Source organism: Hylobates moloch, unplaced genomic scaffold (assembly GCF_009828535.3).
Source record: "Hylobates moloch isolate HMO894 unplaced genomic scaffold, HMol_V3 SCAFFOLD_11, whole genome shotgun sequence".
NCBI lineage: Eukaryota > Metazoa > Chordata > Mammalia > Primates > Hylobatidae > Hylobates > Hylobates moloch.
The window spans coordinates 20,158,960-20,231,048 of NW_026652286.1; the positions used below are offsets into that span (position 1 = coordinate 20,158,960).

General features: G+C 38.9%; 1 protein-coding gene across 1 annotated transcript; it reads right to left on the minus strand.

Moving 5' to 3' along the window:
• Positions 1 to 3,808: 3,808 nt before the first annotated feature.
• Positions 3,809 to 51,516, minus strand: LOC116476407 (small ribosomal subunit protein eS25-like). Its single transcript, XM_032761470.2, has 2 exons — positions 51,482 to 51,516; positions 3,809 to 4,219 (listed from the first exon to the last, which is right to left on the minus strand). Exons 1-2 carry the CDS (start codon positions 51,485 to 51,487, stop codon positions 3,809 to 3,811), a joined length of 417 nt encoding a protein of 138 aa, XP_032617361.2. The 5' UTR covers positions 51,488 to 51,516.
• Positions 51,517 to 72,089: the final 20,573 nt, after the last annotated feature.

The following is a 72,089-nucleotide window of genomic DNA, read 5'->3' on the forward strand; positions in this document are numbered from 1 at the left end:
GGAATTCTGTACTACTTTTACTATTTCATAAGTCTAAAATTGGTTTAAAATTTTAAAAGTATTTTTTAAAAGACTTCAATGGGAAATAGAGAGGGCCATTGGGTCTTATGATGTTGGGAACCCCCAGCAGAGCTGGTATCCCAGTCCTTGAAAGTCTGTGGCCTTTTGTGCCTATGTTCATATGAGAGCCTAGAGCTCAGTAATTATTTCAACCTCACCACTAAAGTTGAGGTAATGCTCTTCAACCCTGTGGCCCAAACTAGGGGACTGATTAATAATTCATGGTATATACATACACTGAGATGCCAAAGGCCAATTAAAAATAAAGTTGTAGACTATTTAATAATTCCATATCATGTTTTCCAGAAATTAAATAGGTTAATATAGACAGAGAGAGAGAGAGAGCGAGATTGAGGGAGAGAAAATTTGGAAAAATATTCTTCAAAATGTTAATAGTAGTTACCACTGATCAGTGACCATATATCCTTTGCTAAATAAATAAAAAGGAGTTATTTTAAAATTAAGCAAGGAGACTTCTGGTTTTAAAATGGTGGAGTAGAAACATCTGTCTCCTTTCTCTTCTCCAAAGTCACACTGCAACACAAGCAGAAGAAGGAAAACAGAATGCAAGTTCCATCCTTGAGAAAACTAGGAAATGACTGTAAATCTGAACCATGCTCTGTGAGGAAGGGGCTGCCTAATGCAGAGTCTACTGGGAAGACCACAGTGGGAAAAGCCCATTAAATTGGCCCATGGGGAAGACAAAGCCAGGACCCACCAGAAAATGCAGAGCCCAGACAACCCTGCAGAGCATGTGATCTCCTAAGAAGTGGGACAGCAACCACCAATTCCTTCTCTAAACAATGGTGTTGGAACATGCAGGCTTAGAGGGGAAACTTCTTTGGTGTTTGTTTGGTACCTTAGAGAAGTAGGAAAGCTGGGACTGAAAGTAGAACCGCACAGACATGACATTTCAGCAGGAAGCAAGTTATTGGTGAGATGAGGCAGGATAGAGGAAGATCCTGAACTCCAAGCTGGCACTTTTGGTAAGCAGTGAAAAAATAAAGGCAAAGCGATTCTCTTGCATACCCACATACTCACAGTCACACAACTCTGTGTTATAAAAAGCTTTATTACCATATCAGTTAAGATGAAGTTCAACTACGTAACAAAAAAAATCCAAAAAACTTTAACATGATTATTTTTCTCTCATTTGAAAGAATTTCAAATGTTCTAAAATTTATTGTGGTGATGGTTGCACAACTCTGTGAACAAACTAAAAACCACTGGATTGTACACTTTCAACGGGTGAACTGTATATATAAGTTATATCTCAAAAAAACTATTTTTTGTTTAAAAATTTCCAGGAATAAGATTTGTACAGTGGCTTCATGGTGTCATCAGGAAGCCAGTGTACATGGCTTTCATCTTCAAGCACACCTCATGGTTTTAGATGGCTTCTGGAGCTCTGCTCATTAAATCCATATTCTAGGCTGCAGAGATGAGGAAGAAGGCTCCATTCTCCTCCTACATTTAAGGTACTTACCCAAAAGCCAACTCAACACTTTTGCTTTATATATTCTTGGACAAAGATTAGTCACATGGCTATAACCCCCTGCAAGGAAAGTTGAGAATTTTAGGGCTATAGCTGAGCACAGGGACAATGAATAGAACCTGGTTTCTATTGTTTTAGAAGAAAGGAGAAACGAGCGTTGAAGGATGCAATTAGTAGTTTATGCCACAACCATGAACCATAGATAATTCTTTATAGCTCAGAACATAACCCTGTCCTATCTCCTGCAAATAGTCAGAAAGAACTTATCTCACTGAAAGATAAGCAGTGATTAAAAAGAAATCAGTATACAAACTATGTAAAGATATAGAAAGAAAAAAAGGAGGAAGGAAACAGAAAAAACAAATGGCAGATGAAGAAGGAACATTTGTTTTTTAAAAAAAAAAATGTTGTCACCAGGCAGACAAAATTATGATCAAGCATATTGTCATATATTTTAAGAATTTTTAACAATCTTAAAGCAGAGATACAAGAGCCAGCGAAAAGATGAATAGGCATTACTGAAAATACTATAAGATATACAGAATACGGGGCTAAAAAGGAAGCAATGGGAATATACATGAAAAAAGATAGAACTATACAAGCCTATCAAAGTTAAATGAAAATGTAGATAACTGGCATCCTTGGATTATAGGTGTTCAAAACAACATTCAAAAATAACAAAAAAGAATCAAATGTACAGTGTGATAAGAAAAACTGATGAAGAATAAGTGACACTAAGATTAGCCTAAAAGTTATGAGATTTCAGAGATAAAGGAAAAAACCCTTTAATCATGCAAAAATATCAAGTCATTAACGTAGGTAATGGAAATGTAGGTGGGAATCAAATGTAGGTGGGAATCAAGTTGACCTCTGATATCTCTACAGCTTTATTTACCTTTAGAAGATAGAGGCACAATGCCTACAAATTTCTTGCAGTCCAGAGAATTTAATTAGCTAACCAGTCAGAAAACTTTTAAAGGACCGGATGGTAAATATTTTCAGCTTTGTGGCTCATACAGTTTCTGTCACAACTACTCAATTCTGCTGTTGTGCCAGAAAGCAGCTGTGGACAACATATAAATCAATGGGCATGGTTGTGTTCTAATAAAACTTTATAAAAACAGGCAGCTTATTGGATTTGGCCCTTGGGCCATAATTTGCTGACCCCTGAGCTAAACTATCATTCAATTATAAAGGCAAAAGAGAAGTATTTTTGACATCTTCAGGCATGTAATCCACATAATCCAAAGTATTAGAAGACAAACTTTAGTGGACAACAGATAAATGAAGAAACTGAAGCAAGAATACTGGCAAGAAATAAAAAGCTAAAATATGCTCTACTACCTGGAGAACAGAAAAAGAGGCATACCTTCCGGCTCCTTTGGCAGCAAGTGCCTTAGAAGCCCCATGACGTGAAAGGATAATTCAAGAAACCAAGACATCTGTTGGAAGCCATAAAAATTACGATCAGTTCTAAATAAAGAAGGTGATGTCACATTTGCAGAGCCCTTTTAAAAACATCTAGAGATTCACAGGGATATTTAGATTGTTAACCCACAGTGACAGCTAAGTAAAAGGGGCCTCAATTTTCTCAGATGTGAAACACCAGAGACGCCTCAGCCCTGACTGCTCATGAGAATCACCTGAGGCATTTTTTTTTTAATGTCTATGCCTGGGTTCCATCCCAGACCACTTAAATTAGAATTTCTGGAGATAGGAAAGACAGTATTTTTTTTAAAGCTCTCCAAATATTCAGATATGCAGCCAAGGGGGAAAACCACCGAATTAGATGGTTTGTGAGGTAATTATCAATTCAGATATTCTATAAATATATATGTATATAATTTATATATAAAGAATTATCCAATACTTAAAAATTTAGAAATTGCTACATAAAAGAGACAAAACTACTTAGTCAATTTTGGATGCATGTTTCTATTACAGAACTTTATATTATGGTCCATACTGGTCTACGTCAGAGGGGCTTCTAATAAAAAAAAAACCTAAAGACTTAATGCCATCCTAATGTACATAAACTAGTAATTATTTGTGAATAAAGAAAAAAGTAGGTAACTCCTTCTGACAAGGTAATCAATTCCTTACTTTTAAAAGAAAAGTGTCCATGTCAAGTATTTGTAAAATGTCAAATGTTCCTTAGTTTTGAAAGTCTAAGGTTTTGGCATAAGAGCATTTCTTCTTTTTTTTGATTTAATAAAGTTTTATTTTTCCAAATGTACAGTTGGTTGGACCTATTCATGCATCTTCACCAGCAGCTGGACCATCTCTGCCCTTGGTATTTCTGGTGTAAATTACTTGAGCTCTGTGCTTTGAAACCAGTTTGATAAGTCCTTTACTAAGGAGCTCCTGAAGGGCTGCTCTGGCCAGGGAGCCTAGAATCTTCAGTCTCTCAGAGACCACAGCAGGGGTTATAAGTTTATAACTGGGAACTTCCTCACAGAGTTTGTCATAGGTAGCTTTGTCAAACAAGACTAAGTTATTGAGCTTGTCCCGAACTTTGCCTTTGGACCACTTCTTTTTGGCCTTGCCCCCGGATTTGTTAACTGGGTCTTTGTCTTTCTTGGCCGACTTTCCAGCGTCCTTCTTCTTGTCGTCCTTGGGCAGCATTGCAAAGCTCGGAGAGCAGAAGCAGACACTGCAGCCTTGCTAAGATGTCAGACAAAAAAGACTAAGGAGCATTTCAATAAGACTGATCTCTAATCTACTTACTGAATTGCTTATTTCCAGGAATTAGCAAACTCAAAAAGAGATTTAAACACATGAAGAAAAATAAATGAATCTCAATACAGAAACAAAATATTTTCCTAGAGAAGCCAGATAATCAGTAACAATTAGGGTGACAATAGTCCTAGTTTGCCCAGGGCAATCCTGATGTGCATCTGTTATTCCAGTGTAATTATTAATAGTGTTCCCTTTCACTCTTACATATTTTCTGATGTAGGTAAGAAATTATATGGTAACTCTACTTTTGATGCTAACAATAATAAACGAGTTGTATCTCTTCGTTAGAGCAGATACAAAGATCCATGCTTGGAAATATATTAACGATGAACTATGAGGCTGGGTGTGGTGGCTCACGCCTGTCGTCTCAGCACTTTGGGAGGCAGAGGCGAGCAGATAACCTGAGATCGGGAGTTCAAGACCAGCCTGGCCAACATGGCAAAAATCTCATCTCTACTAAAAATATAAAAATTAGCCAGGTGTTGTGGCGTGCGCCTGTAGTCCCAGCTACTTGGGAGGCTGAGGCAGGAGAATCGCTTGAACCTGGGAGGCAGAGGTGGCAGTGAGCCGAGATTGTGCTGCTGCACTCCAGCCTGGGCAATAGAGTGAGACTCCATCTCAACAACATCAACAACAACAAAAAACAAACGAACGAACAAACAAAAACAATGTATCCTCACAATTAGGAACCAAATCTTTACCAGCAGTGCATAATTGGTAATTAGTCTTAGTCTGTAGTGTGGGAGGCAGAGCTAAATCATGTAGTAGAGGCAACAGTTAATGTTTTCACAAAGGGATGTCAAGAGATATTTAAAGATAGATGCTAGAAAGCCAGTTGGAATTGTTGGTAATGGGAGTAGAAGAGTTTGGGTGGGAATCAGAAAGGACTTGCTAAGATGCTGGGAGGAAAGCAGATCCAAAGACCAGGGTCCCAGGACCAATTCTGATCAGGAACAATAAGGGGAGGGAAAAACCCCAGACAGGAGCCAGGGAGGGTCTGATATAGAACAATTGCGCTAAGAAACTTCTGGCTGTTTTCTCCAGCTTTTTATTGACCTAATCTCACCACAAGGATGTCACTCAAAGCATTAAATTCCTGGCACTTTTGTAATTTCTACAAAAAAAATTTAAATGAAGTCTATTGTGGCAGATTATGTTAATTCAGACTTTTAATTAATTCAAACTGCTCAATTACTTAAAAAAATTTTTTTCTTCAAGTCAGTAAGCCTGACTTTCAAAGAAAACTAATCAAATGGTTTTTGAAGATAATTATCCTAGACTAGCGTTATTTGATCTTCTAAGATTTTCATGTGTTCGGTGGAAAATTAAAGTCTGCAGAGAACACAAAGATAAAGTGTCAGATCAGTCACATCAATCCTGCCCAGGGCAATATTGATGTGCATAATCAGTCAATGGAGGGACAGATGTCACTGTCACATCTTCATATAAAAGAAGGAATGTGACAGCATTCTAAAAGTGAGTTATAATACTCATTCAACAAATGTTTACTCATCATCTACTATGTACATTGCAGCATGCTTATCTGGCAAATTATGGGCATTTGTGAAAACGTGAAAAATGAACTGCGACAGCAATAAATATTTATATAATGGTAATTGAAAGACACCTCATGGCATCCTTGATCTATTCATTCTGAGAATGGTTCATTACTTATGGCTCCTAAAAAAGGCATGGACTTAATCACTAAGTTAGTAATCTATGACCCCTCAAAAGCAGAGAGCAACATGTCAAGCTCTTGGCTTTCCATGTGCTGGGTTCAGATCCTCAAAAGTCTCAGCTTCGTTTCTTATTCTAGGGTTTAATAAGCCATCCCCATCCCTTCCAATAAATTCTTCATTTACTTAAGTTAATTTCAGTGGATTTATGTTTGTTGCAAATAAAGACCCTAATTAAGACAGATAACAATGGTGAATTTGATATTTTAATATAAGAAAGTAACAATTAATAGTGTTCCCTTACACTCTCACACATTTTCTGATGTAGGTAAGAAATTATATGGTAACTCTACCATTGAGGCTAACAATAATAAACGAGTTATTATTAATATTTGGTATAATTCCTGAGAAGAATATGACAACAAAAGAGAATTTCTTCTGGAAATGAATGGATTAAATATAAAAGGAAGGGGGAAAGCCCAGTGATATATAAGATATAATCTTAATGGGAATTCTTAAACTTGTCACCAGGAGCATAGTGAAGACCATTTGGGTTAAGACAAAGTGAGAGAGAAACAGAGTTAATCGTTATAGAAGAATGCTACAGCCTGGGGAAAGGATTCCCTGTTTAATAAATGGTGCTGGGAAAACTGGCTAGCCATATGTAGAAAGCTGAAACTGGATCCCTTCCTTACACCTTATACAAAAATTAATTCAAGATGGATTAAAGACTTAAATGTTAGACCTAAAACCATTAAAATCCTACAAGAAAACCTAGGCAATACCATTCAGGACATAGGCATGGGCAAGGACTTCATGTCTAAAACACCAAAAGCAATGGCAACAAAAGCCAAAATTGACAAATGGGATCTTATTAAACTAAAGAGCTTCTGCACAGCAAAAGAAACTACCATCAGAGTGAACAGGCAACCTACAGAATGGGAGAAAATTTTTGCAACCTACTCATCTGACAAAGGGCTAATCTCCAGAATCTACAATGAACTCAAACAAATTTACAAGAAAAAAACAAACAACCCCATCAAAAAGTGGGCAAAGGACATGAACAGACACTTCTCAAAAGAAGACATTTACGCAGCCAAAAAACACATGAAGAAATGTTCATCATCACTGGCCATCAGAGAAATGCAAATCAAAACCACAGTGAGATACCATCTCACACCAGTTAGAATGGCCATCATTAAAAAAATCAGGAAACAACAGGTGCTGGAGAGGATGTGGAGAAATAGGAACACTTTTACACTGTTGGTGGGACTGTAAACTAGTTCAACCATTGTGGAAGTCAGTGTGGCGATTCCTCAGGGATCTAGAACTAGAAATACCATTTGACCCAGCCATCCCATTACTGGGTATATACCCAAAGGACTGTAAATCATGCTGCTATAAAGACACATGCACACGTATGTTTATTGCAGCACTATTCACAATAGCAAAGACTTGGAACCAACCCAAATGTCCAACAACAATAGACTGGATTAAGAAAATGTGGCACATATACACCATGGAATACTATGCAGCCATAAAAAATGATGAGTTCATGTCCTTTGTAGGGACATGGATGAAACTGGAAAACATCATTCTCAGTAAACTATTGCAAGGACAAAAAACCAAACACCGCATGTTCTCACTCATAGGTGGGAACTGAAGAATGAGAACTCGTGGACACAGGAAGGGGAACATCACACTCCGGGGACTGTTGTGGGGTTAGGGGAGCGGGGAGGGACAGCATTAGGAGATATACCTAATGCTAAATGACGAGTTAATGGGTGCAGGAAATCAACATGGCACATGGATACATATGTAACAAACCTGCACATTGTGCACATGTACCCTAAAACCTAAAGTATAATAAAAAATTTAAAAAAGGAAAAGAAAAAAAAATGCTACAGCCTATTCAATCAAATAAAAATTACAGATAATCAATGCCTTTTTAAAATATACTGGCAGCCCTGAGTTTTGATAATGACATATTTATACTCCTAAATTTACTTTAATACTTGAATTTGGACATTAATCTATGAACTTTTTTAAATTTTTAATTTAATTTTAAGTTCCAGGATACACGCGCAAGACGTGTGGGTTTGTTACATAGGTAAACTTGTGCCATGGTGGTTTACTGCACCTGTGAACCCACCACCTAGGTATTAAGCCATCCATGAACTTTTGAAAAATGTTTCAAGCTATCATTGGGTGAAATTGGCCATTGGTTGGCCAAAACAGCTTAGTTTTAACAATGTAGCCACCTTTGACCTTAATACAGTGTTTATGCAATTATGAGTATCTATTATATCTCTGTAGTTATTTTCTAAAATATGAGTGTGGAATAAAAGGGTGAACATATTAATGCTACTAATAAAGAATATATTTGCCTAAACTTATTACAATTAAAACCAAGATTGAGGTCATTAGGTATGTCAAAAGTAGCCCATCCCACCCTGGGCAACATAGTGAGACCCTGTTTCTACAAAAAAATAAAAAATTAGCCTGGGGTGGTGGTACATGCCTGTAGTCCCAGTTACTCCAGAAGGTGAGGTAGGAGGATCACTTGAACCCAGGAGGTCAAGGCTGCAGTGAGCTGTGATCATACCACTGCACTCCAGCATAAGTGACAGAGTAAAATCCTGTCTGAAAACAAAAATAGCAGAGCCTTTGCCATCGATTGAGGTCATTGGGGTCAAGGTGCCAAATTGATGCTTGGTTATAAAGGAACAAACTAATATTAAAGAAATTGAATTAAAAAGTAGAACATCATCAACTTTTATTTTATCTTTTCTTTCACTCTGTCATCCAGGCTGGAGTGCAGTGGTGCAATCATAGATCACTACAGCTTCAACCTCTCAGGCTCAAGCAATCCTCCCACCTCAGCCTTCCAAGTAGCTGAGACTACAGGAATGCACCTCCATGCCCATTTGCTTTTTTTTTTTTTTTTTTGTAGAGATAGGGTCTTACTGTTGATCAGGCTGGTCTCAAAATCCTGGGCTTAACCAATCCTCTCATCTCAGCCTCCCAAAGTGCTTGGATTACAGATGTCAACCACTATGTCCTGTCAACTTTTGTCTTTTCTAAAAGTTGTGGTATAATTAAGGATTCTTTATTCTTCTGGAAACAGAGTCCTACATTATAATGCCTAGGTCTACTATTCAATATGTGTGGATCTGATTTCCTGCACAGTCTTGGGACATTCATGTACTAAATATAATGGACTGCTTCTATGACAAAACTGGCACAGAGGTAAGCTATATGTTCATGGGAAACTCTCACAACATTTACTAGAAGCCTTTGCAGCTCAAAGTAAAGTAGTTAAAAACTGTTTTACTTACCTTACTGACAATATCCTCTCTGAAATGATAGCAGATACAGCAAAGAAACTGCTATTTTTGGACTAATTTCTGTCTTACAAGGAAGAACTGAATGGTTACCATGTCATCTTGGAATTTGTAATAAGAAAGAAAATATAGGGCAGAGGCTGGCGTGTGCTGAAGATGTTAAGAAAGCAGATGTCAAGAACTTCAAAGGAAAGGAAGGAGCTATAGCACAGAGGGTAAAAGCTCAGACTACAGACTCAAGAAACATATAGGTTTGAATCCTAGGTGCGAGACTTACCAGTTGTGTGACATTGAGCAAGATACTTAACCTCTTTAAATCTCAGAGTTTTCCTTTGTAAAGCAAGAAGAGCAAAAAGAGCACAAACTGCCTAGGAAAATCACTTAACCTAAGCTTGTTTTCACTTGTAAAAATGAAGGAAGTAATAGTATATACCACGTAGGTTTGTTGGGAATATTAACTAAGAAAATGCACATAAAATACCTAGCACTGAGTTTAACAAAAAGTGAGCATTTTTAAAGACACACACACACACACACACACACACACACGCACACGCATTATTTACAGTATTTCATGGACTCTAAAATTCTAAGAAAGAAGAAATTCATGAAAGAAACTAGTCTGCCTAGCTCCGATTTAAAATAAATAGAAGGTGAAATAAAGGAGGATACAACTAATAACACAAAAGGCTATCATTGCTATTATTATCTTCTAAGAATAGAGTTTTAAAAAGCTAGTGCTCCGAAAGAAACGAAGTTGGCTGGGCACAGTGGCTCACACCTGTAATCCTGTACAGTGAGCCGGGCACAGTGGCTCACATCTGTACTTTGGGAGGCTGAGGCAGGTGTATTGCTGGAGTCCAGGAGTTCGAGACCAGCCTGGGTAACATGGCAAAACTCTGTCTCTATAAATAACATAAAAAATAGCTGGGCTTGGTGGTGTGTGCCTGTAGTCGCAGCTACTATGGAGGCTGAGGTGGAAGGATCGCTTTGAGCCCAAGAGGCCAAGGCTGCAGTAAGCTGAGATCGCACCACTGCACTCCAGCTTGCGTGACAGAGTGAGACCCTGCCTCAAAAGGAAAGAGAGAAAGGAGGGGGACAGGGAGGGAGGGAGGAAGACAGGGAGAGAAAAAGAAAGTAAAAGAAGATTATATTTCTCAAGACAAAATGATTTCCTCAGCATTCAAATACTTCTTGGGAACATCTATGCAAAATTACCAGATGAAAGGAAGGCAAGGCTGCATAATTTCTATTTGAGGTCTACATTTTCCAGCAAGAATGGTCCTCAACTGGCTATGGAAGAAGAAGCCAGGCAGAGCGTATGTATCAACAGGAGTATGTTAACAGAGAGAAAGGGAGGACACAGTTCCTACTTTACATGGATTCAAGTCTCCAGATCTCTACACTAGGTGGTATCTCAAGACTTTTTGCAGGATAATAAATGCAATTGTTTGGAATAAAAAGATTTGTTGGAACAATGAAGATCTGAAATTATTCCATCAAAGAAGCATATATAGAGATATGTTTATTTAAATAAATTGGCCATCTAGATTCTTCATGGATTTTATTGTGCTTTATAAAGCACACATAGTTTACTTTGATGCATTCTTATGTAGAATATTTAATTATTTAAGCCAAATAAGATGTTTCTAAAGCCAGTCAACCATTAGTAGTTATTATCCATTAAAAAAATTTGCTCCATCATTCTTAGGACTGACAAGGAGGTCAGTGAAACTAATTCTTAATCATCCAACAAGGTTTTGAGTACTTATTATGTGCCAAGTGAACTGGGAATATAAAAAATGATCCCTTTTTTATATGGGGAGGTACCCAGCTATGTGAGCAGGTTGGAGTTCAAAACATAGTTTGACATACTAAGCATAGGGGCAAGAAAACTACTGCAGGAACACAAAGATAAATTCTGAGTCAAAAGATAAAAGAAAAGGAAGGTTGTAGGTAGGGTTGATAGAAAAACCAACAAGTTATATGGCACCGCAAATCAGAATTGGCCTCCAACAAAGCAGAACAGACTTGGGCTGTAAGTACTCAGTAAAGGAATATTTATAGGTGGCTAGCTGAAAGCTAGTCCTAGTTAGAGGGGAGGCCTGAAAAGAGTAACAAAATTTTGATAAGTGTAGAGTGGAGGGTTGGGAGGGACTCTAATTTGAGGGAAGAAAATAGACCAAAAAAAGTATTGCATAATATGCAACCAAGGACTTCAAGTTTTTTAATAGGCTGTCATGGCTGATCCATAAGATTTGCATAAAGATGTAGGAGATGTGGCTGAAAAAGCTATTGAGGATCATTAGTAACTTTGAGTACCAGAATAAGAGTTTGAATTTAATTATATAATAACCACAATAGCTATGATTTATTGAGCACATACTATGTGACATAATCTTTACATGCATTATCTCATTTAATTCTCACAATAACCCTATAAGGAAGGGAAAATTATAATCTCTGCTTTACAAACTGAGGCTTAAAGATGTTTATCCACTGCCCGTGTTCATAAAGTTAGTTAAGTGTTGGAATTTAAATTCAAATCCATAGCTCTCTAAATCAAAAACTCGTAGCCCAAATGACAAAGCTATACTCCCTTGACAGTGGAGAAAATTGGGAGCAATGAGAATTTTTAAAGGGGAATATATAATCAAAACTACATTTCTATAAGACAGAATACAGTGGATATAGGGGCAGTGGATTCCCTGAAGAAGTGAAAAATTGAAAATGACAAGACTAGTTAGAAAGTTATTAGTTCAGGTGAGAGACATGAAGACATAAATGAGGGCCATAGTAATAGAGAAAAAGGGATAGATAAAGACACCAGAAGGGGAGAATGAAGAGAACTTAATGTGTTAGTTTTCTATGCTGCATAGCAAGCTAATGCAACTGTAGTCACTTAAAGCAACATACATTTGCTATCTCACAGTTTGTGGGTTGAGTCCAGGTGTGGCTTAGCTAGGTCTCTGCTCAGGTCTCACAAGGCTGCAGTAAAGGTGTCAGTTGGGTTACATTCCTATCTGAAGGTTTGACTAGGGAAGAATCTGCTTCCAAGCTTAATTGGGTTGTTGGCAGAATTCATCTTTTTTGTAGTTATATTACTGACCTCCCCATTTTTCTTGGTACTTACTGGCTGGAAACACCTCTTAGCTCCTAGAGGTCACTCTCATATTCTTACCACATGCTCTTTCTTCTGATAACATTACAGTTTATTTCTTCAGAACCAGCAAGAGAACATCTGCTACTCCAAATGTCTGGGCTCAGAAAGGCTAAATCCCTGTTTTAAAGGGCTCATCTGATTAGGTCAGGCCCACCTAGGATAATCCACTTCGATTAAGTCAAAATCAAGTGACTATGGACCTTAATTACATCTGTGAAATCCCTTTGCCTTTGCCATATAATGTAACTTAATCGCTAGAGTGACATCATCATATTCATAGGTCCCACCTATGCTTAAAGGGAAGAAATTATATAGAAAGTGTTACACCAGGTTGCAGGAATCTTGGGGACCATCTTAGAATTCTGCCTACCACATTTAACAGCTGGTTTGATACAAAGAGAAGACAAAAATAAGTCAAAGTTTTTAGCCTGAGTAATTTAGAGGATGGTGATAATATTAACTGAGATATGACACATAAGAGGAAAAGAGATTTAATGAGAAAGATTATGAATCTTGCTTACAAGTATTCATCTTGCAGTAATAGTGGTACAACCATTTATCCTAAACCAATTCCATCCATTTGTTTCAACAGTACCTAATGTTTAATTAAATGGTGTGGAGAAGAGGGTTTCTTACATCTGAAAGTAATTCTATCATAATGTACATAATTATTTTTAAATGTTACAAATGGCCATGAACTTGAGAAACAATTAGTAATTTATTATGTTTTAGATTCATGTCTTCTTCCTTTAATCCAGCAACCAGTCACAGAGATTTTTTTTTAGTTGTTTTGATAAATGCTCCTTTCAAGCTCTGTTATTTCTGAGAAATAGCCAAACATCTTTTTCCTCCAGGAATGTTTATTCTAAAATATACCCAGTAATAGTTGAATGAGTTGTTAGGCAAGTAGATAAGTGAAATATCCAAAATAACCAAGACAATATTAGGGTTAGTACTAATATAAATTAGAATAAATAATCTAAACTCTCATTTTAAACCATCTGAATTATGCCATGGCTTTTGGGTTAAGGCAGATCACACATTCCATGGTATGCATGGTAAAACGCAGAATGCTATTATTGCTTGGAAAAGTGTAGAAAATAAACATTTACTGGGTGTCTTCTTAATGCCAAGCCTTACGCTAAAACGTTCACATATGCTATGCTATCTCATTTCATTCTAACAACTCTGAAATAGGGATATTAGCCTCATTTTTTTTTTTAATAGATAAGGCAGTTGAGGCTGAGAAGTTAAACATTTTACCCAAGCTAAGAAGTAGGAATGGCCAGGTTTCCAACCTAAATATAGCTTATTTTTCATACCTTATTCTTTTCACTATTATTCTCTCTTCAATCCTCAGATTAGTTGTAACTTCCTCTAAGAAGCCTTCCGTAACCACCCTCTGGGACTTCCAAGACTATGCTAGATGTACATTCCCACCATGTTTTCCCATAGCAACCAATTAGTGTCAAAGTTAAGTGCTTGAGTTCTAGGACTGCACAAACAGGATTCAAATTCCACAGGCCAGGATTCAAATTCCAGCTTTACACTTGCTAAGCTTATGAACTTGCAAAATTGACCAAGCCTCAAGCTTTTTCAGTAAAACAGGAATAAAATTACTACCTAGCTCAAGGGATAGTTGAGAGAATGACCTAAGAAATATACCCCATTATTGTTATAATTATCATCAGAAGATGTATTCTACTTATTACACTGAGTTGCAATTGCCTGTTTACTTTTCTGTATTCCATACTGGAATGTAAAATCATCCCTGAAACACAGGCTACATGTTGTTAGTTGTGATTTCCCCAGAGCCTAGCACAGTGCCTATCTGGCACATGGCAAGCACTTGAAAACCTCTGCTGAGGGAAGGAATGAAGAAAGGAAGGGAGGGTGGGTCGGAGGAAGATATGACACTTCCCATTAAATGGATGTTCTTGCTTTTCCCTGGCATAGTCTCAACAAAGGCATGAGAATGATGCAGATGAAAATAAACCATTTCTTCCCTTGATTATATTTAAGGATCAGAAACCTTAGAAAGTGGAGTTTGTTATGACATCCTTAATGCCAAGTATGATCTAGAACTCCTAATAGTTAAATGGTGCCTGGAAAAGGACAAAGTCCAGACAGGCTTTCAGTAAGTGAACATTCTCTCTCTACGAGATATGAGCATCACCCTTACCCCCATAGCCTGAGAATAACATGCTAAATGTGAATGACTTCCACATAACTTCAAAGCCACACACAGGACAGTCCCTCCTCCCAGCCAACCACTAACTCCAGGGCTGTTATGAAAAATGCCCAAGGCTCCCATTTTTTTAAAGTTATCTCAGCTATGCCTATTTCCACTTTCTCATCTTCAGCTGGTAGCGGACTAGTGCCTGTTTTTATTCTTCTGGTGGAAAGAGCACATTTAGATTTAACTGTATATTATTTGCACCCATTTGAAACCCTACATACAGGGAGAACAAAATATCCAAAAAAGTGTATTTAATTCACATAGGGTCAAACAGTTTGGGCACTCATAGGCTGTGATAATAAAAGAGGATTCTTCATATTTTTCACATTTCTTATAGGCAAAGTGACAGGTAAAAACGCAAATTAGGCAGAAGTAACCACAGAGAAGAGAGATGAATATAAAGATGAAGAGCCCTATTCATTTGTGATGCAAAAATCCATTATTAGGAACAAATCTTCTCCGACAGTCTGTGGATGCTGCATAATTCAGAGAGCCCCACTGTACTTAGGAAGTGATGGTTAAATATTGAAAATCTGATTGGAAGACGGAGGTGGCTTCCTGCTCTTTCCTGTAATTGCCTTGTCTGATTTGTCTCATGAACAATGTATCACTGGAATTTTTGACTATGATAGAGTGCACCTCCTGAGAGTTCTGCCCTGAAGGCTAGGACTCCAACTCTGCAGGAGCTATCTGATGGAGAACTTCATATATCTCCTCTGCACCTGTCATTCCTCTTCCCTTGTGAAGCCCCAGGGTGTTGTGTGGAACTTATGATCCTCTCCCCAGCCCATCTCCCTTCACCCTACCACTTCATGCACATTACGGCAGCCTAATGAGTTGGAGAGACACAGCCAGTCCAGGCTTCTTATTACAATCACATTCCATTTTCTTCAAATAAACCCTGCTCAGAACAAAGGCTTCTGGGCACAGCCTTTGTTGTGGATGTTTAAATCATAACATTTTGGTGGGATCCAGAATATCATGATGATTGCTTTCAAGTAATTTGTGATATACATGCTCAGCAGATGATGTAACCGCATATTGCTGCTGTGCTTTTTGCTCCATTGCTTCATGCGGCATAGTTTTCTATGACAGTATACTCCACAAATGCAAACAGATGTATTTCCCATGACCTTAACCCCAACAAACAGAGTTGTTTTATGTATTTCCCGGTTCACATTTTTGAGGGCTTCAAAATGCAGTCTCCTAAGGTCTTTCAATACTTGTGCTTTTCATGCTTTTAACCATTTTAGGTATTCCAGGAATGTGATAACACTAATGAGATATCAGAGCAAGAAAAATAACAAAAAGCATGTAGTCTCCAACCCTAAAAAGTTTATTTTAAACATGTTGGTTTCCTTTAAGCTTTGCTTTCAATTAACTGACTAAAATGATAGAAAAGAGCTTTGTGAAGTTAAAAATATTAACAAAAAGAACACCCAAGAGAAAAACATCTAGAGTAAGGTGATTTGAAATATTGATGTGAAAATCTACCAAAGAGAATTCATAACACATTTTGAGATCACTGAACAACAAAGTGGGAGTTAACCTAAAAGAGTTAAAATGGTATATAAGGCCTATTAAAACCATCCCACCTCAAATGTTATAGTTATCTCAGTTAGCCATTTCTTGTTTTGTGCTTTTTTATTTTAGGGTTTAAGGAGACAAAAATAATTTTGAATAGCTAGGAGTGACCCTTATTTGTGCCTGCTAACATAGGCATTTTTCTAATAGATCCTTACCATGTGGTATTGTGGTTTAATCACACTGGCTTTGAAGTCAGACAGGCTTGAGACTAGAACATTTTTAAAAATTTGTTACAACTGATTTTTTTAAATTATAACTCTTATTTTGAAATAGTTTTAGATGCAAAAGAAATTCCATATATAGTACAGAGAATTTTCATGTACCCCTCATCCAGCCCTTCCTAATGATAATATCTTGCATAACCATAGAATGTTGTCAAAAGTAAGAAACTGACATTGGTACATTCAACACGATAATAATAATTTTAACACAATAGTACAATACATTATTTGGATTTCACCAGATTTTGTGTGGACTTCTTTTGGGGGTATGTGCGTGTGTATGTAGTTCTATGATTGGTGTAACCATCACCAGTCAGTATACAGAACTGTTTTATCACCACAAAGAAACTCCCTTGAGATACACCTTAATGATCATAACTTACCCCCAATCCTAACTCCTGGCAATCATAGATCTATGCAGCGTTATGATTTTGCCACATCAATAATATTATATAAATGGAATCATACAATATGTAACCTTTTGAGACTGGCTTCTTTCACTATGCATAACTCTTCTGAGATCCATCCAAATTGTTACATGAACCAGTTAATTCCATTTTATTTTTGAGCAGTATTCTATAGTGTAGATGGCCCACAGCTTGTTTTTCTATTCATCAGTTGTAGGACATTTGGGTTGTTTCTAGTTTTGACCAGAACAGTATAAAGCTGCCATAAACATTCATGTACAGGTTTTTGTGTGAACATAACTTTTCATTTCTCTAAGATAAACACTGATGAAAGAGATTGCTGGGTCCCATGGTGTGTGTATGTTTATAGGAAACTGCCAAACTATTTTCCAAATTGGCTATGCCATTTAACATTCATTCCTCAACAGCACTTGGTACTATCAGTAATTTTTATTTTGGTTATTCTAATAGGTGTGGTAGCACATATAGCTTTAATTCGCATTTTCCTAGAGGCTATTTTTTCGTATACTGATTTGCCACCAGTATGTCATCTTTAGAAAAGTGTCTGTTAAGATTTTGACCATATTCTAATTGCATTGTTTGTTTTCTTACTACTGAATTTAGAGAGTCCTTTATATATTCTGGATATACATACATATAGGTATGTAATTTGCAAGTATTTTCTCTCAGTCTGCAGCTTTTTTTTTTTCATCTTTGGAGCAGGTATTTTACAGAGCAAAATACTGTAATTTTGATGAAGTTTAATTTACCAGTTTTGTTTCCTTGTTAATGCAGGGCAGAGAGGGAAGTCAGGGTTTCACACACAGGCTCCACCAGAGAGGGCAGGGCATTACTGCAGGACAGGGGTTCAGGGTAGTTATGGACTGAATTATATCCCCCAAAATTCATATGTTGAAGCCCTAACCCCCAATGTGATTTTCTTGTGGCTTTTTTTTAAACTTGAATATATAGATATCCAAAATGAAGGCAAAAGAAATGAGAAACTATCTTATGAAAAGTGAAAATAACCGTATTAGGAATACAGGATGAAATACTTGGAAAACATTTTTTATCTGGTCTTCCTGCCAGCCATGGGAAAAATGAAAACTCATTGGTTATCTAATTCTCCTCCTTTCTTTTTGCTTCTTTTTTTCCTCCTTTTCTACCTCCTGGGTACTGATAAAATTTTCTATACTCCTTTTTGCTCTGTGAATTCAGAAGCTATGGAGAATATTACTCTCATTTTAATGGTTATTCTTAAGTTTAAAATGATAAAATATATATTTAAATAAGTTTTAAAAATATATACTTTATAATTTTAAAACTATATCCTTTTTTAAGTGTTTTTTTAGGAGAGTATAAAGTCATTCAGCATAGTATCTCTATCTTCCTCTCAAATAGGACAAAGATGTTAACACATTAAGTATCCAGTGAAGACTCACCTTATCTTCTATTATTGTGGTTTAGCAATTTGTTTCACTTTTTAATTGAAAAAAAAAAACTTTATCCACTTAATTGTTTCTGAGTTTCCATTCAACTTTTTAAAAAATTTTTTTATTTCCACAGGTTATTGGGGAACAGATGGTGTTTGGTTACATGAGCAAGTTCTTTAGTGATGATCTGTGAGATTTTGGTGCACCCATCACCAGAGTAGTATACACTGAACCCAATTTGTAGTCGTTTATCCCTCATACCCTTCTCACCCTTTCCTCCAGGTCCCCAAATTTTATTGTGTCATTCTTATGCCTTTGCATTCTCATAGCTTAGCTGCCACTTATCAGTGAGAACATACGATGTTTGCTTCTCCATTCCTGAGTTACTCCAATAATGGTCTCCAATCCCATCCAGGTTGCTGCAGATACCATTAATTCATTCCTTTTTATGGCTGAGTAGTATTCCATTTTATATATATTATATATAATACATATATGTTATATATAATACATATATAATATATATAATACATATATGTTATGTATATAATACATATATATCCATGTATATATCCATATATATATCTATATCTATAGATATATCTAGATATAGATATAGATATAGATATAGATATAGAGATCTCACAGTTTCTTTATCCACTCGTTGATTGGTGGGCATTTGGGTTGGCTTACATTTTTGCAATTGCGAACTGTGCTGCTATGAACGTGTGTGCAAGTATCTTTTTTCGTATAATGACTTATTTTCCTTTGGGTAGATAACCATTAGTTATCCACTTAATTTTTAAGTTTCTCTACTTGGTTTTGTTTCTTGCATCTCAGTCTTCCTCCTTGAGTTCAATTTCCTTCTTGCTAATGTACATCCTTTATAGTTCATTCCATAATAGTTTGTGAGTGGAAAAGTCTCCTAATTTTTGTATATGAAAAAATGTTTTATTTTACTAGCAGTGATCACAAGACTGGAAATCAAATTCATATAACACAATAGGATTTAATCTATCATTAAATTATTCAGATTTATAGAGGCATAGAAGTCAAGAAAAACAGCCTTATTACTACTTGGAGGTCCTAAAAGTATATGTATGCACAACTTCTTGTATCTCCCCTTACCTACGCAGCATGTACACAGAAAGCGGGGATGACTTCAACATATATATGGTTTCACTTAGCACAGAGAAGCTACTGCCTTAGTTTCCCACCTCTGTTATATATTGTTCCTGTCATATAGGCCCAAAACTTGTATGCCCACGTAGAATAATCTCAGTCCAGATACGCTCTCTAATCAGGAATTTCACAGTAAACAAGACAGATCATTAGCTCTTAGCATGCAGTATTCCATATTTATCTTTTTGTTTTTTTTTTTTCTTGAGACATAGTTTCGCTCTTGTCACCCAGGTTGGAGTGCAATGGTGTGATCTCGGCTCACTGCAACCTCTGCCTCCCAGGTTCAAGGGATTCTCCTGTCTCAGCCTCCTGAGTAGCTGGGATTATAGGTGCCTGCCACCATGCCCAGCTAATTTTTATATTTTTAGTAGAGACCGGGTTTCACCATGTTGGCCAGGCTGGTCTCGAACTCCTGACCTCTAGTGATCCACCTGCCTCGGCCTCCCACAGTGCTGGGATTACAGGCATAAGCCACCGTGCCCGGCCTTCCATATTTATCTTAACTCAGTAAGCATCCAAGGAAATGATGTGAGAACCGATGTTTCCTTCCCAGGAAAGCCTTGTTATGTTTAGGTACCTGGCCTGATGTAACCTTTTACACATAGGTGGTTTTGCCAGGCATATAATTCTAGATTGACAGTGGTTCTCCCTCAGCAATTTGTAGATATTGCTCTATTGGATAGTTGCTGATTGGAAGTCAACTGTCTGCCTAGTGGCCTTTTTTTTTTTTTTTTTTGAGACAGTGTTTCATTCTTGTTGCCCAGGCTGGAGTGCAATGGCACCATCTCGGCTCGCCACAACCTCCTCCTGCCAGGTTCAAGCGATTCTCCTGCCTCAGCCTCCCTAGTAGATGGGATTACAGGCATGTGCCACCACACCCGGCTAATTTTGTATTTTTATTTTGTATTTTTAGTAGAGACGGGGTTTCTCCATGTTGGTCAGGCTGGTCTGGAACTCCCGATCTCAGGTGATCAGGCTCCCAAGGTACTGGGATTACAGGAATGAGCCACCATGCCCGGCCAAGGCCATTCTTTAAGAATTTGATTTTTCCTTCAAATAGTTTTTTATTGTGCTTTGTGTTTTATTGTGGTAAGAACATAGCATGAGATCTACTCTCTCAACAAATGTTTATGTACAAAACACAGTACTGTTAACTATAGGCACAATGTTGTACACCTGATCTCTAGAACTTATTCATCTTTCAGAACTAAAACTTTATAACATTTTCTCCTTATCTTCAAGTTTACTAAGATGTATCTAAGTATGCATTTATTTTCATTCATCCTTCTTAGAACCTGGATTACATTTGTCATCTGAGGACTTGTGTCTTCAACACTGAAAAATGCATAGCCAAGGTCTCTTCAACTGTTGCTACTTCACTCTTTTCTCTCTTCCTCTGGAGCTTCTGCTATACCCAGCTTTCACCTCCTCAATCCTCCTTCCCTTTCTCTGAACTGCTTTTTCACAATGTCTCAGGTCAATTTTTTTGATTTACCAATTCTCTTTGCTTTTGCCTTTTCAAAAGTTTATGCCATGTTATTTCTCAAATTTTTAATAAGCTACTTTTAGATCTGACTGTTATCATATCATTTTTGCATGGTTTTGTTTTATATTTTCTTAGTCTTCATTATGAATGTTTTTCTTTTTTATCTTATCGGTGAAAGATCATAAATGTCTTATTATAAAGCATTTTTCAGATTGTATAATTATTTTCACTTCATCTGAGAAGGAATTGATGTCAATAATTTATCTTTGCAGCTATTTTTAGCATTTTTTCTTCATTAATTATGGAATTTAGATTTTCAGGTTTGTCTTGGGTAGGAGGAAGCTTTGTCAATTATTTAGGCTTTTCTTCCTCCATCTCTTTCCTCCCTTTCTGATGGGTTTTCAATGGCCCTCAGCCAACCCTGTGAGGATCCCAAATTAGAAATAAATCTTACATTGTTATATCGGTGTTTCTGCCTCATTGGGATAATTGTGACATTATCACTCATCACTGAGCCAGAAGGCAGCTTCACAGAAGCTCTGGCTAAAACTGTGGCTTCATCTTTACTTCCTTTCTTGATATTCTGGTAGTATTAGACAGCAGTTTTTTGTTTTTGTTTTTTTTTTAAGCTTCCTTTTATGGAGTGGTACTCCACCTCAGACCCTGATTTCAAACAATGATCAATGATCCAATGTCTGGTTGCCACCTGCTTGGCACTTTTAGATCCTGTCACCCTGTGAGTTCTGAACTCCTAATCATCTCTGCCTGCCTACAGTGCTACAGCCCAGCAGACACTCATCTCCAGCCCTACTGCTTTGCATTTCTGTTCTTTTCTAGTCAAAGACATACTTAGTTTGTTCCTTAAAGTGTTATTGTCTTTTAAATTTTCTCTTTTGTTATTTTATCTATAGTTACTATTATCCAAAGAAGAAGAGGGATAGCTCAGATGTTGAAACTTTGTCTTGAACAGAACTATAGTAGTTCTCACTACCCAATATAAGAAGCATGCTACTTCTTTAGAAATATTTTTTTTTCCTCAAAGACACATTAAGATAATGGAAAAATACTTTGGGGGTGATTCTTCAGAAGTCAGCATCTTTTTATCAATCCTGCACAAAATCAGAAAGCACAGGCCGGGCACCAGTGGCTCACGCCTGTAATCCCAGCACTTTGGGAAGCCGAGGTAGGCGGATCACGAGGTCAAGAGATCAAGACCATCCTGGCCAATATTGTGAAACCCCATTGCTACTAAAAATACAAAAATTAGCTGGCCCTGGTGGTGCACACCTGTAGTCCCAGCTACTCGGGAGGCTGAGGCAGGAGAATCACTTGAACCCAGGAGGAGGAGGTTGCAGTGAGCCGAGATTGTGCCACTGCACTCCAGTCTGGGTGACAGTGCGAGACTCTGTCTCAAAAAAAAAAAAAAAAGAAAAAAAATCAGAAAGCACATTACTTAAATGTTATTCACTGATGACATTTCTAATGGAATTAGAGCTGTGGTCCAAACGAATTTTTAACTTGTAGTCCAAACTTAGAGACTGAATGATTAGCTCCAAATATCTCTCAAATATCACTCTTTTTAGCTGAGCTTCTTGGATAGGGCTGAATATCAGTCAGTCCAAGATTGAGCTCTTTAGAAGAAGTGAAGACGTTGTGTTGATTGAAAAGAGATCCATATGCTTTGGGCATATGTTTTAGACTGTCAGGTGGCAAGGCTGACATTCCGTTATGAAAATTTAGGAGCCTGACTTGTATTCTCACCCCAGCAGAAGGCCTTCCCACCTCCCCAGTGAGCCATAACAGTGCCTGTGAAAAAGCTAAACTTTTTATTTTAAAAAAGCTTCAAATCTTCTCAAAGTCTTGGTAGAAACCTCATTTGAGGTCTTCCATAGCATAGGAGGAATTTTCTAGGAACCAGAAGGAAGATACTGACAAGAGAAGATCTTAGATCAGGAGTATCAAAAGGAAAAGACACATGTGATCCTGATTTTCCTCCTTATTTAAATTGGTGCATATTCAACAAGGACCTTCTGTGTTCCCATCTCATCCTCAGTTCTGAGGATACTAAAATGATGGTCATTTGGTTCCTATCCTTGAAGGATTAGATCAGAACAAGACAAGAGGCAGAGACACAAGCCAGGAAATGACTAGTCATTATGAGACATAAAAAGACTAAACTAAGGCAGCAAGAATGTAGAAGAGATAAGGATTTTCAAAATGTATTTAAGAGACAGAATCCTGATAGACTGTAGAGTAAGGAAATAGGAAGAATTTATAACTCCAAGATGACTTCCACATCTTTTGCTTGTGTGACAGGATTGATTGGTGGGGCCATTCATTAGCAGAAAGGATATGGGAGGAAGAAAAGGAAAAGGAGCAATAAGATAAAGGTTTCAGGTTTTAGACAGATTGAACCTTGAGTGTTTTGGTAACATCCAGGTGGAGGAATTCAGTGGAAGCTGGATATATGCTAGATTCTAGGACAGAAACTAGGAAGTTATCAGCATATAGGGATATAGAATAAACAGAGACAGAACCCTAGAGGGAAGACTAAAACAGAGTTATTGTTTCTCATTCTATCAGAAATTATTAGTCAGTTGAGATAAGTGAATAAAAATCAAAGAATTAGCATTTTTAATATAATGAAGCCCCAGGATACCAACCTACTCTTCTTTACCCTTGTAGTACCTTGGAATTGGCCCAGCACATCTCAAGTACTGTAAAAGAATCAAGCAAACTGTGAGAAGTTGGATTTAGAGCTATATTCATTTCCTGGAATACACAACTGCTAGCAGAAAGTTCAGCCAGACAGAGAAATCACAGAACCTCTCACAGAGGTTCCTGCCTATAATATCAGAAGGCAATGCAAGTCCAAGTTAGCAGTATCTTCTATTGGTGGACAAAGACAAGAGACATGGATCCTAACACTGAATTCCCCTAATTGCCTCACAAAGGATAGTCAAGAGGCAGCAGAGGCAGCAGAGCCCTAGCAATCAGGCAAAAGTAGGAAAATAGAACTCTAGTGCTCTGGTGGGGTTAGAAGAAGACCCAGAGAGGAATTGGGAGAACACAGAAACAAAGAAGCAAATCCATGATCAGACTTGTAGTACCTAGAGCCTGGGGGCTGAGTGTCAGAATAGACGCATGAAGCACCTGATCCACTATCACGTTTTATCATTTCTACCTCCTCAATAGTTCTCAAATCCATCACCTCTCTGCGTTTTCACTGTTGTTCCTTTGGTTCAGGTCACCATCACCTCTTCTCTGAATTACTGGAACAGCCTCTTATCTGGTCTCTGTCTACAGTTTTATTTTCCCACCCTGAGTTCACTCTTGTCACTATAGCTGGAGTGACCTTTGAAAAGTATAAATCTGATCATATCACCCAGTTTTCATTTTAAAACAATTCCTTGAATGATTTTATGGACGAGATAAAGAACTGACAATCTTTTTCTGTAAAAGTCCAGATAGTAAATATTTTTGACTTTGCAGGTCATACCATCTCTGTCATAACCTCAGCTCTGCCAGTGTAGTATAATAACAGTCATAAATAATATATAAATAAAATAGGTGTCGCTGGGTTTCAGTGAAATTTTATTTATAAAAACAAGTGGATTTGGCCCCTGAATTAGTTTGCTGACCCCTGGACTAGAGGAAGAAAGGACTTCCTCTATTTCTGTTGGGCCATTTGTACTGAAATCCTAAAAAAATCCACAAAACTGACCTGAAAGAAGAGAGAAAATACATGGCCCAAGTGCTGCCATTCCCCATGCCAATACACACACACACACGTTGCCAAATGAACATAGTGCTCTTTCCAGCTGATTCCAACTCAACCTCAGAGTTCTATTCAATCCAACCCTTCAGCCAGCCTCAGAGAAATTCCATCATTGGGAGTAAGCAGCCCTCGTACAACTGGGGAGGCTAGAAGAGTGTAGTAAGAGCAAGTCTGGGCTTTCCACAAGCATATATGCTGGTCCTCTTACATCAGCCGCAGCTGTGGGTGTAGAAGTGCAGAGATGATGGCTGGAGAAGAGGCCAGTCTCAGGGAAGTGACAGAGCCACCCTCAAGCCTCAGGAGATTCTGTCACAGTTCCATTCCATGTAGAAAACAAACTATCTCAGACTTTGAGCCCAAAAGTAGCAGTGCTGACATGACCAATGGAAATGAACAAACGTAATAAGGGGTTCAGGAGCGGCGGGAATAAAGAAAGGTAGTGATGGGTTCATGGGAGGTGGGAATGAACAAAGATAGGCACAGAAAAGCAGTGAACCACAAGGAGAACAGAACAGGGACAATGGCATGAAACTCAGAGAAGAGGAGAAGAGGTGGAGAAACTCAGGAAGAGACCAAGGGATCTATTCCATCCCCATGGAAATACCCAGAAATAGCTGGATGATACTTTGAGTGGGGTCAGCTTTCAAGCCACAATAATTTGTAGAGCAAAAGGAGTTGCAACTGTATTTGTTGTCACAGACCGATAAGGCAAGAGGCAGAGGAGTTATATGCATAATGGCTAAAAGCTCCCAGGAATTCAGGAGTGCACTGAAATGAATTTGAGTTTTATTCATCATAACATCTATATTCATTTGGAAAGTAGTAGCACATGAAAGTGCAGAACATGTTATTTACTCATACTAAGACTGATGTGCAACTAGGTTTATGTACTTATGCTAATTTTATGTCCTCCTTTCCCCACCTCCCACCTCACCTGAGAGGCTCAAAGACTGGTAACATTTGGTGTCAGCAAAGGTCCAAAGAAATACTTGCTGCTCCTATTTAGGAAGGAAACTGCTGGTAAGTGTGAGATTTAGCTAAATAAGTAAATTGCTAACCCTCAAAGCCTTCAGAATCTGGCCCCTGCTACATGTTTAGCCTCATCTTACACCAATGTCCATATTGCTTTTCCTGCTCTTGCTCTACGGGTCTGCTTTGTGTTCTTAGGAACCACCATTCTCTCTCATTCCTCAGGGTCTTGCAAGTGTTATTTCCTCTACTTGGAATACTGTCTTCCCCACCCATACACCCCCACCTGTGCCTAATATACTTCTAGATATCCCGCAGATCAGACAGTTCTGTTTTAGATCTCAGTGGCCTTGTGGGATAGTAGGAAAAGCCCTGATCTATAAGTTGAAATAACTCATTTCTGGTCCTAGATCAGCCTCCATCTAGCTGTGTACTTTTGGCTTACTTTACCTTCTCTGAAAATTAACTTATTCAGAACAACAGAACTAAAAATATCGAGTGTACCCAATCCAAAGAGTAGTAAGAGAATTATACAAGATAATAGGAAGGGCTTTGAGTAGTGTAAGGCACTATATTTGGAAACCTCCACAGAGGCCTTTCTGTTGCTCAACCTAGAGCTTCCCTGTCAGCCTGTTCTTCACATTCTCTTTTCCTCTTTACTGTAGTTACCAGAAATCCAACTTGCTTTCCTATACTGCAATAATTTTCTTCACTCACTCAATCCCTTGAAATCATGTTGCTCAAGACTGGCTGCTCTCCCTACCCACGATAATATTTGATGACCCAAAGCACACATGTTGTTTGACTGCTAATTATCACCAGGAAACAAAACTAGCAAACTTGGTGTCGTTAATCCTAGAGCTTTGGAAATATTTTATACTTCTCTTCTTCATATTTTTCAAAATAACTGACACACCCTTGGACTTCTGCCTTTTAGCTTTCTTCTCAAATATGAAACTCAACAAAACTTCCTTTTCCTTCTGACTCTAATGTTACCCAAATCCCTGAGAACTCTTCCACAAGAATGCTCCTCTTCCTAGACTAAGAATGTCACCCACTAAGAAAGGTCGTCTCCTTGTCTTAGGTACAGTTTGTAATTTGGAAGCCTTCAGCTTAGGTGACTCCATGGAGCCTCAGCCCATACAAAACTGACCTGAAAGAAGAGAGAAAATACATGGCCCAAGTGCTGCCATTCCCCATGCCAATACACACACACACACACACACACACATGTTGCCAGATGAACATAGTGCTCTTTCCAGCTGATTCCAACTCAACCTCAGAGTTCTATTCAATCCAACCCTTCAGCCAGCTTCATCAATCAAGAGCTGGCAAGTAAGATAAAGCCAATTACTTGCAAATACCATTGAGGTAGAACCTTTCTCTAAAAGTTCATTCTTAAAGGACTAGGGTAACCTTTTATATAAAGGTTGTGCCAGAATCGGAAAGTACCCACAACCCTGTAATTTATATGTACTCTGGCTCCCTGCAGTGATACTCAGTTCAGGTTGGTAGACTGCTTTAAGAAAATATTCATTAAATGGAACAATTCTCTTCTGGGTAAAAATTTACAGGCTGGAATGGTCCTTATGAGGTGATTTGGTCCTTCCTCTGAAGCAGTTGTGTACTTTATTTTCTGCAATTGCTATTTAGGTGCTAGAAACCAAGACTTTTGTTTCCATCTTCTTCCTTGTTGGTTGAACCAGATTTCATTTGAGTATTATAGGGTTTTCTTTGCTCTATTGGGGTAGCATGCCCATTTTGACTGGTTGGTCCATGCTCCATCCATTGTTCAGTATTTGAAGATCATTCTCTAGTTGTTCATCCTCCATACAGCTATGTGCTCAAGGGAAGGTGCTCCTTCTCATTGCCAAAAGTGAATGGCAATTTGTCCAAGCCAAAGTGACCTCATTCCCCTTGCCAGTGATTGGCTTATGACTCTGTCTTTGGCATACAGCATATAGCTCTATCTTGGCCAATGATATGGGAGGGGAAGTCTAGTGAGAAAAATTCTCGAGTAAATGTCTTTCATCTTAAAAGAGAGACCCAAGGGACTTCACAATAAAGTTGGCAGATTAAACGATTAAATACATGTATTTACCACTGGTTCCTCTCAAAACCCCACTAAAATAATAGTATTTTTCCTTTAAGGCATAAATTTGTAAAAATGAGGAAAGTAGGAGGAGAGAGAAGACCAAGAAAATTTTACAGAGTAGGAAGCATGCAGACAAGTAGAACTGACTTGCAGACCCAAGAAAGCTGAATGAGCTGAATGTAAGCTCTCCGTGGAGAAAGCTGAGAAGCAACTCAGTTTCACAAGAATGCACCAAAGTCAGCCAAAATGTTGAGTACAGCACATAGGAAAGACAGAACGGAACTGTATCCCTGATGACATCACTGAGACAGCCTAAAACCGTGCTGGTCTCCACACTTCATGTTATGTGAGATAATAAATGTCCCTAGTTTACACTGCTTTCAGATGGCTATTTTTATTTCTTGCAGCCCAAATCATCTAATTGATACAGAGTCTCAAGTTCTTTAAGAAAAAATGGGAGTAGGGTGCATGGCATGAGGTCTGGGAAGACACGAATTAAAGCAGCTCTCTCGTTAGTCACATGAGCACTCTTGCTCATTTTTCTCTCTCCTGCATCTATCCAACCTCCACTTTCTAGTCATAATTTCCTCTGCTAGTTAATGTTACCTGCTACTTTTTTCATTTTTATTTTTAATTTTTGTGGGTACATATTAGGTTTATGGGGTATATAATGCATACATTTATGGGGTACATGAGATACTTTGATATAGGCATGCAATGCATACTAATCACATCATGGAAAATGGAGCACCCATCCCCTCAACTATTTATCCATTGTGTTACGAACAATCAGTTATACTCTTTTAGTTATTTATAAATGTACAATTAAATTATTGACTATAGTCACCCTGTTGTGTTATCAAATAGTAGGTCTTGTGTCTTATTGTTTGTGTGTGTGTGTGTGTGTGTGTGTGTGTGTGTGTGTCCCTGCTACTTTTCTAAGCAAATGGCTGGAGACAACTCCCATCTATTTCATGGCTTCCCTTCAACTTCAGCTCCCATTGTTAAAATGCATTTTCTCTAGAGTAATTTATTGAAAACGTAAATAGGATAGGTGCGGTTCATTCTTTAATGTCAGGCTACATGGTGTTTCTGACCAGTTTTCTAATTGGTTTCCCTTCATTACAATTCCCATCCCTGGTCCAATCAGCACATGTTGTGGGGGAAAGAAAGGTGTATCAGGGTTGTGGTGATATAAAACTACTTCCCTAGACTCACCCACTGTGGGTAGGAAGGCACCATTTCTTCTTAGAATAGGCTGTAGAACAGACTGACTTAACCTCAAAGAACTGGTTACCTTATTGAAACATCAAAAAAAGGAAGAATATACAAACTTCTTTAATGGCCCATTCCTTCTATGTTACCTCACAGCAAAGGCATTTTAAAGCCTAAATCACAACTTTCTGCTACAATAATTTTCTCTTGTGGTCTCACTGAAAATGAGATACAGCAACTTCCTACAACTTCATAGTATCCATTCTGGAAATATTATACCCTTGGGTAGTCTCATCTCCAGGCAAAAGAATTCCATTTCCTTACACTATCATTTTAAGGACTAAGGAAGAAAATATCTCACTTATCACATTTATACAACTTATCTCCACAGAATAAATGCATAGATTAGTTTTTGTTCAACAGTAATGAAAGGCACTATGCAAATACCAAGGGCAATATTTTAAGTTATGGCATTTTTATTCACAGAGTATGTATTGAATATAATTTAAGGATGCAAAATCTTTTGTCCTTGCATTGATCACAAAATACAAAGGTCATTTCTTGTGGGGGGCCAGAAATTTATGATGGATGATAGAATAATGTATTAGTATACATATAGATATATAGTACATTATAGAGAAGTATGCCTGGATAGAATTAATGTGCCTTTAAGTGTGCATAAACTTTACAGTAGCTTAATGCATATGTATCTATTTCTAGATAAAGCTAATGTGCCACGTGTATACATATGTATACACACATACATACACAGAGATTTAGGTGTGTATGTATGTGTGTACATATGCTGAGAGAGAAAAAGGAAGAACGTGGCATGTCTTTACAGACATAAAGATTTAATGTATACTACAGACACATTCACATTATAATGTATCTTTAATACATTTTTTTTTGGCGGGGGGGACAGGGTCTTACTCTGTTGCCTAGGCTGGAGTACAGTGGCATGATCATAGCTCACTGTAGCCTCGACTTCCAGGCTCAAGCAATCATCTCACCTCCAAGTAGCTGGGACTATAGGCATGCACCACTATGCCAGGCTAATTTTTGTATTTTTTGTAGAGACAGGGTTTCACCATGGTGCCCAGACTGGTCTTAAACTCCTCAAGTGTTCCACCTGTCTCACCCTCCTAAAGTGCTAGGACTATAGGCATGAGCCACCACTATTGGCCTTTTAATACATATTTTAATGTGCCTTTAATTCTAACCCTATGGCAGCCCAGCAAAAATATAAAATTGGCCTAGCAAGTTAGGCTTCTTCAAGTATAGGAATTTTCTCATTAGTAGCCTATATGTTCAGTCTGGTCAGTAAAAGCTCATGTTTCTTGAGTACTTACCAAATGCTAGAAATGGTGCTACAGGATTTTCATCTCATTTAAGGATGAACCAAGGAAGATAGTCTCTATACAAACATGGTCAAATCTTCTTACATGTTCTTCTCACATTTTGTCTTTCCTCACCATTCAAGCTGCGATCAGCCCAGGCATACCTGGTCACCTTACACCTGGGCTCGGCAATTGCTTTGTTCTTCTATGTTCTTTTCTCCAGCACTTTCCTCTGCTACATATTCCTTTTCTACAGTAAATGCTTTATGGGCTCTCCTTCCATCAGCCTGTACGTTTTGAGAGGCAGAAATTATCTTCCTCCCTACAGTTCTCCCCAGTTTCATCACAAGAGATAGCGCTGGTGGGAGGCCCAGAGGGAAATCACTGGGAGAACATTACCCGGGCAAACTAAATTCTACCTTTCCCACTCGTGTATTCTTGGATAAACTGTGGCAAGCTTCATCATCTGGGAAATGGCACAGGTAAGCAGATGACCTCTTAACTTTATGTGTCAACTTAACTGGGGTAAGAGATGCCCAGATAGCTGGCAACACATTATTTATGGATGTATCTCTGAGAGTGTTTCCAGAAGAGATTAGCATCTGAATTGGCAGACTAGGTAAAGAAGATCACCCTCACCTATGTGGGTGGGCATTATCCATTCCATTGAGGGCCCACATAAAACAAAAAGGCAGAATCAGCACAAATTATCTCTTTCTTTAGCTGGGACATCCATCTTCTCCTGCCTTGAACAGCTCCTGTTTTCAGGCCTTCAGACTCTAGGACTGACTAACATCGGCCACCACCCCAACCACCCACCCTAGGTCTCAGGCCTTTGGACTTAGACTGGGAATTACATCATCAGTTCTTTTGTTCTTAGGCCTCTGGACTTAAACTGAATTATACCACTGGCTTTTATTGGTTCTCCAGTCAGCCCTCTGTATCTGTGGGTTCCAAATCTGTAGATTCAACCAATTGCAAACCAAAAATATTCAGAAAAAAATGGATGGTTGCATCTGTACTGAACATACACAGACTTTTGTCATATCATTATTCCCTAAGCAATACAGTATTAGGTATTGTCAGTAATCTAGAGATGATTTAAAGTATATGGGAGGATTGTGTGGGTTATATGCAGATTCTACATAATTTCACATAAAGGACTTGAGCATCTTCAGATTTTGGTATCCACTAGGGGGTCCTGAAACCAATACCCCACAGATACCAAGGGATGACTACACACACATACACATACACACATACACACACACACACACACACACACACACCACATCGTATATATTGGTTCTGTTTCTCTGGAGAACGTTGGCTAATACAGATTTTGGTATTGAGATTGGTTCTAGAGAAACAGATTTTCAAAAGTGAGGGTTTTTTAAAAAGAATTCATTCTGCAGTTTCTGAAATTGGCTTTCTAATCTGACACAATTTAAAGACGATAATGATTCCTTTTCCAGTAGTAAAGAGGCAAACAGTTTGTGGCACAAACTTTAGATATATACAAAATATCTGCATTGGATACTCCTAATCAATCACTTCTAAGATGCAAGGAGCTTAGTAACTCTGTATATGTTAGTTTTGAACACTTTGGAAGCCTAAGGAATATGACACTGAATCACCGGAAAAAGTAGTTTACAAAAAAAAAAAAAAGAGCTAAGGGATTCAAATTCCCACCTCAAGTGCTACATAAATGACCTAAGAGCTTATAGGTGTCCCTGAGGAACAGCATTATCTCCTGTAATGCAGGGCTGAAATTGCTGAAAATCAAATGTAGGATCTCATCCTGTAATTGGCTGAATTACAACACAAGTGAAACTCTCAGCCTCACAAGGTATATACTGTAAAGTGAGGACACTGTGAAAAAATAGGATCTTGCAAGTTGGGATGGGGGTATGTGGGAAGACTCTAAAGAAGCTGGGGACACTGAGTCCCTAAACTGTGATTATCTATTTTGGCAGTGAAAGAAGTCTCCCCACCCTCAGTAGAGCTTAGATCCCACCCCCAGAGTAGTTGGTCTCCCTAACCCCAGCATCCCCTGGATGGCATCCCTAATACCAGCAGAAATGACCCCCTACTCCCAGTGTCAACAGCATCCCCACCTCCAGTAGGAACCATCTCCTCATTCACATTGGTCTGAGTCATTTACCTCCATCTGAAGGGATTAGCCCTGCATTGCCTGAGGAATGGCCTTCTCTGAGGCAACTGCCATGCAAGACACTGCTGATTCTCCACAAGAGCTACCTCCAACACTCCTCTTTTCTTCTAGACAAATAACTAGACTCAAGACCCTAGCAGGCCCTTAAAGGGGAAGTACAAAGCGTGGCCCATGAGGAGGCATGCTATATTCCAAAAGAACTACCTAACCTTGCTGACTCTCTTTTCAGACTCAGCCCACCTGCACCCAGGTGAAATAAACAGCCATGTTGCTCACACAAAGCCTGTTTGGTGGTCTCTTCACACGGACGCGCATGAAACCCAATACAAACTCGACAGTAGTTCCAAATAGCCGGAAAACGGCACTTTCATTTTTTCCATCCTACAAGAGCTAAATAATTCTTGTTGTAAAATGGGCAAATGATCTGAGGTGCCTGACGTCCAGGCATTCTTTTACACATCAGTCCCTTCCTAGTCTCTGTGCCCAGTGCAACTCGTCCCAAATTTTCCTTCTTTCCCTCCCGCCGGTCCCCTCAGTCCCAACCCCAAGCGTCGCTGAGTCTTTCTAATCTTCCTTTTCTACAGGCCCATCTGACCTCTTCCCCTCCTCGCCAGGCCGAGCTAGGTCCCAATTCTTCCTCAGCCTCCGTTCCTCCACCCTATAATCTTTTTATCGCCTCCCCTCCTCACACCTGGTCCGGCTTACAGTTTTGTTCCATGACTAGCCCTCCCCCACCTGCCCAGCAATTTACTCTTAAAAAGGTGGCTGGAGCCAAAGGCATAGTCAAAGTTAATGCTCCTTTTTCTTTATCCTAAATTAGATAGCGTTTAGGCTCTTTTTCATCAAATATAAAAATCCAGCCCAGTTCATGGCTTGTTTGGCAGCAACCCTGAGATGCTTTACAGCCGTAGACCCTAAAAGGTCAAAAGGCCGTCTTATTCTCAATATACATTTTATTACCCCATCTGCTCCCGACATTAAATAAAACTCCAAAAATTAGAATCTGGCCCTCAAACCCCACAACAGGACTTAATTAACCTCACCTTCAAGGTGTACAATAATAGAAAAAAGTTTCAATTCCTTGCCTCCACTGTGAGACAAACCCCAGCCACATTTCCAGCACACAAGAAATTCCAAACGCCTGAACCGCAGCAGCCAGGCGTTCCTCCAGAACCTCCTCCCGCAGGAGCTTGCTACAAGTGCCAGAAATCTGGCCACTGGGCCAAGGAATGCCCACAGCCCGGGATTCCTCCTAAGCCGCGTCCCATCTGTGTGGGACCCCACTGAAAATCTGACTGTTCAACTCACCTGGCAGCCACTTCCAGAGCCCCTGGAACTCTGGCCCAAGGCTCTCTGACTCCTTCCCAGATCTTCTCGGCTTAGCAGCTGAAGACTGATGCTGCCTGATCGCCTCGGAAGCCCCGTAGACCATCACGGACGCCGAACTTTAAGTAACTCTCACAGTGGAATGTAAGCCCGTCCCCTTCTTAATCAATACGGAGGCTACCGACTCCACATTGCCTTCTTTTCAAGGGCCTGTTTCCCTTGCCTCCATAACTTCTGTGGGTATTGACAGCCAGGCTTCTAAACCTCTTAAAACTCCCCAACCCTGGTGCCAACTTAGACAATACTCTTTTAAGCACTCCTTTTTAGTTATCCCCACCTGCCCAGTTCCCTTATTAGGCTGAGACACTTTAACTAAATTATCTGCTTCCCTGACTGTTCCTGGACTACAGCCACATCTCATTGCTGCCCTTCTCCCCAACCCACGCCTCCATCTCATTGCCGCCCTTCTCCCCAACCCAAAGCCTCCTTCGCGTCTTCCTCTCGTATCCCACCACCTTAACCCACAAGTATAGGACATCTCTACTCCTTCTCTGGCAACCGATCACATGCCCATTACCATCTGATTAAAACTTAATCACCCTTACCCCGCTCAATGCCAAGATCCTATCCTACAGCACGCTTTAAAAGGATTAAGTCCTGTTATCACTCACCTGCTACAGCATGGCCTTTTAAAGCCTATAAATTCTTCTTACCATTCCCCCATTTTACCTGTCCTAAAACCAGACAAGGCTTACAAGTTAGTTCAGAATCTGCACCTTATCAACCAAATTGTTTTACCTATCCACCCAGTGGTGCCAAACCCATATACTCTCCTATCCTCAATACCTCCCTCTACTACCCATTATTCTGTTCTGGATCTCAAACATGCTTTCTTTACTATTCCTTTGCACCCTTCATCCCAGCCTCTCTTTGTTTTCACTTAGACTGACCCTGACACCCATTAGGCTCAGCAAATTACCTGGGCTGTACTGCCGCAAGGCTTCACAGACAGCCCCCACTACTTCAGTCAAGCCCAAATTTCATCCTCATCTGTTACCTATCTCGGCATAATTCTCATAAAAACACACGTGCTCTCCCTGCTGATCGTGTCCGATTAATCTCCCAAACCTCAATCCCTTACAAAACAACATCTCCTTTCCTTCCTAGGCATGGTTAGTGCGGTCAGAATTCTTACACAAGAGCCAGGACCGCACCCTGTAGCCTTTCTGTCCAAACAAATTGACCTTACTGTTTAGGCTGGCCATCATGTCTCCATGCAGCCGCTGCTGCTGCCCTAATACTTTTAGAGGCCCTCAAAATCACAAACTATGCTCAACTCACTCTCTACAGCTCTCATAATTTCCAAAATCTATTTTCTTCCTCACACCTGACACATATACTTTCTGCTCCCCGGCTCCTTCAGCTGTACTCACTCTTTGTTGAGTCTCCCACAATTACCATTGTTCCTGGCTCAGACTTCAATCTGGCCTCCCACATTATTCCTGATACCACACCTGACCCTCATGACTGCATCACTCTGATCCACCTGACATTCACCGCATTTCCCCACATTTCCTTCTTTCCTGTTCCTCACCCTGATCACTCTTGATTTACTGATGGCAGTTCCACCAGGCCTAATCGCCACACACCAGCAAAGGCAGGCTATGCTATAGTATGAGCCACTAGCCCGCCTCTTAGAACCTCTCATTTCCTTTCCATCATGGAAATCTATCTTCAAGGAAATAACTTCGCAGTGTTCCATCTGCTATTCTACTACTCCTCAGGGATTATTCAGGCCCCCTCCCTTCCCTACACATCAAGCTCGAGGATTTGCCGCCACCCAGGACTGGCAGATTAGCTTTACTCAACATGCCCTGAGTCAGATAACTAAAATACCTCTTAGTCTAAGTAGATACTTTCACTAAATAGGTGCAGGCCTTTCCTACAGGGTCTGAGAAGGCCACCGCAGTCATTTCTTCCCTTCTGTCAGACATAATTCCTCAGTTTAGCCTTCCTGCCGCTATACAGTCTGATAACAGACCAGCCTTTATTAGTCAAATCAGCCAAGCAGTTTTTCAGGCTCTTAGTATTCAGTGAAACCTTCATATCCCTTACAGTCCTCCATCTTCAGGAAAAGTAGAACGGACTAAAGGTCTTTTAAAAATACACCTCACCAAGCTCAGCCACCAACTCAAAAAGGACTGGACAATACTTTTACCACTTTCGCTTCTCAGAATTCAGGCCTGTCCTCGGAATTCTACAATGTACAGCCCATTTGAGCTCCTTTTTATTAGGCCCCAGTCTCATTCCAGACACCGGACCACCTTAGACTGTGCCGCCAAAAAACTTGTCATCCCTACTATCTTCTGTCTAGTCATACTCCTATTCACCATTCTCAACTACTCATACATGCTCTGCTCTTGTTTACACTGCCGGTTTACACTGTTTCTCCAAGCCATCACAGCTGATATCTCCTCATGCTATCCCCAAACTGCCACTCTTAGCTCTTGAAGTAAATAAATAATCTTTGCTGGCAGGACTATGCTGAATCTCCTTAGGCACTCTCTAATCAGATGTCCTGAGTCGTCCTAATTCTTAGACCTTTTATACCTGTTTTTCTCCTTCTCTTATTCCATTTAGTTTTTCAATTCATACAAAACCATATCCAGGCCATTACCAATCATTCTACATGACAAATGTTTCTTCTAACATCCCCACAATATCACCCCTTACCACAAGACCTCCCTTCAGGTTAATCTCTCCCACTCTAGGTTCCCACGCTGCCCCTAATCCCGCTTGAAGCAGCCCTGAGAAACATCGCCCATTCTCTCTCCATACCACCCCCCAAAAGTTTTCGCCGCCCCAACACTTCAACACTATTTGGTTTTATTTTTCTTATTAATATAAGAAGGCAGGAATGTCACGCCTCTGAGCCCAAGCCAAGCCATTGCATCTCCTGTGACTTGCACGTATACATCCAGATGGCCTGAAGTAACTGAAGATCCACAAAAAAAAGTAAAAATAGCCTTAACTGATGACATTCCACCATTGTGATTTGTTTCTGCCCCCACCCTAACTGATCAATGTACTTTGTAATCTTCCCCACCCTTAAGAAGGTTCTTTGTAATTCTCTCCACCCTTGAGAATGTACTATGTGAGATCCACCCCTGCCCGCAAAACATTGCTCTTAACTTCACCGCCTATCCCAAAACCTATAAGAACTAATGATAATCCAGCACCCTTTGCTGACTCTCTTTTCGGACTCAGTCCACCTGCGCCCAGGTGAAATAAACAGCCATGTTGCTCACAAAAAAAAAAAAAAGAACTACCTAACCTTTCTAATTTATACAAGCAGAAATCTAGGGAACATGTGTGGGAATTGATATTAAGGGTGTGGGATAATGAAGGAAGGAACATAATGTTGGATCAAGTCGAATTTATTGATGTGGGCCCACTAAGCAGAGATTCTGCATTTAATATTACAGCTTGGGAGTTAAGGCTCTAATAATGTGGTTGATTGGTTGGCCGAAACACAATCAAAAGATGGCCCATTGTAAGCAAATTGGAAATGTCGGCTCTCCCTAGGTTTAATTTAGAGGAAGGGATTCACAGGCTTAGGGAGATTAGAAAGAGTGAATTTATAATTTATGATATATTCCCCAACACTGAGAAGATCTAGAAGACACACTTTTACCGATACTTTAAGAAATAAATTACTAAAGGAAGCCCCAGTATTCGTGAAGAACTCTGTGATTACTCTTTGTAGGCCAGACCTTATAGTGGGAACCATGGCCACTTAATTGGAAAATCTAAATGCAACGGGAATAATTGGATCCAGAGTGGTGAGGCCAACTGGCAGCATTCCACTGCCAAAGGCAAGGTGGGCGTAGTTACTGTGTTGGGTGGCAGAGTCAAAGCGGCAATTAGAATAGTCTGACTCACACAGATCTGTGGCGTGGGCTAGTTAATCATGGTGTTCCTCGAAGTGAAATAGATAGAAACCTATTAAATTTTTACTTGATCTGTATAAACAGAAAAGTTCCAGGTCAAATGAACCAAAGTTTAAACTGAATCATAAAATTAGAGAGTCAGAGCCCCTCAATCAATTTTCAGACTTGAGCCATTTTACAGACCCAGAAGCCCTCAAATGAAAATTTATACTGTGAATCTTTCTCCCAGCTTTCTCTGAAAGGACCTACAGAATTTTAGCAGGGTAACTGTGCACCAGGGTAAAACATATAATCAGACCTTTGGGGGACTACTGAACACTAGATCTGAACTGACACTGATTCCAGGAAACCCAAAATGTCACTGTAGCCCCTCATTCAGAGTAGGGGCTTATATAGGTCAGGTCAGGTGATCAATGGAAGTTTTAGCTCAAGTTCATCTCACAATAGGTCTTGGAATCCATCCTGTAGTTATTTCCCAGGAAATAATTGGAATGACATACTTAGCCACTGGCAGAATCCCCACATTGGTTCCTTGACTTATGGACTGGGGGCTATGATGAAGAAGGCCAAGGAGAAGCAGTCCCTAGAATTGCTTCCACCTCAAAAAATAGTAAATAAAAAGCAATACTGCATTCCAAGATGCAGGGGTGGCGATTCCCATCACATTCCCATTCAACACTCCTATTTGGTCTATGCAGAAGACAGATGGAGCTTAGAGAATAACAGTGGATTATGGTAAGCTTAACCAAGTGGCGACTACAATTGCACCTGCTGTACTAGATTTAGTTTCATTGCTTGAGCAAAGTAACACACCCCTTGGTACCTGGTATGTAGCTATCATCTGGCAGATGCCCTCTCCTCCATTTCTGTCAATAAGGACCACCAGAAGCAGTTTTCTTTCAGCTGGCAAGGCCAGTAATACACCTTCATATTCCTACCTCAGGGTTATATTAACTCTCCAGTTATATGTCATAATTTAGACAACGTCAAACACACAGGGATCTTGATCACCTTCCCCTTCCACAAGACATCATACTTGTTCATTACGTTGATGACATTATGCTGAATGGACCTAGTGAGCAAAAAGTAGCAACTGCTTTAGATTTGATTGGTAATCATTTATGTGTTACAGGGTGGGAAATAAATCCAATTAAAGTTTAGGTGCAATCTATCTACCTGAGTTAAATTTCTAGGGGTCTGTGGTGTGGGCATGTTGAAATAGCCCTTCCAAGGAGAAGGCTAAGTTGTTGCACCTGGCCTCTAACCAAAAAAAGAAAAAAAAAAAGGCACAATGGCTAGTGGGCCTATGTGGATTTTGGAGGCAATGTATTTCTTATTTAAGCATGTTATTCTGGCCCATTTACCAACTGACTCAAAAAAAGCTACTAGTTTTGAGTAGGTCCCAGAACAGGAAAAGGCTCTGCAACAGATCCAGGAGACTACATAAGCTGCTCTGCCACTTAGGCCACATGATCCAGCAGATCCAATGGTACTTGAGGTGTCAATGGCAGACAGGGATGCTGTTTAGATCCTTTGGCAAGCTCCTATAGGTGAATTTCAGTTTAAGGCTTCAGGATTTTAGAGCAAAGCTATGCCATCATCTGCAGGTAATGATTCTTCTTTTGAGAGACAGCTCTGGGCCTGCTACTGGGCTTTAGTAGAAACTGAATGCTTGACCAGGAGTCAACAAGTTACTATGCAACCTGAGCTGCCTATCATGAACTGGGTATTATCTGACCCATCAAATCATAAAATTGCCCATGCACAGCAACACTCTATCATCAAATGGAAGTGGTATATATGTAATTGGGCCCAAGCAAGCCCTGAAGGCACAAAGAAGTTACGTCAAGTGATCCATGGTCCTCATTCCTGCTACTGACTTCTCTCTTTCAGCTGCACCCATGGCTCCATGGGGAGTTCCCTACAATCAATTGACAGAGGAAGTGAAGACTTGGCTATGGTTTACAGATGGTTCTGTGTGATATACAGGCACTACCCAAGAGTGGACAGCTGTAGCACTATAACATCTCTCTGGAACATCTCTGAAAGGCAGTGTTGAAGGGATATTCTCCCAGTGGGCAGAATTTCAGGCAGTGCACTTGGTTGTGCACTTTGCTTAAAAGGAAAAATATCTGGACATGTGATTATATACTGATTCAAGAACTATAGTAAATGGTTTGGCTGGATGGTCAGGAACTTGGAAGGTACATAATTAGAAAATTGGTGACAAGAAATTTGGGGAAGAGATATATGGATAGATCTCTTTGAGCAAAAAATATGAAGATATTTGTATCCCACAAGAATGCTCACCAAAAGGTGACTTCAGCCAAAGGGTATTTTAATAGTCAAGTGAAGAGGATAACCTGTTCTGTGGATACTAATCAGCCTCTTTCCCTAGCTACTCCTGTCATCACACAGTGGGCTCATGAACAAAGTGGTCATGGTGGCAGGGATAGAGGTCATGAATGAACTTAGCAACATGGACTCCACTCACCTATGCTGACCTTGTTATGGCCAGTGCTAAGTGCCTAATGTGTCAGCAGCAGGGACCAACACAGAGCCTCCAGTATGGCACCATTCTCCAGGGTGATTAGCCAGCTACCTGGTGGCAGATTCATTACACTGAACACTTCTACCATGGAAGGAGCAGCATTTTGTCCTTACTAGAATAGACAACAGTGCATATGGATTTTCCTTCCCTGCACACAAAACTATGTCCATGGATTTACAAAATGCCTTATCCACCATCATGGTATTCTACATGGCATTACTTCTGATCACAGCAAAAGAATTGCAGCAATGGGCCCATACTCAGGGAATTCACTGGTCTTACCTTGTTCCCTACCATCCTGAATCAGCTGTCTTGATAAAATGGTGGAATGGCCTTTTGAGACTCAGTTACAGCTCCAGCTAGGTGCAGTGCTTGGGCAAGGTCCTCCATAAGGCTCTATATACTTTGAATCAGCAACCAATATATGGTGCTGTTTCTCCCATAGCCAGAATCACAGGTCCAGGAATCAAGGGGTGAAAATGGTTGTGGCAACATTCACTGTTACCCCTGGAGACACACTGGCAAAATTTTTGCTTCTTGTTTCCATGACTTTATGCTCTACTGGCCTAGAGGTCATAGTTCTAGAGGGAAGAATGCTTCCACCAGGAGATACAACAATGATTCCATTGAACTGGAAGTTAAGACTGCCACCCAACCATGTTGGGCTCCTAATGCCTCTATGTCAATAAGCAAAGAAGGGAGTTACAGTGTTGGCTGGGGTGATTGATCCAAACCACCAAAATTGAACTACTCCTACACAATGGAGGTAAAGAAGAATATGTGTGGAATACAGATTTCTTAAAGAGTTTCTGAGTATTGCCATGTCCTGTGATTAAGGTCAATAGGAACTATAACAACCCAGTCCAGGCAAAACTATGAATGGCCCAGACCCTTCAAGAATAAAGGTTTGGGTCACCTTTATCCTGTGGTAAAGAACCCCAACCAGCTGAGGTGCTTGCTGAAAGCAGTGAGAATACAGAATGGTAGTAGAAGAAGGTCCTTATAAATATCAGCTACATCCATGTAACCAGTTACAGAAATGAGAACTGTAATTGTCCTGCATATATTCTCCTTCTGTTATAAATATATTTGTGCATGTGTGTATGTGTAAAGAAAATATCTTTGTATTCTTTCCTATTCCTTTATCATAGTAACAAAAGATATATTGACTTTACATCCATATTTAAATAGTGTTAATTTTACATCATAGTATTTAAGTTACAGGATTCCAGGAGAAGAGTAAACATCACTCAAGAATTTTACCTCCTCTTTGAGGGAAGGGATTAGTGTGTTTTTGTTGTACACAGGTTAGTTGTATGATGTTACATGGGATTTTGACCTTGTTATTGTATTTACTTGGAGATTAAGTATGGTTTAAAGAGATACGCATAAGTGCGGACTTGACAAGGGGTTAGTGAACTTGTGATGACTAATTTTATGTGTTAACTTGACTAGGCTAAAGGATGCCAAGATAGTTGGTAAAACATTATTTCTGAGTGTGTCTGTGAGAGTGTTTCCAGAAGAGATTAGCATTTGAATTGATAGACAGGGTAAGAATAATCACTTTCACTAATTCTTACCTCACAGGGTAAGAATAATCACCCCCATTAGGGTTCCCAATCTGTTGAGGGCCCAGATAGAACTAAAAGGTGGAGAAAGGAAGAATTTGCCCTCTTTTTTAGCTGGGATATCCATTTTCTCCTGCCCTTCGACATCAGAGCTCCTGGTTCTCAGGTCTTCAGACTCCAGGACTAGCATCAGCCATCTCATCCTGGTTCTCAGGCCTTTGGACATGGACCAAACTAGACCACTGGCGTTTCTGGTTCTCCAGTTTGCAGAGAAACGATCATGGATCTTCTGGGCCTCCATAATCACATAGGCCAATTGGTTCTGGTTCTCTGGAGAACTCTGACTAATACAATCACCAAGCTCATCTTCAGCCATCGATTTTTCCCTTTCCGAAGTTCAACCAGTCTCCACTATTAGAGATGACAGTGATGTGGGAGGTGAGGCTTCAGAATGACTCCTCCAGCTGTCACCAGAGGCCCAGCTCCTTCTAGGTGCATCTTTCCCTTGGAGAGAGGTGTCATAGGGGCTTTCTGGTTCAGTTCAGTTTGGGAACAAACCTATCAAGACACACAAAACAACTCGGAAATATACTCAAGGAATGAGACTTTCTTTTTTTTTTTTTTTTCCTTTTAGTCCATGAAGTTACTAGGATCAACCACACCTCATCTACTCTTTCACAAGGGATAATGATATATCTTCAAACAGTGTAGTCTTGAATTCATCTCATCTTTAGCTTCTTGGTTGATCTGAATTCCCATCAACTTGAAGGAGAAGTGAGTCTGCTCACTTTTGTGGTTTACATCGAATGCCCAATTAATTAATATTATTGTGTTCTCCAGGTCTAACAACAAATGTTGAAAGACACTTTTTTGGAAAATGTAAATGTTATTCCACCATGTCACAATAGTCCAGTTCTTCCACATGATACTTAAACATTTTAAAACAGAATATATAAACTTGCCAGCCCACCTCCTTGTCTATTTCACCAATTCTTTAATTACAGAGACTGATTTAACTTCAGGAGATGGAGGGTTGAAAGGAGGGAAAAAAAAACATCCTGCACAGCTCATAGCAGCTGTTCCTCATTATAACACATTAAGGAAGAAAGCAGCCTATTAGTTCAGAACAACTGCAAAAACCAATCACAGCATAAAATTTCACCTTCCTCTACCTTTGTCAAATTAAGCCAGTTGTTCCAGACTCCACTTCCTAAATCAAAGTCATACACTGAAGAAGGACTTACCTATGGTTACTTTCACACAAAAATCAAGAGTGTTTTTATAAGCCTATTTTATTTATGCAATCTATTCACACAGGTAGCATATGCAAAATGGCGTCAGTTACTTTAAACACATGAAGTGGGCAGCTCCACAGGGTAGTATTTTAATGTAAATCTTTAGAGTTCTATAACTGCTTTTAATTTAATAGCATTGTTCTCCTTATAAAAATAATTCATGCTTAGTATAGAAAATCTGAAAAATAATATGAGGCCTAAGGAAGAGTATAAAAATCATCACATTTCTCATGCTATTTCTTTATAATAAATATTTCTATTTTGGAATATATTCATTTAGTCTTTTTTCTATTCAAATGGATTTTTTTCAAAGAAGTATATCTCACCATACTTGAATAATATCTTTCTTTTCTCTTTATGAATTACATGCATGTTATATGCATTAAATTCTTCTTTTACATTATTTTTAATGGCTAGAAAGTAGTCCACTAAATGGATGTACCATGGTTGAAAGAAAAATCTCCTCTTATTACACATTTATAATGCTTCTGATTTTTATTATTAAAAGTATTATTGTAATGACTCAAGATTGATACATTTTTGCATGCATCCATGACCATTTCCTCCTGCTCTATTTCTCAGGATGGATAGCTGGGTCAGAGTTTACAAAGTTTTAATACTCCCAAAGTTATTCACAGAAAATTCATTAAGTCAATAATTTTGTTATAAGAGCTAAAAATGTTGTGCCAACTTGGATTTTATTTTTATTATTATTTTTTAAGATGGAGTCTCACTCTGTCACCCAGGCTGGAGTGCAGTGGTAGGATCTCCGCTCACTGCAATCTCTGCTTCCCAGGTTCAAGTGATTCCCATGCCTCAGTCTCTAAGTAGCTGGGATTACAGGCATGCACCACCACGCCTGGCTGATTTTTGTATTTTTAGTAGAGATGGTGTTTCACCATGTTGGCCAGGCTGGTCTCGAACTCCTGACCTAAAGTGATCTGCCCACCTAGGCCTCCCAAAGTGCTGGGATTACAGGCATGAGCCACCGTGCCCGGCCTGGTTTTTAAAATCTTAAATTTTTATAGCGTAAACTGAAGACAATTACTTCTAGAGAGTCTAACTTAAATGCTCTGGAATGAGACCCAGGCCAGGCACAGACTTTTTTTGTTTTCGTTTTTGTTTGTTTTTTTTTTAAGTTTACAGTTGATTTTGCATGCAGCCGGGGTTTAAGACCACTGGGGCTTGTTAGTGAGTTTTCTGGTCTACCCTGGAATTTTACTTCCAGGGAAGAGATAACTGAATTACAAGCCCATAAAAAAATTTTTTTAATGACTAGAGCAGAAATTTTTCTGAGAGGTGCAACTGCAAGTCCTCATAAATGAATTTTATAGAATATCTTTCGCCCATACGTATCTGTGTATAGGCATAAGTATATGAAATATCTAAGTTGCAGCAATGATTGATGAAAGGAATATAAACAGCACCCCCTGTGCCATTGCCTCTTTACTTTGGAATCCAAGAGTAAATCTACAATAAACAAACAAGTTAGACATTTTTTCACCTATGATTTCATCTTTATTTTAGAATAACTTTTTAAAGGAATGGATAAAATAAGAAGCACTGGAAACATGGTATCCAGCAGCATAAATTCCCAGGGGCAGGAAGATGTGATTCTACTACTTCCTCTTTCTAAGCTTCAGTAATCTCTCAGAACATTATAATCCCCTCATCCTCCTAAAGAAACCTGATCAGCAGTTTGCTCATGCTGTTCTCTGTTTCCAGGTCCCTTTTGCAACAGTAACTGCCATCTCCTCTCCTCACACAGACACAGTCAGCTGTGTACATTGATGCCACATGACAAACAATGACTCCACTCCCACCCACCAGCCCCCTGGTGTAGTGTGCCTATCCATTTATATCTTTAATAGTGCTTCATCATTTATCCCATTTGAGCTCAGGCTTTGCATTCAACTCTAAATATCTCTGCAATTCCCATCGAGGGGCCTAGTCATGCCAGCTGAAGCCACCTAAAGATCAATTTACAAAAGACAGGAACTATTTCTGTCTGAAAATGTTGGCTTGCAGTGTCTCTGGCCATTTCCTAAAGAATAGAACCACATTTCTAATTAATCATAAAATTAAAATCTAATATGAAGTATTTTGTTTAAAAAGTCTGGCACTGCACTAGGTACATCATATATCTTTTGTACTCACAAGGACCCATTTTACAGAGGGGGAAACTGAGTCTTAAAGAGGTCAAGATACTTTTTTAAGGTTACACACCCCATAAGTAACTGAATGAACTCAAGCAGACATCCACCCACCGAACCCGAGCGTGAACATGCTTATTCACTGTGCTTCTAAACTTAGTCTTGCTTTAAAGGCCATCCACTCTTCCTCTCCAATTTATCTTGGAGGCAAACTCCAGCCATATTGTCCTACTCCATGTTCCCTCAAAGCACTAACTGGAATTATGGTAAAGAAAACTGCCTGTCTCATTAGAGCAAACCAAGAATCCTTTAGAGTTTTAGAAAAGAATTCTAGAAGAATAATCCCCAGGTAGGGAGAGAGTCAAATATCTGTTAATATGCACCCATCTACCCCAATATTTTCCTGCCAAAGGTCTTGTTTTGTTTTCAAAAGGCAATCTATTTCCTAATACCTCTTCTTCCTTTACGCAACCATTTGCAATCATACCCTCTGCACATTGAATTTGTTGCCAGCTACTGCCTAGGTAGGTATTTTCTCTTTTCTTATAAATATCTGATTCAAGGCCAGGTGTGGTGGCTCACGCCTGTAATCCCAACAATTTGGGAAGCTGAGGTGGGCAGATCACTTGAGGTCAGGAGTTCGAGACCAGCCTGGCCAACATGGTGAAACCCCGTCTCTACTACAAATGCAAAAACTAGCTGGGCATGGTGGCACATGCCTGTAATCCCAGCTACTCAGGAGGCTGAGGCACGAGGATCACTTGAACCTGGGAAGCAGAGGTTTCAGTGAGCCGAGATCTTACCACTGCACTCCAGCCTGGGTGACACAGTGAGACTCTGTCTCAAAAAAAAAAAAAAAAAAAATCTGAATCAACAAACTGCATGAATACATTTAGAAATGGACTAGCCATGTAGTTATAAGTATCTTCTGCATGTGTACTATATTTGTGGTGGAGAGTAGCTTATGTAAAGGGAAAAATTAGGGAACTAGCAAAATATAGCAAATGAAGAGGAGGGAGGCAGATTAAGCATGTCCTTGGCCAAGTTATTTCCTTCCTGAGTCTCAGCTTCTTTATCTTTAAAATGAGGAGGTTAGGTTAAATAAATTCAGTTCTTATTTCTTGTACATGTTTGTATACCTTTCACCATCTGCAACACTGTAGGTGCTCAGCCAGTGTTGAACTGACTTACTAATTTTGAGTACTACCAAAAAAAAAAAAAGATTATGTCTAAAGCTTAAGTACAGGCCACTATTACTTGGCTTTAAGTTTTGCCAGAAATGCAAAATTTCAGTAAAATTCTTACTTAGCTTGGCCTAATGATTTGACATAAGAGTAATCTTCCCACCAAAACTTTATTCAAGAATCCAAATACAGGTAAGCCAAAGCTTTATGACGGCACTTCCTTACCTCTCATGTATTTCTAAAGCTATGTCCCTAAGATTCTTGCCCCCACATCAACCCTAAAAGTGCTTTTGCAACATTACCGATGACCTTCTAGAGCAGGGGTCCCCAACCACTGGGACACTGACAGGTACTGGTCCATGGCCTGTTAAAAATCGAGATGCACAGCATGAGGTAAGCAGTGGGCCAGCGAGCATTACTGCCTGAGCTCTGCCTCCTGTCAGATCAGCTGGGCATTAGATTCTCATAGGAGCGTGAACTCTATTGTGACATGTGCGTGTGGGAGATCTAGGTTGTCCACTCCTTCTGAGAATCTAAATAATGCCTGATGATCTGAGGTGGAACAGTTTCATCTCCAAACCATTCCATCCCCTCACCTCCATGAAAAAATTATATTCCACGAAACCGGTCCTTGGTGCCAAAAAGGTTGAGAACTGCTGTTCTATTGGACAAACACACTGAGGACTTTTCAAACCTCATCTTACTCAACTTCTCCATGCCATTGGAGAGTGCTGCCTCTTCTTTCCCAACTTTCTTGGCCTCTGATATGTGTCCCCATCCAAATCTCATCTTGAATTATAGTTCCTATAATCCCCACGTCTGGTGGGAGGGGCTCGGTGGGAGGCAATTGAGTCATGGGGGCAGCTTCCCCATGGTATTCTCCTGAAAGTAAGTTCTCAGGAGATCTGATGGTTTTATAAGGGTATCCCCCATTGCTTGACTCTCATTCTTCTCCTTCCTGCTGCCATGTGTAGAAGGATGTGTTTGCTTCCTTTTCTGCTGTGATTGTAAGTTTCCTGAGGCCTCCCCAGCCCTGTGGAACTGTGAGTCAATTAAACCTCTTTCCTTTATACTTTACCCAGTCTCGGGTAGTTCTTCATAGCAGTGTAAGACTGAACTATTACAGCCTCCATGGCCTTTTTCTTTTCTTCAATGCCCTGTTTCTCCTCCTACACTCATGAGTTCCTTTATGAGTTCCTTTTCTCATTTTCCCTCAAATATTAGTATCCTTGAGTTCTACTCTCAGTTTTTTTTTCTCGCCCTATGTATTCTCTTTCATCTACATCTACATCTCTTGTTTTCTAAATAAAATTCCCCACCCTTACCTGAATTTTAGATACATCTATAACAAATATCTCTACCAGAAATATTCTACATATACCTTCATGCATAAATCATCCCACAAAATCATATTTCACCCAAAAGTTTTTCCAACTTCATTAGTGTATATAAGTATATAAACTAATCAACATTCTTTCTCCCTCTTTCTCTCTCTGTCTCTCTGCTGGTGATAGACGAATACAGACAACCCAGGGAGCAAATGAAACCAAATTTTGGAAAGTCTGATTTTAAGATACAAATCAAGTTCTTCAGAACCAAAAGTTCAAGTAAATATTTTATTTTTAGATTACCGTACAATGTAACTGATGTTTTTGTGTCCAATTTTAGAGTTTAACACATATATAGGTTTCTGTAACTACCTCCACAATAATGATACAGAAGAGTTCCATATAACCAAAAGACAAATTCTCTTGTTATCCCTTTTGTAGTCATATCCTCTCTCTATTCCTAATCCCTGGAAATGACTGATCTTTTCCCTGTCATTACAGTTCTGTCTTTTAGAAAATGGCATATGAATGGAATTAATTATACGTATGCAACCTCATGAAACTGGCTTCTTCCAACTACTATAATACCTTTCAGATTCATCCAAGTTGTTTTGTAAACAAATAGTTTGTTCCTTTTATTGCTGAGTAGTATTCCGTTGGATAAATGTAACAGAGATTCTTTATACATTCACTTGTTGAAGGACATTTAGGTATTTCCATTTTGGGTGATTATGAATACAGCTGCTATAAACATTCATGTACAAGTTTTTGTGTGAACATGTTTTCATTTATTTAAGGCAAGTACCTAGAAATGGGATTGCTAGGTCATATGGAAAGTGTTTGTTTAGTTTTACAAGAGACTGCCAAACTGTTATCCAGAGTAGCTGTTTTTCGTTTTGCTACCAGCAATGTATACAAGTTCCAGTTGCTCCACATCCCTACCAGCCCTTGTCAATATTTTTTTATTTCAGCTATTCTAATAGATGTGCCATGGTACCTCATGCTGGTTTTAACTTTCATTTTCTGAATAGCAAATTAACATTTGTTAATTTGCTTACTTGCATTCCTTTTGCCCAAATTGTTTGTCATATTTTAGTTCCTTTGTCTTTCACATAACTTATTTCACATAACTTATTTTTCACATAACTTATTTTTATTTTCTACTTTTCAACAGTTTTATCGAACTATCACTGACATGAAAAAATAGCACATATTTAAGGTATACAACTTGATGTTTTGATATATGTATACATTGTGAAATAATTACATTCCCCATAATGAACACATCTATTACCTCTACAGTTACTATTTGTGTATCTGTATAGTGAGGAGATTTAAGATCTATCTTCTTAGCAGATTGCAAGTATACAATACAGTATTTTTAACTATTGTCCCTATGCTATACGGTCTTTTCATATAAATTCCAGAATCAGCTTTATATACCTACAAAAAGTCCCGTTGGGATTTTGATTTGAATTGAGTTGAATCTATGAATCAATTTGAGGAGAACTAAATCTTTACTATGTTGAGACTTCTAGTTGATGAACGCAGTACTTTCTTTAATGTAGGTAGTTGATTTTCTTATGGTTGGGTTATGAGAGTTTTTTTGTGTTCCAGATACAAGTCCTTTATTGGATATGTGATTTGCAAATATTTTATCCCAGTCTGTAGCCTGTCTTTTCATTCTTATACAGTGTCTTTGATAGAGCAAAAGTTTTTCATTTTGTTGAAATCCAATACATAAATCTTTTCTTTCATGATTGTGCTCTTTGTATCATGTCTAATAACTCTTTGTCTAACTCCGACCAGTTTTTCTCCTAAATTTTTTCCTTTAAATTTTTATAATTTTGTATTTTACATGTAAATCTTTTCATTAATTCTTATGTAAGATTTGAAATTAAGATGAAGGTTCATTTTTTTGCACATGGTTGGCTGGCTGTTCCAACACCATTTGTTGAATGGCTATCATTCCTTTATGAAATTGCTTTTGCAACGGTATGAAAAATAACTAGAATATATTTGTGTGGATCTGTTTCTGGCTTCTCTGTTCCATTGATCTATGTGTCTATCCTTTTGCCAATATCACACTGAATTGATTGCTACAGCTTTATATTAAATCTTAAAATCTGATAGTGTGATTTCTCCAACTTTACTAGTCTGTTTCAAAATTGTTTTGGTTATCACAGTTCCCTTGACTTTCCATATAAATTTTAGAATCAGCTTGTCTGATTCTAAAAATACTGTAAAAATAGTAAAATACTGTAAAAATCTAAAAATGCTGTAAAAATACTCCTGAGGTTTGCTTGGAATTGCATTAAATCTATAGATCAATTTGGGCAGAGTTACATATTTTCTTTTCTTTCTTTTTTTTTTTTGAGACCAAGTTTTGCTCTTGTTATCCAGGCTGGAGTGAAATGGTGCAATCTCAGCTCACTGCAACCTCTGCCTCCCAGGTTCAAGTGATTCTCCTTGCCTCAGCCTCCCTAGCTGGGATTACAGGCATGAGCCACCATGCCCGGCTAATTTTGTATTTTTAGTAGAGACAGGGTTTCTCCATGTTGGTCAGGGTGGTCTTGAACTCCCGACCTCAGGTGATCCATCCAACTTGGCCTCCCAAAGTGCTGGGATTACAGGCATGAGCCACCGTGCCCAGCTGAGTTACATTTTTTCTATGTTACTTCTTTCAATCCATAAAATAGTATATCTCTCCATTTATTTAGGTCTTTTTTGCTTTATTTCACTAAGTGTTTGTAATTTTCAGCATACAGACCCTGTTTATGCTTTGTTTCACTTATACCTATGTGTTTCATTTTTTGGAGCTAACGTAAATTTTTTAAAAATGTTTAGTTGCCAATTATTCATTGCTAGTATAAAGAAATACATTTGACTCTTGTGTGTGTGTGTGGTTTTTTTTGTTTGTTTGTTTGTTTGTTTGTTTTGAGACGGAGTCTCGCTCTTTCACCCAGGCTGGAGTGCAGTGGCGCGATCTCGGCTCACTGCAGGCTCCGCCTCCCGGGGTTCACGCCATTCTCCTGCCTCAGCCTCCTGAGTAGCTGGGACTACAGGTGCCCGCCACCATGCCCGGCTAATTTTTTTGTATTTTTAGTAGAGACGGGGTTTCACTGTGTTAGCCAGGATGATCTCGATCTCCTGACCTCGTGATCCACACGCCTCAGCCGCCCAAAGTGCTGGGAGTGGCCTGATTCTTTTGTGTTGAACCTTGTACCCTGTAATCTCATTAAACTCACTTTTTAGTACTTGGAATTTGCTTATGAATTCCTTGAAATTTTCAGCATAGACAATCGTATCATCTGAAAATCTGCTTGCCTTTTATTTAATTTCCTAACTTTATTAACTGGATAGGGCACCCAGTAAAATGTTTGTTGAATGATGGGAGTAGATATCTGTATTAGTCCGTTCTCAGGCTGCTAATAAAAACATACCCAAGACTGAGTAATTTATAAAGGAAAGAAGTTTAATTGACTCACAGTTCTGCAGGGCTGAGGAGGCCTCAGGAAACTTACAATCATGGCAGAAGGGGAAGCATCCTTCTTCACACGATGGCAGGAAGGAGAAGTGCTGAGCAAAAGGGAAAAAATCGCCATATAAAACCATCAGATCTCATGAGAACTCACTCACTATCACTAGAATATGAGGGTAAACGCCTCCATGATTAAATTACCTCCCACTGGGTCCCTCCCATGACACATGGGGATTATGGGAACTACAATTCAAGGTGAGATTTAGATGGGGACACAGAGACAAAAAGTATCAATATCCTTGCCTTATTCCTAAAGTGAGGGAAAAAGCATTCAGTCTTTCACCATTAAGTATAATGTTAGCTTTTGTGTATGCATTTTATCAGGTTGAGAAAGTTTCTATTTCTAATTTGCAGAGAGTCTTTATCATGAATGAATGTTGAATTTTGTCAAATACTTTTCCTGCAACAATTGATATGATCATGTGACTTTTCTTCTTTAGACTGTTAATATGGTGTACTACAATGAAAAATTTTCCAGTATTGAACCAGTCTTATATTCCCACTACAATCTCTACTTGGTCATGGTGTATTATTATTGTTTTTATATGTTTAAGAATTCAGTTGGTTAATATTTTACTGAAGATTTTTACATTTATGTTAATGAGGTATATTTGGTTGTGTTTAAAAGATTATTTTTCTTATGCTGTCTTTTGCATCAGGGTAATGCTGGCCTCATAAATTGAGAGTGTTCTCATCTCTTCTTATTTCTGGAAGAGATTGTATGGAATTGGTATTAACTTTCCACAAATAATTGGTAGAATTTGCCAGTGCAACCATCGGAGCTAGAAGGTTGCTTTCTTGGAAACTTTTAACTGAAAGTTAAGTTTCATTAATATAATTTTAATTTAATTTCATCTAGGTTTTCAAATCTATGTCTACAGAGTTATTCTTAGTATTCCTTCATTATCTGTTTAGTGTTTATTGGATCTGTAATGATACCCCCTCTTTCATTCTTGATATTAATAATTCATGGCTTATCTCTTTTTTTGGTCAGTTTTGCTAATGTCATTAATGTCAAAAAATCAGCTTTTGTTTTTATTTATTTTTTTCTATTGTTTTTCTGGTTTTAATTTCATTGCTCTCTGCTCGTCTTTGTTATATTCTTCCATCTGCCTGTTTGGGTTTATTTTAGTTTTATTTTTCTAGTTGTTTAAAGTGAAGGATTTGAGGACTTTATTCTTTTCTCAGGTAACCATTTAATGCTATCAATTTTTTAAATTTTTGCAAAAAACTTTGTGTGATAGAAAAAATACTCAGACCTGGGAGTTAAGGGTGTAACAGATTTACATTTGCATGTAAGATAAGATATTTGTGACATAACGAACCCATCAACTTATTTGAGAGACGGGGACAAAATGATTCCAAATGTGAAAGCTCTAGACAGCCTAGTGCAGAATTAATCACAGAGTGATAATAGGCAAGAGTTTTCAGAAAGCAAAGAACAGGCAACACATTCTCTACAGGGTGGGAAGCTCTTTCGCGAGGCTCTAGATCTCTTCTACTAAAAGGCATCTGATGGCCCCGTGTACATTAGCATTCTTTAGTCCTACCTGCTCCTACTTCCATGTTTCTTCTACTAGGAAATACTGATAAAGATTGTGGGTGTATTGATGTTATACTTTTTACAATATACTCATTTGTACCCAACGTGATTCACTCAATAAATGTTTTTTGTGGCTGCTATCATCTTTGTTTTTAAAAAAGTTATTATTTCTAATTATTATGGAAATATAGTAGTTGTACATACTCAATAAATAATAAATATTTCTGATGTCCTTGAGGCCACTAGATAATTATTTTAAGTCCCATATCTTAATGAATTTATAGTTCCCTTAGGTAGAAGCACAATATACACAAATGAGATCTATATTAATCTGTAATAGCTATCATTTAAATTAAATATACTATGCACCAGACGTTGTATATGCTGGGTGTGTTACGTACATTTAATCTTTACCACCTTTTTGCAAGGCATAAATAATAGGGAGGATAGTTTCACAGAAAGAAAGCCAACCAACCAGAAAAAGCCCAGGACCAGACAGATTCACAGCCAAATTCTACCAGATGTATAAAGAAGAGATGGTACCATTCCTACTGAAACTATTCCAAAAAATTGAGGAGGACAGACTCCTCTTTAAGTGAGGTCAGTATCATCCTGATACCCAAACCTGGCAGAGACACAATTAAAAAGGAAAACTTTAGGCCAATATCCTTAATGGACATAGATGCAAAAATCCTCAACAAAATAGTGGCAAAGCAAACCCAGCAACACATCAAAAAGCTAATCCACCACAATCAAGTAGGCCTTATCTCTGGGATGCCAGGTTGGTTCAACATATGCAAATCAATAAATGTGATCCACTATATAAACGGAACTAAAAACAGAAACCACATGATCATCTCAATAAATAACAGAAAAGGCTTTCAATAAAATTCAATATCTCTTCATGTTAAAATCCCTCAACAAATTAAGCATTAGAGGAACATACGTAAAAATAGTAAGAGTCAGCTATGAAAAATCCAAGCCGATATCACACTGAATAGGCAAAAGCTGGAAGCATACCCCCTGAAAATTGGAACAAGACAAGGATGCCCTCTCTCATCACTCCTATTCAACATAGTAGTGGAAGTGCTAACCAGAACAATCAGGCAACAGAAGGAAATAAAAGGAATCCAGGTCAGGCGCAGTGGCTCACAACTGTAATCCCAACACTTTGGGAGGCCGAGATGGGTGGATCACTTGAGGTCAGGAGCTCGAGACCAGCCTGACCGACATGGTGAAACCCAATCCCTACTAAAAATACAAAATTAGTTGGGCCTGGTGGTACATGCCTGTAATCTCAGCTACTTGGGAGGCTGAGGCAGGAGAATCGCTTGTAGCTGGGAGGTGGTGGTTACAGTGAGCCAAGATTGCACCATTGCACTTCAGCCTGGGCAACAAGAGTGAAATAAAGAAAGAAAGAAAAAGAAAGAAAAAGAAAAAAAGAAAAAGAAAGAAAGGAAGGAAGGAAGGAAAGAAAGAAAGAAAGAAAGATAGAAAGGCATCCAAATAGAAAGAGAGGAAGTCAAACTACTTCTGTTTGCAGACAATATGATTCTATACCTAGAAAACCTCATAGTCTCTGCCCAAAAGCTCCTAGATCTGATAAACAACTTTAGCAAAGTTTCAGGATACAAAATCAATGTACAAAAATCAGTAGTATTCTTATACGCCAAGAACATCTAAACTGAGAGCCAAATGAAGAATGCAGTTCCATTCACAACAGGCATAAAAAGAATAAACACCTAGGAACACAGCTAACCAGGGAGGTGAAAGATCTCTACAAGGAGAACTACAAAACACTGCTCAAAGAAATAAGAGATTACACAAATAAATGGGAAAACATTCCATGCTTATGGATAGGAAGAATCAATATCATAAAAATGGCCATGCTGCCCGAAACAATTTATAGATTCAATGCTATTCCTATAAACTACCAATGACATTCTTCACAGAATGAGAAAAACTATTCTAAAATCGATATGGAACCAAAAAGGGGCCCAAATAACCAAAGCAATCCTAAGCAAAAAGAACAAAACAACAAGCATCACACTATGTAACTTCAAATTATACTACAAGCCTATAGTATCCAAAATAGCATGGTACTGGTACAAAAACAGACATATAGACAAATGGAAGGGAACAGAGAGCCCATAAATTATGCCACACACCTAGAACTATCTGATCTTTGACAAAATCAACAAAAACAAGTAATAGGGAAAGGACTCCCTATTCAGTAAATGGTGCTGCGATAACTGGCTAGTCACATGCAGAAGTTTGAAATTAGACCCCTTCCTTACACCATACACAAAAACTCAAGATGGATTAAAGACTTAAATGTAAAACTCAAAACTATAAAAACCCTGGAAGACAACCTAGGCAACACCATTCTGGACATAGGAGCAGACAAAGATTTCATGATGAAAATGCCAAAAACAATACCAACGAAAGCAAAAATTGACAAATGGAACCTAATTAAACTAAAAAGTTTCTGCACAGCAAAAGAAATTATCAACAGAGTAAACAGACAACCTACAGAATGGGAGAAAATATTTACAAACTATGCATCCAACAATAAAGTCCAGAATCTATAAGGAACTCAAACAAATTTACAAGCAAAAAACAACCCCACAAACAAAAAGCCCACAGAGTGGGCAAAGAACACGAATAGACACTTTTCAAAAGAAGACATAAATGCAGTCAACAAGCACGTGAAAAAAGGCTCAACATCACTAATCATTAGAGAAATGCAATTCAAAACCACAGTGAGATACCATCTTACCCAGTCAGAATGGCTATGATTAAAAAGTCAAAAAATAACAGATGCTGACGAGGTTGTAAAGAAAAGGGAATGCTTATACATTGCCGGTGGGAATGTAAATTAGTTCAGCCATATGGAAAGCAGTTTGGCAATTTTTCAAAGAACTTAAAACAAAATTACCACTTGACCCAGCAAATCCCATTTTTAATTATATACCTGAAGGAATGTAAATTGTTCTACCATAAAGACACATGCATGCGTATATTCATTGCAGCACTATTCACAATAGCAAAGACATAGAATAAACCTAAATGCCCCGCAATAGTAGAGTGGATAAAGAAAATATGGTATATATATACCATGGAATACTATATAGCCATAAAAAGAACAATATCATGTCTTTTATAGTATAATATGGATGGAGCTGGAGGCCTTTATCATAAGCAAACTAACACAAGAACAGAAAATCAAATAGCATGTTCTCACTTATAAGTGGGAGCTAAACACTGAGTACATATAGACACAAAAAAGGCAACAACAAACACTGGGGCCTACTTGAGGGTAGAGAGTGGGAAGAGGGTAAGAATAAAAAACTACCTATTTGGTGCTATGCTTGATGACAAAACAACCTACACACCAAACCCCTGTGACATGCAATTTACCTATATAACAAACCTGCACATGTACCCCTGAACCTAAAATAAAAGTGAAAAAAAAAAAAGAATGTGGATTTTGGAGTCAGAAACCAAGTTTGAATCTCTGCTGTTTCACGAGCTGCATGACTTAGGCCAGTTGTGTAAACTCTCTAAACTTTAGGTTTTATAATTTTAAAATGTGGATAAAAGCTGTTGTGAAGATTAAAAGCAATGATATATGAAAAAGGTCTGGTAGGGTAGGGAAACTAGGGATTTTGAAGTCTATACAGTAATACTTCACTTCAAACTCAACATCACCCATGTTAGCTATGAGATCTTCAGCCAGATACCTAACATCTTGAGTTTTAATACCTCATATATAAAACATCTGATTAGATAGATAGATAGATAGATAGATAGATAGATAGATAGATAGATAGATAGATAGATACAGACAGGTAAATATGTAGACAGCTAGATAGATACATAGATAGATAAGTAGATAAATAGCTAGAGAAAGAGAAAGAGACAGATAGATCATCTTCCCCTTTACTTCAAAACCTCTTCTTTAGGAATCCCTGTCTCAATTACTAGCAACTCCATCCATCTACTAAGCTATTCAGATCAAACAACTTGGGACAATTTTTCACTCTTTCCCATGACTCACGATCAATCTGAGGGTTAATTCTATTAGTTCTATCTTCAACATCTATTCAGATTCTTTCACATACACTACTTCCTCTTCTATCATCATGGTCTGAGACACCTGTCTTATTACCATAATTTCCTAACTGATTTTCTTGTTTCCCTCTTTACCTTCCCACCCACGATTTTTATCCTGGCAGCAAAAATAACCCTTTCAACCTTAAATCAAATCAAATTCTTCAATGGTTTCCCATCTCAGTCAGAGTAAAAGCTGATCTTTACAATGACTTAACAGGTCCCTCCAAAGCTCTCCCAACACTGCCACTCAGCTGTCCAGCCACTCCCGTGATCTCTTATCCTACACTCTAACCTGCACTGCTCCACTCCAGGCCAACTGCCTGCGTCATCCTCGAAACTCCTGAATTTCTGTCTCACCTCAGAGACTTTACACTTCCTATTCCTCCCACCTGGAATATTCTTCACTCAAATAGCTTCAAGACTCTCAGCCTCACCTCCTTTAAGTCTTTGCTCAAGTTTCGTCTTCACAGCGAGGCCTTCCCTGTCCACTCCATTTTAAAATCCAATAGCCCACTCCATCCAGCACTATCTATTCCCTTACTCAAACTTATTTTTCTCTATAGCATTGATCACGATCTAACACTATTATATTGTACTTACTTTTTTGTTTTTGTCTGTTTCCTCATTACATGCATACACACACACACACACACACACACACACACACACACACACACCCAAGAGTGGAAATTCTGAGAGCAAGTATTTTGGGCAGTTTTGTTCATTTTTGTATCCCAACAACCTTAAATAGTATGAAGAACTTAGTATTATCTCTCTCATACCCTTCCTTTTGTTCCTCTCTCCTCCCTTCCCCTCCTCTGCATTCCCTTTTCCTCCCCGCTCCTTTCTTTCTCTAAAATATATATGTGTACATATCATGACAAAATTTATTTGTTCATGGAACCCTAGAGAAAGTAGTATACAAAGCAAATCTTAGTTTCCTTAGCTTGTTAGAAACAACCTCTTTCATTGGGAAAGAATGTACAATTTATGGTACATTTAACATGTATGTACTAGAACCTACTGTGCACCAGGTGCTATTTTATTTAGGATAAATAAGAAATAATCTCTGTCCTCAATGCACTGTCCAGTTTAAGAAAGAAACAAATAGATACATAAGAAATAAAAGAAAGGTGCTCACAAAAACAATATTTTACTTAGTGAGAAGACAATTGTGAGAGGTTTAAAAATAGGTCTGATGTGGTTGAGACAAATCTGGCAATAACAATCAATTACAGAGAAGACTAATGGCACGGTGTGAGTTTGGTGCAGAAGTTTCCTCATTTGATCAACCTAGGGGGTTCCTCAAAATGATCCGTGTTCCTTTGACAATGAGTCATCCATAATTTCATGATTGCTTTTGCTGTGTTTGTGGTTATGAAATGATCCTCACACCACCATTCCTAATACTAGAAGATTCCGTTCTAACCAGTACAAATTGTCAGGCAAGAGAGTGGGTGTTTATAGTATGGGTTAATTTGTTCTCCAGCAGGCCTGAGTTCCAGTGAACTCAGCATTTGCTGCATAAGAAAAGCATACTAGAACCTTCCTTAATTTGCTGAATGGGAATAAACAAGAGGTGCTTGGGGGCACATTCAGGGGAGCTCAAAGAGCTAGAAAGGAGCAATGGGGAGGGTGAATAGTAATAGCTAAAGTGTTCTTGTATTCTGAAAACGAAATTGCCCTTCTGAGTATACATTTAGCAAACTGGCAGATTCACAACTCCAAGGTTCAGAGGTCTGAACATGCCAATAGCAACAGCAAAAAGAAGCCTTAACGACCTTCCTTTAATTTCCAAACCTTATTTCATTAGTGGAAACTTTTGGAGCTCTGTTTCATGACCTACAAGTCTAACTCTGTGTAAGGTTGAGGGTGGAAACTTTGAACACAAAGGGAACATCTGGGGGGAAACACACACACACACACACACACACACACACACGATCTTTAATGGAGTTCTTTGGAAAATAGCAGGAATAGCTGGTGCTTGGTTATTCCACCTGCATTATCCCATCTAAGCCTCATGGCCTCCCTGAAAGGTACGTACTGTTCATTTTCCTCATTTTATGAAATAAAAAACTGAGACTCAGAGAGATGAAGTGACATTCCCAAGAGGCAGAGCCAGGACTTGAATCCTGGTCTTCTTACTCTAGACATGTGACAATTCTATACTTGTCTTTTCCTACTTGCTGTGCTGAAATTCTGAAAAACAGAGTTTGTAAAGCTCTAGTCTACAGCAGTGTTTCTCAACCTTAGTTCCACATTGGAATCACCTGGAGATACTTACAAATCCTCTGATGCCTGGGTCCCAGCACTAGAAATTCTAACTTAATTTGTCTGGAATACAATCTGGGAAATGTTTTTTGTTGTTGTTGCTTTTTTAAACAGAGTCTCACTCTGTCACCCAGGCTGAAGTGCAGCAGCATGATCACAGCTGACCGCAGCCTCAACCTCCCGGGCTCAAGTGATTCTCCAGTGGGATTTTCTAAAGCCCCTCCCTGCCAGGTAATTCTAATGTTTAGTCAAAATTGAGAACAACTATGAAGAAATTATTTTAAATGACAGATTCCCTGAGCCCCATCCCAGGTTTATTGAATTAGAGCCCCAGAGGCAAGTTGGCATAATTGTGTTATTTTATAATCCTCCCATGCCATTCTAGTAAGCAGCCAAGTTTGGGAACCACTGGTCTACTCTATGACCTTCAAAACTGCTCAAGGTGAGTAATTACTGAAGAACCAGTTATTAGTCCAACCTCTGTCCCTGTCCACGTTATCATGGGGAACTGATTTATCTTCACAGCATCTGTGTTTCTTAATCTTAAAATGAGGCGATTGGTATTTGTCCTGTCAATCTCTTTGGAATGTTCAAGAGAAAAGAGACAAATATGAAAGTGTTTTAAAAGGTATTTTAACTTGTAAGGTATTATTATTATTATTGAACTAGTGTTCCTGATTTTTATCTCTAAAATTGCCTCCTGAATAGACCATGTCCATAGGAGAAGGGTTCTAGTCTTGGCTTCTGATTCACATTTTATCCTCTTTATAACTCACAAGAAGGTAGTCTATTGGCTGAGAAGAAAAGTAGCTGCAGATGCTCTTTCCCAACAGAGGAAAAAATACACAGAGGAAGTTTGCCCCAGTGAGGGGAAATGGAAAGAGATGAGAATTGTATAACTTCAACCACAAGCATTTGTTGTCAAAGACACAAATTCAACCAAAGGTCTGAAACATTAGCCAATATGCTTTCCCAGCACTCAAATTCAATTCAGAAATGAGACTTCCCATTACCAATATCATCCCATCCCATCGGGAGCATGCAGCTTCTTCATCTGGGTTTTCTGTGTCTAAATCTATAATGGAAATATTAGGAGTGACTTGGGAGTGGGGAGAAGCTACACAAAGAAATAGAGCACATTGCACAGATGCTTTCTCGGTTTAGATCCAACTCTTGACTTCTAATAGGTCACTACTGTTCAAATTTTTAGGAGGAAGACACAAAAGGACTGATGATCGTCTAGAAGGTTTAACCCTTTTAAGCCTGAAGAAGACTTTGAGAGACACTAATGCTTGGGGTCCACTCTGACATTCTGAATTAAATGTTCTCAGGTGACATCATGTGTTTTTTTAAAACCTTCCATGGAGATTCTAATGGTTCATCAGTGCTGAGATTATAAGGAGAGAAGGATGACAGAATAAAAAGGGCCATGTCTTTATCCCCAGGCCTTTACCTTCCCCTGGGGGTTCTTCTGTGGTCTAACCACCAATCTACCACCATTCTAACCTTAATGGAGTATCTATCCTTCTGTAAAGCTCCTGACCAAGTGTCTCAGGGATGGGAGTGACTCCGCCATAATTTTTTTAAAGACTTGACTAAATTCTGAGGGAAAAGCAAGTTAAAATGAACAAGAAAATATAAGAAATTGATATAGTTATAAATACAGATTTTTGGCCAAAGTTTCTGTCACATACAGCACTTGCTAGCAGCCTATTCTCAAGAAAAATCCTGATGAAAACAATTACCCACTATGCCAACATTACCACGAGGGTGTTTCTAGCACGTAAACAGGTATTTCAGTACACACATACACGTTCACATACAAACACTGGGTTATGTAAATATAGGTATGAGACAAGGTTTTTCCTCAAATTATCCCTCAGAAAAGAAAGAATTGTCATATATTCCATTTCTTACAGCAGCTCCTGTATTACTGGGCTGTCTTATAATTGCTTTAACAATAATGTATTATTTAGGGTGAACATATCAACCAAATAAATGCTAGTTTTGGTGTCAAATTAGTAGAGGTTACCTGACAAAAAGTATTAAATGGAAGGCCAGTAAATTTAACTAAAATTCACAATTATTTCTGAGATTACAACCTCACAATTTTACTTGCTTTCTTTTTTAAAAAAACACCTTTTAAAGATCATTTATTATAACAATTATAAAAATATACTAGGATGAATTTTTTGATTCAGGTATTATACAAATGGATACTTAAAACTAAAAATAAAATCTACTGTGGCAAATCATACACATTTAGAAACTGCTGTGTCTCAAACCAGTGAGCCAGTAAGTGCTCCAGAAAATTATATGACTCCAAAGGTGGTGCTAATAAGGAGGAAAACACTGATGTCTTTCTCATAAAATTTGAGTGGAAAAAAGACATAAAATTTGAGTTAAAAGCCATATTTCTAAACATATTTTTCTATAATATGAAATCATGAATACCTATGTTCATCTAAATTTATATATTACATATCATCTTTTTAAAATTTCATGGAGAAAACGGAGAAATCATTTATGATTAGGTATAAACAGAAGAAGGGTTGATTCTCACAGTATTTTTCAGAGCCTTAAATATACTTACATGCACTGTGGCTCCCTGAAGTGGAAAAGGGATATATATGGTATATTTCTCATTCTTATTTGATCCATTGAGACAAGAATCCTACAGAACATATATTGAGAAATACTGCTCTGACTCAAAATGACCCAATCAACCTCAGAAATGCCCCTCACAGGTTTCTTTCCTTTGACATCCAAGCAGAATGCCTCTTTGTGTGGGTGCCATCCTACGGTCCACCACACTGAAACCCAAAAATCACACACTGAGCAATGGGAGGTCAAGTGGCGCTTGCCATATGCCAGGCACACGATAATGAGTAATAATATGAATTGTAATTACAGTGAATTGAGCATCCCTGAGGCTGTGATATTGATAACAAAATGAAAAATAATAACTGCCAATGATACTAATGAACACATGTGGAGTACATACTATGTGGTAGGCTCCTTACTAATTTCTTAACATTTAATTTTCCCTACAGTGATCCCCACAAGATTGGTAGTTATAACCATTTCATAACTAACCAAACTGGGAGTCACAGTCAAAATAACTTGCTCAAATCACATAACCAGTAAGTGATCAATAGCAATTACTTAACCATCTATGACACTGCATTTCTCAATCTTTAATTCCTCGCAATTTATTCTCAAATTGTTTAGGAGCAAAAGTAGTCTACCTTCATATTGCAGAGTTATACTTTGAACTCGAAATGATTGGCTTTTATACAGTAGCTCCAGCTGGTGGCAGACAGAAGGAAATAAAATGCATTAGTAAAAGGCCTACCTGATATTAACCCAGAACTTCGAAAGAAGTCCAACAATTGACTAGAAATATTTTGTTTTCATATTTTTTAAAAGATACTTGTTCTATTGTATTTTTACAATACAATATCTATCTGTCAAGGTAGGGGGAAGTAACTACAATTTAGGAAAGATAAAATGTTTCAAAAATGTAAATGCCATAGACCAGAACACATAGCGAATTAGATTTTTCATAGGGATATAGCACAGGTATCTTTAAACTCCGATGACGTAACTTGCTCCCTTTAAACATTTTTTTACTTGTGAAAAAAATGTAGATCATATTATATAATATAGAGTTGCTATGAGGATTATGTAAAATGATATGTGTAAAGAGCCTGGCATGAGACCCAGCATGTAGTGAACATTCAATTAATATTAGTTCCTTTTGCTTTTTCCTATGTAAAGATGGGCTTCACCTAACATTCTGATTCTACAAAAGTGGCTTAACTATTCTTTGGAGACAAAGATAGCAGCTTTTTGCAGACAGCTTAAAACCCTCAGAAACCCAGGGTGAACATCAACCAAAAATTAAATAAGTTAAAATAAGTTAAAGCCAGTGTGAAAATTGTAAACATAGACTAAGTTATTTTCTTTACAAAGCCTATAGAAAATATGTTAAATGTGGAAATGAAGAAGAAGATGAGAAGCTGTCACAACTCAGACAACAAGTCTGTGGAGTCTCTATCCCTCAATGTGTCCATCTTCCTTACAGGTATAAAAATAATGAAAACAAAGAACAGAGTAAAGGGCTCAGAGCTCTTCCTCTCAACACTCATTATTCTGACATGAAAGCAGCTATTTGTAAAGTAATGCCTAGAATTCCTGTTGCTTTATAATTAGAATGAATAACACTCTGTTATCCTTTTATTGAAAATCAAGGGGAAATCAAATTTTGAGCAGCAGCTATTAGGATGGAAATGCTTAATCTCCGAAGGATTTATAATATTGCCTCTTACTTCACAGTACTGGCAGCTGAAGGCAACCTATATCCAAATGAAAAGAAGACAAACAACATACATAATAATCGGATGAACTACCCAGCAAAGAAAATGTTCTTACATTGGTTCATTTCTAATCATTTTCTTGAGGCTTTGAAATGGTCCTCAACTTACCAGAAACAGCAAGCCTTCTACATTTGAAACACGACGAGGTAAGCTAGACTATGTAGCTAGCTAACGAAGAACAGTAAGTGAAGGATACTGACAATAGCCTACATTTGTAGAAGTAAAGCACTTTCCTATCCATTATCTCATTTGATCCTCAATAGCTGTGTGACATTGGCAAGGCAGGTGTTTCTTATTATCTCCATTTTACTCCTGAGGAAACTGAGGCTCAGCAGGTTATACAGTAGATAGTAAAGCTAGGAAGTAGGAATGAGAATAGGATGGGAAAGGGGAAATGTTGACTCTCTCAATGGGAAGGAAAGGATGGGCAACAATGATATTAGAATGCCAAGAGTTCTCCATGGGGATGGGGCAGTATATAATAAATGCAATTTTCTGGTCGGGTGTGGTGGCTCACGCCTGTAATCCCAGCACTTTGGGAGACCGAGGCAGGTGGATCACTTGAGGTCAGGAGTTCCAGACCAGCCTGGCCAACATGGTGAAAACCCGTCTTTACTAAAAATACAAAAAAATTAGCCGGGCGTGGTGGCAGGAGCCTATAGTCCCAGCTACTTGGGAGACTGAGGCAGGAGAATTGCTTGAACCCGGGAGGCAGAGGTTGCAGTGAGCTGAAATCATGCCACTGCCACTCCAGCCTGGGCAACAGAGCAAGACTCCATCTCAAAAATAAATAAATAAATAAATAAATGCAATTTTTTAGCAGAGCAGGAGTAGATAAGACAGCAGTGACCCTCTCTGCCTGCATGCAATCTTGTGTTTCTGGGCTTGAGCCTGGCTTGGTTTGCAGCTGGGTACAAGAACACAAGCAGTGTGATTCATTCTGGCACTATTTAAACTTTAAGTACATCTCAGATGTAAAAACAAAGGAGAATATGCCACCAACCTGGTTTATTTGGGTGAATATAAAAAGGAGATTACTCAAAGCTTTAAAAAAAATTTTTTTTAATGGGCTGTGTTTCTTACCCCACCCTTAGGGAGTGTTGGCTAGGAAGACTTATGTATTGTGTTAGGTAGCATGAAAGGTGGGGAAAAACAGAGTGGGGCAACCCAAAGTCAAAATCAACAACCTTTATGAATCTGAGCCAGGGACTCTTTGCCTAAAGGGGATGAGGGAGGAACCAAGTTTCCACCATCTTAATGCAGAAATGAGAGCAACTGTTGATAGAAAAAGGAAAATATTTTCCTCTCCTCCCCTCCCCAGAAAAAGCATGATTAAATAACAAAGGTTGCTGCCCCAATTCCCCATATCCTAATTAGAAAGTAAAAATGGTGTGCTTTTAAAAAATTATACAGAATTCATATATAAAACAACAACAGAGTAGGGTGTCTCCCTCCAACCTTTGGTCTAGTGTAATTACACACAGTAATTAACAACGAATTTGTAACCAGTCCTGTTGGCTCTGTTCAGGTGCCAAGTATGGTAGTCCAGTGGATCATCAGCTATGGGTGTTGATCCCTAATCTAAAGGCACTGAGACCTCTAGATGATGAGTGATGGATTCCAAATGATTGCATAGACTTGAGGGAAAAGAAGAAGGCTTTGGGACTGAAAAAGAGCTAGACACCTGGGTTACTTTCTTGGTGCCAAATGTCATCCCTCTAGTCCACAGACCTCTTTTGGACAGAATCAAATGCAAGCCCAGCACATGCAGCAAAGCACAGACTCAGCCCAGCACTTAACTCTCTGCCAGCCTGAGATTAGGCCTGAGGACATCAGGCTCAGCCAGAAGAGAAGGAGTGCCAGAAAGCTTGAATTTGGCCTGCCATCCTGTGTTTGCTGGGACTTGTAGCATCAGTATTGGTGCTGGATGGCAAATTCCTGTAGGCCTGGCTATGTGTGAGGCTGAACAGAATTATCTCCTTAATGAAGGCTTTGGGTAATGGATTATGGTCCCATGGTGATCAAACCATTTCAGCTATTCCCACACATAGGGATCATATCACCATCAATGAAACCAGGCCAGCCTTAAATTAAAATGTAGACCAAATCTACCCTTGGCCTGCTCAAAGCTGGGTGACTTTATCCACCTCTCTTCTCTCAACATGCTCCACCTTCCCTGTCTTCCTCCTACCCTCCACACTAGCAAAGCCCAAACCCTCTTTGCTGCCTCTGCCTATCCAAGGATCTCTCTCAATAAACTGGTTATCTGAAGTGAGGTCTTGCCCCACTCCAACAGACATTCATTAAGTCTTAACTATGGGACAGACAATATGCTATGTACAAAAAATACAAATATATATATTTTTAAAACGTGCTCCTCAGCCTTGATGAGAAGAGCCATATAATTCACTCAAAAATAAGTAATGAGCCTTCTGCTGTGGGCAGGACATAGTGCTGGGCATGTCAGAGGGCACAGAGATTAAGAATACACATTGTCTCCCTCCAGAAATTCCTTGAAATCAAGAAAAGACCTAGAGGCAAGAGAAGAAGAGCTGTGTAGTGGAAAGAACCATAATGCATTGCCCAGTTAGTGTAAAAGCTTCTAATTGCTCTCTTTGCTTCTACTTTTGTCTCCTGTAATAATAATAGCAATAATAATTAATATAATACAAATCCATGCGCCATCCAGGAGCCAGAGTTTTCTTTGCAATACATAAATCAGATCATGCTACGTCTAGCTTAAAACCTCCCAAAGGCTTCCTTTGGTGCATAAAATAGCATCCAAACTCCTTCACTGTGACTGACAAGGCACTGTATGACTGGTCCCTATCTGCCTCTCCATCTTACCCACTTCAGACACACTGGCTGCTTTTCTGTCTCTCAGATATTCCTGCCTCCAAGCTTTTATCTTTGTAGTACCCTCTAACTAAAAATGATTTTCTTCCAGATTTTTGTTTGGCTGGCCTCATTTCATCATTCAGGACTCAGTTCAAATGCCCCTTCTTCAGAGACGCTTTCACTGACAAGCTTGTCTAAGAAACTCCTCCTCGGTCACTCTATGGCTATTTTCTTTTCTTCATGACACATGTCGCTATCAGAAGCTATCTTCATTTTTTGTTGTTGTTTGTTTGTGGTTTTCGTCTGTTTGTTTAATGGAAAACTCAAACTTAACAAATCCAAAATTTGAACTACTGATCTCTGCCTTCTCCAAAATTTATTGATCTCAGTCCTCCCCATCTCACCTAAAGGCAACTCTATTCTTCCAATTCCTCCAGTGGTTCAGATTAAAAATCCAGGAATCACCTTGGACTGCTTTCTTTCTGTACAATCCATCTGGAAATCCTATTCTTCAACATGTTCTACCTTCAACATACCACTCTTCTTCCAGTCTACCCCACTCTCTCCTTCATCTTTGACCTGTACTAACTTTCCAGCTGGTCTCTCTGCTGCCCCCTTACTCCCACATTGTTTATTTTCAATGGAGCAGCCAGGATGGCCTTTTAAAAATGAGTAGTCTGGCTGGGCATGCTGGCTCACGCCTGTAATGCCAGAACTCTGGGAGGCCGAGGCGGGTGACTCACTTGAGGTCAGGAGTTCAAGACCAGCCTGACCAACATGGTGAAACCCCGTCTTTACTTAAAAAAAAAAAAAACAAAATTAGCCAAGCATGGTGGCACACGCCTGTAATCCCAGCTACTTGGGAGGCTGAGGCAGAAGAATTGCTTGAATCTGGGAGGCAGAGATTGCAGTGAGCCGAGATCGTGCCATTGCACTCCAGCCTGGGCAACAAGAGTGAAACTCCATCTCAAAAAAAAAAAAAAAAAAAAAAATGAGCAGTCATGTCATTTCCCTCCCCAACACTTTCCATTTGGGCTGGGCACGGTGGCTCATGCCTGTAAATCCCAGCACTTTGGGAAGCTGAGATGGGAGGATCACTTGAGACCAGGAGTTTGAGACCAGCCTGGTCAACATAGTGAGACCCCATCTGTATATATATTTTTAAATTTAAAACTTTGTATATAAAAAACCTTTCCATTGGCTATCTCACTCAGTAAAAGCCAATTTCCAGCATATAGGTCTGTGCTACCTAATATAGTAGCCACTAGCCACATGCAGCTACTGAACACTTAAAACGTGGCTAGTTCAAATTGAGATGTGCTATAAATGCCAAATGCACACTGAAATTCAAACAATATTTTAAAAATAATGAAAAACATCTCATTATTCATTTTACATTGATTACATGTTGAAATGTTAATTTTTTAATATGTTGGGCTGAATAAAATATGTTACCAAATTAATCTAACTTGTTTCCTTTTCATTTTTTAATGTGGCTATTAGAAAATTCAAAATTATATCTGTGACTCACCTATCTACTATGTGGCTTGCATTATATTTGTATGGGATAGCACTGACAGTATGTAGTTATTAGATAGTATCTAGTTATTAGACCAAATGAGGTCATCTAGTGAGTAAGTGTAGACAAAGAACAGGTCTAAGGATAGAATTCTCAGGGTCCTCCAAAATTAAGAAGCCAAGTAAGAGAAACCATTAAAAAGATTGAGAAAGTACCCAATAAGGTCAGTGAAGGTTTTGATAGAAGACTCAGACATCTCTATTTGAGCTGGCCACATTTTAAGGGCTCAGACTTGAAAGGATATCCCAGAAATCAAATGAAGAAAATGTATCAAGGAAGTGTGATCAATTGTTTCGAGTGAGATAAGGACTGAAAACTGACAATTCACTTTGACAACGTGGAAGTCACTGGAGACACTGACAGGGTTGTTTTGGTGGAATGGTGTAGATAAAAGTCTACTTAGAGTTATTGAAGAGAGAGTAAGAGAGCAGAAATGGATACTACAAGTATGAACAATCCTTTGAAGAAGTTTTGTTATAAAGAAGATAAGAAAAATGCAATGGTAGCTGCAGGGAAGCTTGAGATCAAGGGAAAGTATTTTAATATAGAAATAAAGCATATGTACATACTGATGGACATAAATTGATTGGGAAGAAGAGAGAGCCTCGGCTGGGTGTCGTCGCATATGCCTGTAATCCCAGCATTTTGGGAGGCCGAGGCAGGTGGATCATTTGAGGTCAGGAGTTTCAGACCAGCCTGGCCGACATGGTGAAACTCCGTCTCTATTAAAAATACAAAAATTAGCCAGGAGTGGTGGTGCACACGTGTAATCTCAGCTACTCGGGAGGCTAAGGCAGGAAAATCTCTTGAACCTGGGAGGTGGAGGTTGCAGTGAGCCACGATCGTGGCTGCACTGCAGCCTGGGTGACAGAGCAAGATTCCATTTAAAAAAAAAAAAAAAAAAAAGGAAGAGAGAGCCTCTCCAAAATGGCTAGAGTAAAAGTGCTAGAGTGATCTCCTTGAGTAGATGTGAGATCCCGGGACCTAGTGTACAATAGGAGGGCTGTGCCTTGGACAGACCCATAGACAGTTCCTCAGAGGACAGAACGGATGAGGGGACACAGGCAAAGATGCAAGCAGGTTTGGAAGAAGAGATGGGAACCACATGTGGAAGTTCTCTTCTGATTGTTTCCATTTTCACCATGTAAAAGAAATCAAGGCCATCAGCTGAGAATAAAGAACCAAGAAGTCGCAAAAGTTTGAGGACAGAGCAGAAGGTTTGAGATCATGTTTGTGAAGCAAGAGTTCACAAACTCTTTGAATGAATTAGAATTGCTGGGCCCACTTAAATTTGGGGGCTCATGAGTTTAAAGTGATACCAAGCAGTAGATTGGGTACTTTCCTCCAGCCAAGTTCAGCAACCAGAAAACAGGTGCAGAGTAAGAAAAGGGCTGCAAATAACTAGGATTAGGGGTTTTCCAAAGAAGGAAAAAAACATGAAAGAGGCTCCAGGGAGTTACAGTTGTATAAATTGAGTGATGATTATGATAGACTATAAGATCTAGGATGGATAAGGAGGTAAGGATACAGGGGATGTAAAGGACAGTGAAAAGATGGTAGGACAAATTCATTGTTAGGTCAAAGGATTTTTAAGTCAGGATGTGAGGGACAGTGAGCTGGAAAGATATGAGGTGGTGGGCCTAGGGTAGAATGCTTGAGATTGAGATTTTGATCTATGGCTATACCACCCTGAACATGCTTGATCTTGTCTGATCTCAGAAGCTAAGCAGGGTCGGACCTGGTTAGTTCTTGGATGGGAGACAGAGATTATGGAAGATGAGGAGTTACTGATAAGGACAAAGTTGAGGGGAGGCTATGAATGGCTCATTCCATGAGCATGAGTGGCTGAGGTTGGAAGAGCATGAAACCATTGCAGGAGAAGAGGTCAAGGGACTCAGATGCCAGAGAGTATTGAAATAATCATCTAGGAATTGTGACAGACAAATTGTTGTCACAAACAAGTGAGGATAGCTGGGAGCTTACATCTTCAAGGAACGTGGAAAGTAACCCAGTTGGCAGATGACTGCAATAAGAAAGGGCAGCTGGTAATGATGTCTAAATTTCACACCAAGGAAGAAGAGAACTTGGTCTAATAGGAGCAATAAAAACCAGGGAGACATCTCCCCAACTCTAAGTCCAGAATTCTATTCAAATTCACATTCCAAATATAGGCTATATGTTTCTGATCTCACAAGAGTCATACTCTATCCTAAAAGAACCTGGAATAATTACAGGCTTCCTGCTTTAACTCAAAGGGGTGTGGAAAAGAAAACAAGCACCACTCAACCAGGCTACAAGAAAGCAGGACTCAGAGGTCCAGGTTTCAGTTAAAAAAATAACGTATAGGAGACACTAAGAGAAGAGGTTGAGAATATGAGGGCTTTTGCCGATAATGGGCCACAGAGCACAGAAAAGGAGTGGAAGTGGGAAATGGGCAATGGGGTCAGAATAGGGAATAAACAAACAGGATGTAGATCTAGACTATTAGGAATGATCTTAGAGTTTGGTATATGGGATAAAGGGAGTGGTGAGATTGTCCTGGCTTGTCTCTTAGGCACATTGTGGTGGAGAGGCTGTGAGTGTTGGGGGACGAAGGATGAGGGTCATGCCAGAACCTTGCCAGGGTTCTGGGGCCCTTTGAAACTTTGGTGTCATCTTTACCACTTCCTCAGACCCAGGATGAATGGCTCCCTCATTAAACCTTGCCCCCTAGCAGAGTTGAAAACCCCTAACCTGAGCCAGCTTATACTTTCATAAATAATTATACTAAATCCTGAAGGAAAACATAAGATGAAATAACAAACAGAAAAGACAAAATATCCACATTCCAAATATGTGTTTCTCATGCCAGAAGAGTCTTGCCCTATCTCAAAATGAGCTAGTGTGACTATATACTTCATGGTTTAACTCAAAAGGAAATACTTATTAATTGTTGAGACACAGGCATCGCATAATACCAGTGTGGGGAAGATGTTTTGAAAAGGCATCTTTAAACCATTCCCAGGCATTTACCCATATGAGCAGTTGTTCCTGTATAGGACTTTCTTCACATTAACAACAACAATAAAAACACATAAAAATAAGCCCAAGGGTAAATGTTTCCTAATGGTTAGAAAAATAACATTTTGCCTGATACTGTGAATGAGAGATTTTCAGGTCATGTTTATTGAGAACTAGGAAGATGAGTCAGTAGCTAAGATCTGTGGAAATGCTCTTAATGACTTTTACAATTGTTTCCTTAATAATGGACTCTTAATAAGCAGGTCAATGTTAAATTAATTACATGGAAGCATTCTAAAAAGCATATTGAAACCTGATTTTAGCCCATTCACTCAAGGCTTAAAGTTGTACTTTGGGTTTTTTCTTTCTCTTCCTGATAGAATATCATCTATTGGAAGGAAATGTTTAAGCTAGGGGATGAAGTTTAAAATATAAATTAATAAGGAGAAGAAAATGTAGTTCTAACAGCAACCAGGCAAAGGCTATGTAGGCCCAGAGCCACAATCTTTCTGCCACTCACTGATTTTATTACCCATGGTTCATTCAGCAAATGATCACGGAGCTTGGGTAATATGCTTTGCTACCTGCTAGAGAGTCAGTGATGATTACAGTGCCATTCTTAGCCCTGAAGGGGCTCACTCTCTGGTTGGGGAAAATAAACACTTTAGCAAACACAATACAATATTGATATTTTGTATACAGGGCAGAGCAGAGAATGGAACATTTGAAGTGGGTCTTGAAGGACGAGCAGAAGTTTGTTAGAAAAGGAAAGCGTGCCAAGCAGACAGAAGAGCATGTAAGTATGATGCAGACTGGCATACTGGAGAAGCATGAGCAGTTCTGTGGGGCAGGACTACAGGAC